The sequence below is a fragment of the Musa acuminata genome, chromosome BXJ2-9, assembly GCF_036884655.1.
Source record: "Musa acuminata AAA Group cultivar baxijiao chromosome BXJ2-9, Cavendish_Baxijiao_AAA, whole genome shotgun sequence".
Taxonomy (NCBI): Eukaryota; Viridiplantae; Streptophyta; class Magnoliopsida; order Zingiberales; family Musaceae; genus Musa; species Musa acuminata.
In genome coordinates this window covers 28,427,227-28,499,315 of record NC_088346.1, presented here as the reverse complement: position 1 = coordinate 28,499,315, position 72,089 = coordinate 28,427,227, and the positions used below count along the sequence as shown (strand labels likewise).

Below are 72,089 nucleotides of genomic sequence, written 5' to 3'. Positions count from 1 at the left end.
ATTTCGGAGCATATCAATAACAAATACCAAACAGAAGCTCAAACGTCGTCTTTGACGTTGCATTCATATCATTCTTATCCAAAGCATGTATAGAAACACATAACCAAAGCGCTGGATATCATATCGAATATACAGAAGGTGAAGTGGGACCATAACATAATATGGTACATCCATTTCTGAATGACCACCAAACATAAGTCTCCCACGTCTGGGAGCTCCATCCACCCACGTCTGAGTGAAGTCATAAGGGCCGACATAGCATCTCAGGCTCTATGCATAACTCCCTTCACCATTTCTGGCGAAGGTTCACAATATCCCACAAATACCAGAGTACAAAAGGATAGTATGAACAATGAATAGCACATCTCGAAAGCACACGCGGAACAACAAAACGTACATGTGCCTTTACGAGTCAATCCGAAGTAAGCAATAATCTTTCATAATTATATTCAGATTTGAAAGGAATTGAAAGCAAGGGCACATATGGAATCCAAGCAATCACATACAACTCAATTCAAATAAGAAGGTTAGATGAATTCGATATCCAAAGGAATGAAACAAGAATAGGCACACATCGAAAGCAAATGCGGAACAATGGGTTATACATGTGCCTATATAAGTCAATGTAATATAGCATAAACGTTACACAATATGTTCAGGAATAGTAATAATTTATAGACAAGAGCAAATGAGAATTCAAACATTAATATAAGCCACAATTGAGTGAAGGGAACTGAACAAAATCTATTTCCAAACAAACGAAAACAGAAGATACGAAATTGTTCAAAGCTCGATTTCTAACAGAATTCAAGAGGCTCATTGGATAAATGCTTCAGATTATCAATAATACTCCAATACCCTCAAGAAGGCTATTGTCGAAAGATATATCAATCTATTTTCAGTTAACACAAGTTTCGTACAAATCATGGTTTCCAACAAGGAGTTACCTTTGATTTGGTAACACAAGGTCAAAAACAAAATCACTGTTTTGCAGAATTCATAGGGTCAGATTCAACAGATAATAGGGTAGGCATTTGAATTCCAAAATTTTTATTCTATATTTGAAAAGAAAGGTCTTCAAGTCTAGTTTCGAACAAAACTAGTTTGGTACAAATCAGAATTTCCAACAGGGACTTATAGGTATTTTAGTATCAAAACGTCAGAAATTTTGATCCCTGTTCTGCAGCATCTATAGGCTCATTTGAAATAGACGTTTGGGAAAGTATTCCATGTCCAAAATCTACAAAATCAGTGTCAAAAGAAACATATAAGAGTCTAATTTCATACGAGCTAGGTCTTGCCTGAATACACATTTGGTGCTAAAAATTATAGATGAAACAGTGTATAGAGGTCAGTTTACCCAAAAAATTTTAGATCATTGGTTTTATGTCCAAAGAGAGGAATATTAGGTTCTAAGCATAAATCTTTCAGAATCAATGTAGGAACATAGACTAATACATCTGTAGGATGGGGTTAGAACACTTGTCTTTGAGAATTTTGACCCTAAATGAGAAGATTTGAGCAAGAAACCTCAAAGCCCCAAATTTTTTTCTTCTTCTTCTTCTCCCTTTTTCTTCTCTTTTTCTTTCTTTCTTTCTCCTGTGTTTCCACGCAGCTGCCTTCTCTAGTTCATTATGAACGAAGGCAGAGAGGCTTAAACGGTGGGATTTGTAATTTTGTGCATTTTGCAGTTTAGTCCTTGTATTATTATATTTACGATTAGGTCCTTAGGGTTTACATATAGGTCCTCAAAACTTTTTTTTTTTTTGAACAAATCTCTCAAATCTTATGAATAAGTTCTCAGATTCATACTTTGGCTCTTTTATCAAATTTAAAATAGATACTTACATTATAACTAGAAACTTATACGAAAATTTCGATAATGAGGGATGTTACAGTTTCAATTTTCCAAATTTACCAGACGGAAACCTCTCCTTTCTTAAATGAATCCAGACCAAATCACCTGCATTAAATTCCACATGTTTTCTGTGTTTGTTAGCAGCTTTCATGTACCTCTCATTTTGTTTCTCAATGTTGCTTTCACACCCTCATGCGGCTTCCTTATCTGCTTAGCTCTTTCATCAGCATCTTCAGTAAATTGCTTTGTTGTATAATGAGAGATTAAGTCCAAAGAACCAGTAGGATTAGTACCATAAACTACCTCAAAAGGACTCTTACCAATACTATGAACGATTATAGGCAAACTCAATTTGTGGAAGAATGACATCCCACTCCTTAATATTCTTGCCAACATAGCTTCTAAGCAAATTTCCCAAGCTTCTGTTTGTTACCTCAGTTTGCCCATCAGTTTGTGGATGATGCGAGCTGCTAAAATTCAAAGAAGTACCCAGCTTCCTCCAAAGAGTTCTCCAAAAATGTCTAACAAATTTTGAATCTCTATCAGACACCATAGTTCTTGGAATACCATGCAATCTAACAATCCCTTTAAAATATAAATCAGCAATATGAGATGCATCATTTGATTTATTGCATGGAACAAAGTGAGACATTTTTTAAAAATCTATCAACAACAATAATGATAGAATCCTTGTTCCTTTAAGTTCTTGGCAGTCCCAAAACAAAATCAAGACTCACATCCTCCCATGGAGCATTTGGCAATGACAATGGAGTGTACAAACCAGAATTTTGACTTCTTATTTTTGCCAAATGACACAATCAGTATTGCTTCACATGTCTATCCACATCTCTGAACATTTTAGACCAGTAAAAATTTGATTGAACAAGAGCTAGAGTATTGTCCCTGCCAAAATGTCCTCCCAAAATACCACCATGAGCTTCAACTAGAATTACTTGTCTCAAAGAACAAGATGGAACACACAAAGCATTAGCTCAAAAAAGAAAATCATCAAAGAAAAAAAATTGTTGAAAGAAACCAGATTTACAATTCTACCATATCGAGCCGAAATCCACATCATTCTCATATAGATCTTTGAATGTTTCAAATCCAACCACTTTGACTTCCATTGCTGATAATAAAGAATGCTTTATGCTCAATGCGTCAGCAACTACATCTTGAACACCAGATTTATGCTTGATTGTAAAGTTGTAAGATTGTAAAAACTCCACCCAAGCTGCATGCCTCTTGTTTAGCTTGTGCTGGTGATTAATGAACTTTAATGCCTCATGATCAGAATATAGAACAAATGGCTTGGCAAGAAGATATTGACTCTAATGAGACAAAGCTCGATAAATCGCATAAAACTCCTTATCATAAGTAGAGTATTTCTTTCTCGTATCATTCAGTTTTTCACTAAAAAATACAATGGGCTTTCCGTCTTGACTCAAAACAGCACTAATTCCCACATTAGATGCATCACATTCAACTTCAAACACATTATCAAAATTTGGTAGAACTAAGATAGGAGCTTCAGTAACCTTTCTTTTCAAAAGCTGAAAAGCATCGTTAGCTTCACTAGTCCATTTGAATTTATCACATTTCAGACATTCGGTGATTGGAGCGACAATAGAGCTGAAACCCTTGATAAATCTTATGTAAAACGAAGTTAAGCCATGGAAACTCCTCACATCATGCAACGAAGTAAGTGTTGGCCAATTGAGAATAGCCTCTACCCTATTTTGATCCATCATGATTTCATCTTTTGAAACAATATACCCCAGAAACACCACACTAGAAGTAAAGAAATCACACTTTTTTAGATTAGCATAAAGCTTTTGATGCCTCAAAATAAGAAAGATATCTTTCAGATGATTCATATGCTCCTCTTCGCTCTTGCTGTACACCAATATATCGTCAAAATAAACTATAACAAATATTCCAATGCATGGCTTAAGTATGTGATTCATAAATCTTATGAAGGTGCTAGGAGCATTAGATAGCCCAAATGGCATAACCAACCATTCATTTAAGCCTTCTCTAGTTTTAAATGCTATTTTCCACTCATCTCCGGGCCTCATTCTTATTTGGTGATAGCCACTCCTCAAAGCAATTTTTGAGAAAATATAAGCACCACACAATTGATCAATTAAATCATCTAACCTTAGAATAGGAAAGCGATAGTCCACTGTGATTTTGTTGATGGTGCGACTGTCCACGAACATTCTCCAAGAACCATCCTTCTTAGGCACTAACAAGGCTGGAATCGCACAAGGACTCATGCTCTCCCGGATTAACCCTTTTTTCACCAATTCATTAACTTGCCTTTGAAGTTCTTCATGCTCCTTGGAACTCATTTTATATGCTGCCTTATTAGGTAGAATAGCCCCCGAAATAAGATCAATGTGATGTTGGAGATCTCTCAAGGGTGGAAGGTAATGTGGAATCTCTTTTGGTATAACATCTTCAAACTCTTCCAAGATTTGTTTCATGATTTCTGGTGTCTCCTTGTGTTATTCATTTTCTTCTACTACTAGTAGAGTCATAACATGACCACCCTTGTCTAATTCATCTTTGCATTCACCATAGGACATAAAAGCGCTAACTTTCTTTTTTGGTGCACTGATTTCGGATGGTTGTAATGAAGCTAAAATAATCTTCTTTTCATTCACCTTAAAAGAATAAGTATGTTTGTAGCCATCATACAACACCCTTCTATCATAATGCCAAGGTCTTCCCAATAGCAAATGACAAGCATCCATAGCAGCAACATCACACTATACTTCATCTTTATAATTCTTGCCAATAGAAAATGAAACTAAACATCTTTTAGTTACATTGATGTCATTTCCTTTTTGTAGCCAACATAACTGGTATGAATGTGGATGAGGGATGGTGTCCAACTTTAGCTTCTGTACCATCTCCAAAGATACCACATTCTCAAAACTACCGCTGTTGATGATCACCAAGCATACTTTGCCAAGAGAAGTGCATTTAGTGTGAAACACATTTTTGCTCACCCAACTTTCATCGTCGGCCACATATGACACTTGTAAACTACGTTGCAATACAATAGACAAACCATGATCAGCATAAGTAATCTCTTCCTCATCATCATCATATTTTGGTTCGTCGTCAGCTTCATCTTCTCCTCTATCACTATGATCTTCAACCAAAGTTACAATCCTCCTATTTAGACAATCCGAAGCAATATGCCCAAAACCATGACATTTGAAGCATTTTTGGCCAGTTGGGGTAGAAGAATTAGGTGTTCTTTGGCTGCCAGTAGATTTTTCACCCTTTTCTCGCACCTTCGATATCACCTTGCTATTGAATCTCGGATTTTGATGATTAAGTCAATTGTCGTTTGTTATCTAGTTTATATGTTGAGATAAGTGTGTAGGATTAACTACGATAAAAGTAAGATATACAGCAGGAGTTGCGCTGGAGTCAAGACAATAATCACATTGGGAGTTCGATGGAAGTTCGGACAGTTGTCGGAGGTTCTGCGGGAACAAATCCGAGAAGTCGATGAGCTTGCCAAAGAAGCTCGTCGGAACTCGCCAAGTGGATGGTCGCAAGTCCAGGAGTTTGTTGGAAGTCCGTAGGAGCATCACCGAGGGTTCATCGGATGATCGACGGAAGTTCACCGGAAGCTCGCTGGAAGAAGCGATTAACGCACCGGAGCAAGTTGCAGTAAATGTCTTAGGAAATATCGTAGTTAGTACAATGATTAAGTTGAAAATGGGAGGTGATCCCATTAACTTAATCTTGGGGCAATTAGGCCCCTGAAAAACCCAAATAGGGCCTAATGGATCAACCTATTCGGACCTTGATTTCTGCCAAACGGTTGAACCACCCAAGCCAGGCGGTGGCAACGCCTGGGCTTAGTCTCCGAGAGAGACTGGGTGGTGCAACCGCCCCAGCCAGGAGGTGGCACCGCCTTGGTTCGGTCTCCAAGCTCTGGTTGAACGGTGCAACAGCCTCAGTTAGGCGGTGGCACCACCTGAGCTCGGTCTTCGAGCTCTGGCAGGAGGTGCAACCGCCCTTGACAGGAGGTGGCACCACCCAGAGGCTCAGTATTCGAACTCTGTCAAGCGGTGCAACCGCCAGATCCCGGAATTTCGGGAATTGACAGTTTTGAGCCCCAAATTTAAACTAGGTTGGGGCCTATAAATACCCCACCCTTTCAGCACTGAAAGGGCACTCAAAAAACACCGAAATCCTGATCTTATTATGTGATTCGTAGAGCTAAAAATTGTTGTAAAGGCCAAAAGTTCTTCTCCCTCTTTTCTTCCAAGTTCTGATCTTTAAAGAGAGGAGAGAAAATTTTGTAAGGGTTGTCTCCTAAGCCTATCAAAAGGAGTGAAACTGTAAAAGGGTGGTTGTGTCACGCCCCTCAAAATATCCATGATATTAAAAATTTTCATCACAAACTAATACAGGATCTAAACTAACATTTGAGGACACTGAAAAACATTCTATCAAATTCATATCTATAAAACTTGCGCAGTTTATAAACATACAACACATTGCTCGATGATTCATAAAATCTGAACCCAACTCACCAAATTAATAACCACAACATAAATTCACAAGTGTGGGAGTCTATACAGTCACAAAACCAACATTTACCGTAAGTTCATATCGTTACACGAATTAAACTTAACATTCCAGAATCCTAAACATGAGAGGTCCTTTAAACTTATACAACATTCACAAGTTTAGATTCATCGTCAACATTTCATTAGATGCAGAGAGTACTTATACAACAAATATATATATACTAATAAAGATCTGCCCAAAATCTTTTTGCTTTCCACTGCCTCAACCCAATCTTAACATTAAAGCAAGCGATAAGCTATCCTAAAAAATGTATACAACAATAGGGTGAGCATATAAAGCTCAGCAAGTGACTAACATATCCATGTCAAAAGAGGACAATTTTCAAAGAGATAAAGTATCAAAATGCAAGGCAGAATATAAGAATTCATAGACGTAATATCATTAGGTGCAGAATCACATTTGTAATTTCAATCAAACATATTTGGTTCATAACAGATGGGGCATAGAGTAATTGGAGCATATCTGCAACGAATGAAACGTTTTGGAGCATATCAATAACAAATGAAACATATCGGAGCTTCTCAATGGCATATGAAATGTTCTGGAGAATATCAACGGCGTATGGAACATTTCGAAGCATATCAACAATGAATGAAACATTTCGGAGCATATAAATAACAAATGAAATGTTTCGGAGCCTATCAGTGGCGTATGAAATGTTTTGGAGCATATCAACGGTTTATGGAACATTTCGGAGCATATCAATAACAAATGAAACATATCGGAGCTTATCAATGGCATATGAAATGTTCCGGAGCATATCAACGGCGTATGGAACATTTCGAAGCATATCAACAATGAATGAAACATTTCGGAGCATATAAATAACAAATGAAATGTTTCGGAGCTTATCAGTGGCATATGAAATGTTTCGAAGCATATCAACGGCGTATGAAACATTTCAGAGCATATCAATAACAAATACCAAACAGAAGCTCAAACGTCGTATTTGACGTTGCATTCATATCATTCTTATCCAAAGCATGTACAGAAACACATAACCAAAGCTCTAGATATCATATCAAATATACAGAAGGTGTAGTGGGTCCACAGACAGAATGTGATTCATCCATTTCTGAATGACCACTAGACAGAAGTCTCCCACGTTTGGGAGCTCCATCCACCCACGTCTAGGTGAAGTCAAAGGGGGCCGGTAGAGCATCGCAGGCTCTATGCATAACTCCCTTTACCATTTTTGGCAAAGGTTCACATTGCCCCACAACACCAGAGTACAAAAGGGCAGTATGAACAATAAATAGCATATATCGGAAGCACACGCGGAACAACAAACGTACATGTGCCTTTACGAGTCAATACGATGCACGCAATAATCTCTCACAAATGTGTTCAAATTTGGAATGAAATGAAAGCAAGAGTATACACAGATTCCAAGCAATCATATATAGCTCAATTCAAATAAGATGGTTAGATGAATTCAATATCCAAATGAATGAAACTAGAATAGGCACATATCGAAAGCAAACGCGGATCAATGGGATATACATGTGCCTATATGTGTCAATGCGATATAGCATAAACATTACACAAAAGGATTCAAGAATGTAAATAATTTATAGACAAGATCAAACCAGAATTCAAGCACCAACATAAGCCTCAATTGAGCGAAGGGGACTGAATGGAATCTATTTCCAAACGAATGAAACATAATACGCGAAATCGACCAAAGCTCGATTTCTAACAAGATTCAAGAGGCACATTGAACAAATACTTCAGATTATCAATTATGCTCCAATACCCTCAAGAAGGCTATTGTTGAAATATATATCAATCTATTTTCTATTGAATCAAGTTTCGTTTGAATCATGGTTTCCAACAAGGAGTTACCTTTGATTTGGTAACACAAGGTCAAAAACAAAATCACTGTTTTGCAGAATTCATAGGGTCGGATTCAACAGATAATAGGGTAGGCATTTGAATTCCAAATTTTTCAATCAATATTTCAAAAGAAAGGTCTACAAGTCTAGTTTCAAACAAAGTCAGTTTAGCGCAAATCAGAATTTGCAACAGAGACTTATAAGTATTTTAGTATTGAAAGGTCAGAAATTTTGATCTCTGTTCTGCAGCATCTATAGGCTCATTTGAAACAGACGTTTGGGTAAGAATTCGGTGTCCAAAATCCACAAAATCAGTCTCAAAAGAAAGATATAAGAGTCTAATTTTAAAAGAGCTAGGTCCTGCCTGAATCAACATTTGGTGCTAAAAATTATAGCTGAAAAAGTGTATAGGGGTCAGTTTACCGAAAAAATTTCAGATCCTTGATTTTATGTCCAAAGAGAGAAATATCAGGTTCTAAGCATAAATCGTTCAGAATCAATATAGGAACAGAGACTAATACTTCTGTAGGATAGGGTTAGAATACTTGCCTTTGAGAATTAGACCCTAAATGAGAAGCTTTGAGCAAGAAACCTCAAAGCCCCAAATTTTTTTCTTCTTCTTCTTCCCCCTTTTTCTTCTCTTCTTCTTTCTTTCTTTCTCCTGTTCTTCCACACAGCTGCCTTCTCTGGTTCCTTATGAACGAAGTCAGAGAGGCTTAAATGGTGGGATTTGTATTTTTGTGCATTTTGCAGTTTAGTCATTGTATTATTATATTTACGATTAGGTCCTCAGAGTTTACATATAAGTCCTCAGTTTTTTTTTTCTTTTTGAACAAATCCCCCAAATCTTATGAATAATTTCTCAGATTCATATTTTGCCTCTTTTATCAAATTTAAAATAGATACTTATATTACAATTAGAAACTTATACGAAAATTCAGAAATGAGGGATGTTACAGGTTGGCCTTCGCCTATTGAAAGAAGGCCTCTAGTGGACGTCGGTGACCTCGTCGGTGGAGGAATCCAAAAGTGGAGTAGGTCAAGATTGACCGAACCACTCTAAATCTCGGTTTGCATTTACTTTGAGCATCTTATCCTTACTGCAAATCTCCTCAAAAGCTTACTGCTTTCTGCGTATATACGATCGGGTTTCAAGCTTTGCACTTTCTGAATCGAAGTTTAGACATAAATCAATTTTATCGTATGATCATCATATTTCAGTTTGCGTTTACGTTTTGATTTCAATCATAAGTGCAAACTGCCTTTATATCCTTGCTTTAACTACATCTCGCTTAATCAAGTGATTTACGAATCAGCATTTAGACGTAAATCAGTTTTTTCGTACGAATATCATATTTCAGTTTGCGCCTACTATCTGATTTGAACCATAACTGCAAACTGCATTTATATCTTTGCTACATCTCACTTAATCAAAAGTTAAAGTGATTTACGAATCAGGCTTTCTTACCGAAATCACTTTTATCGAACGAACGCAGTTTTTTTAATCATAGAAGGTTTTCCGCTACACTAATTCACCCCCCCCCCCTCTTAGTGCTCTTGATCCTAACAATTGATATCAGAGTGGGGTTAACTCTCAAACGGATTAAAACCCAAGAGAGATGGCATACGCCGGAAACCAAGAGGGCCATTCTATTACACGTCCACCCATGTTCAATCGGACGGACTACACCTATTTGAAGACCCGAATGAGTATCTTTCTTATTTCTATGGATTTTGAACTTTGGAATTTTGTCGAAAATGGATTTTCGAAGTCTTCTCTTCCAATGATCGATTGGAATGAATTGGAGAATAAGGCTTTCGCTCTTAATGCAAAGGCTATGAATGCCTTATTTTGTGCGCTTGATAAAAACGAGTTCAACCGTGTTTCGGTTTGTGAAACTGCATTTTATATTTGGCACACACTCGAAGTGACTCACGAAGGCACAAGTAGAGTGAAAGAGTCAAAAATCAATCTTTTGTTACATTCTTTCGAACTTTTCCGGATAAAACCGAGTGAGACTATTGGCGACATGTTTACCCGTTTCATGGATGTCGTCAATGGTCTAAAAGGACTCGGAAAAAGTTTTTCAGATTTTGAGCTCGTAAATAAGATTCTAAGATCCCTTCTTAAGAGTTGGGATCCAAAAGTCACTGCTATTCAAGAGGTGAAAGATCTAAACAACTTCCCTCTTAAAGAACTAATCGGGTCATTAATGACCTACGAGATGACTTGCAAAGATCATGAAGAGCAAGAAGACATCCTTCCAACGAACAGGAAGGATATGGCACTTAGAACTTCAGAACACCACTTGAGAGAAAACTCAAGTGATGAGGACTGTGACGATGATTTGGCACTTCTAACATGAAAATTTAAAAAATTTATTAAAATAAACAAGTGTAAGAATGACACAAACAATAAACTTGAACCCAAGAAGGACCAAGTTATTTGCTATGAGTGCAAAAAGTAGGGACACTACAAGAGTGAGTGTCCCCAAGTCAAAAAGGGAACATCAAAGAAGAAGGCACTCAAAGCAACATGGGATGACTCGAGTGCGTCCGAAGAAGAGGAGTCCAACACTAAGCAAGGTGCTCATTACGCCTTAATGGCCATCGGAGAGGAGGTAACGAATGTAATAGATGCAGATTTATCATTTGATGAATTATTAAATGCCTTCCATGACTTATTTGATGAATGCAAGATTATTAGTAGAAAATACAAATTGCTAAAAAAGGAGCATGATAGTCTTACTTGTAATTTCGATAAGTTAAAAGCTGAATATCATGATAGTTTAGGTTCATGCATAAAATGCCATGATCTAGAAACTTTCCAAAAGGAAAACTTGCTACTTAATGACACCTTGAAGAAATTTGAGGTTGGCAGCAAGTCCTTGAACATGATCCTTGAAAACAAGGGTCACGTTTCCAAAAGAAGTGGAATCGGATTTGTGAGAAGTCCTCACCAAAATCCAACCACCTTCATAAAAGGCCCCATCTTACATGTTCGACACCAAAGCAATTGCAACTTTTGTTGCAAACTTGGACACAAAATGCATTATTGTCCATTCAAGAAAATTAGCCCGAACAAATTAATTTGGGTTCCTAAAGGAACCATGATAAATTCTATGCAAAATGATAAACAATGTAGATCTATTTTTGAGGCACCCAAAAGCAAATGGGTACCTAAAGATCATCCTTTCTTGTAAAGACTTAAAACATCTTAAGTTGGGAGCAAGAAATAATATCCTGCTCTTTGGATTCTCGATATTCATGACTCGAGATCCAAAAAGAACTCGCGATACTCTCTAGCCTAAATAACATAAGAGGATTAGAAAATTAAAATTACAAATGTGATATAGATACAATCGTATTTGATCTCTCAGAATTGGAAACCCATGATTCTCACTTCACATATCCTCTAGATTTTCGAACTCATTGATTTCATTCGTTCGTTACTTTCGAATCCAACTATATCATGAACTTACTAAGTTTGTCATGAACATGCAAGGCTTACCAACCTGAACAATCTATCACAAACATGTGCATGACATTTAGAATATGCACATCACAAGATCTATCTTGATCATGCAAAATTTCTTATCTTACAATGAAAATTCTTACGTAATTACGTAAGTAAAGTTGATTGCTCTGAATGAAAAATCTTCTCAAGTCAAAAACATTCAAATCAGAACACACTGCAGTCAGAACAAGTGCTCACCGCCCCAGCCAACGGTGCAACCGCCCGCAATTCTGCCTCTTTTTAACCCGAGCTAGGGCCGGTGGTGGAACCGACCCCAACTCACTCCCTTCCCCTCTTTACTCTTTCAAAGCTTTGCCACCTCCATTTCACCCCTCATAGCATCCCAAATACTCCTCATTTTGATGCAAAAGATCAACAATCTCTCCTTCTATTGAAGATCTCACTAAGGTATTCTCTAAGAACCCCTTAAATTCTGTTTTTGAATCATTTACTCTTGCTCATTACTATCCTCTTAAATAGCAGTAGTTATGGGGTCTAGAAGATCCTCAAGGTACAAAGGGAAGAGGAGATTAGTAGAAGATTTTGATCTTACCCTTTTCGATTCAAAATATCATGCTGAAAAGTTTTCCTCTTTCGAACTTAGGAGTGTCAATAAGGGAAAACATGTAGATTTAAATGAACTAAGAGACTTAGAGATAATCCAATGGTTTGCAAACATAGATCTACTCCCTATTTTACAAATTAGTGAACCCATCTATCCAAGACTTGTTAGATTGTTTTACAACAATATACAAGTAGATAAAGAAGAAAGAATGTTTACCTATCTCTTAGGACAACACATCTCCATTACGGATAAATTCATTTGCGATATGATAGGCATTCCCATAAAAAATAGAGGACTTTACTTTAGAGGATCATGGGATGATGACATTGTGGGGACAACATATGTTGAAGCCTTAGGAACAATTTTCGCCAATCCCAACTTAGCATTTGTTCCTAAAAGTTGTGAACATCTATTGCCACTAAACACTAAGATACTTCATCATATCCTAACTAGCATCATTATCCCTAAACAACACCATCATGATGAAGTAAGCCAAATAGAATTATGAACTATGTATTGGATCATGAAAGGACATGACATCTGTCTTGGCTATCTTATCCACCAAAACATGTTAGAACTATCTAAGAAAGACATGATGCTTCCATATGGTGGTATAATCACTAGAATACTAAAAGCCTATGATATTCCAATACCACCGGAAGAAGAAGTAATAAAAATAGATAGGTTTAGCATAATAAATAAAAATCTAATTCACCGATTAAGATGTGTTTATAGAAACGGTAACTGGGTTAGAATGCCTAGAAGAACCGATCCCCCTCAATCTGAACTAGAACCGAAAACACTAGTCTTTAGGGGTACTCAATCTCCTCCGATCTGTCCCTTTGAGGAAATACATTCATTTGAGCAAGCTCCTACATCATATGTCGAAGATATTGGGATTCAGATGGATCGATTTGAACAAAGACAAGAACGACTTGAACATCGACAAGATCAAATCCTATTTGAGCTACAGCAAATTCATTGACAATTTGACTCTTTATTTACGCATTTTAATTTTCCACCTCCTGAATGAGCTTATATGTATATTGTACACTCTTTATGTTACTCACTATGATCACAATGCCCTGTGCCTTGATTTTTGATATGGTTACCTGATGTATTTATTTGTGAGTAGAGTTACAAACATTACTCATTGTTTAATCTCGTTACTCACTATCGGATTTTACATTGAAACTAAATGTTTTTATAACCACCTTGAAAACCTTGTGTCTTGGTTTCCATGATAAATATGATTTGAGAAAATGATATACCAATGCAGTTGATGCATCATGTTATTATATTGTCATAATATTAAGCATCAACTAGCTGATATTTTTACAAAACCTCTAAGTGAAGAACAATTTGATTTCATAAGAAGAGAATTAGGAATGTTGATGTGTCCGAATACACAAACAAGTTAAAATTATTTTTCGGACTTTATTGAATGATCAAATCACTTGATTGCCATTACATGCCTAAATAACATGTTGGAAATTATGTGTTGAATACAAAAATTTCCATAACAATAAGCATGTTTTGTCTTCATGATTGTATTTGAAAATCTATAGCATAGTCTTGTCTGAATGCATGAAAGTGTTAATTTCATTTTCGGAGTCGCTTAACAATTGGTATCCTAACAATCGGATTTTCTCATACACTTATTATATGAAAAATATTTTTCTAAAATGGATTTGATGAAATGATTCCTACTTATAAATTCCATCTTGAAATATGGATGATAGTGTTTTTACTTGCAAAGATTTGTTTCACATACATATCTTGATTCTTGTAAAAATGAAGCATGATTTAATCTCTCATCGATTTTAACTTCACTCAAGTGAACACACAAATAGCTGGTATCACAAATGGCCTTCCTTCTTCATGCAAAAAGATTATAACAAATAAAAAGGTAGAAGTATTCAAAGCGATCTACATATCATGCTTTCCTTTATATGCTTGTATAATTGATTTTGTATCACTCAATATTGGAAAATAACATTAACCTAGTAAAGGCATGAACAATTATCACACTTATGCTCAAATTTTGCTTATATTATTCTCCTGGTATCACAATTACCACACTGTTTGTTGATGACAAAGGGGGAGAAATATATGAGTATTAATGCCATGCTTACATCACCAAGAGATATATGAATAGATGCTATGATTGCTATAATTTGCATTATGCCTTGTTAGTATCGTGTCAAGATATCAAACAAAAAACTTGCATCGTAATTTGACGTATTGATATCTTAAAATGTGATGAAATGCAATACTTGCTAAAACATTTGAAATGTGTGCATCATGTAATGATATCAAAAACTTACTTAGTAGTTTTACATGTTGATATCTTACAATATGATGAATTGCTACTATTACCATCATTCAAACTTGTAATGTAAAATTTGAAAATGAATGTCAAGCCTTGACATCATCTTCAGAGAGATACATCGTGATGTGAATCATAATGGGAGTATTGATAAGTTTAAATAATTTTAACTTATCAACATGTCTCTTGAATTCAAAGGTTTTGAATTCAAGAATGACTTATCTCAAGTATGGCATATAGACAGGGGGTGTTAAGGTTAACTCCATTATCAATTGATTGTCATCATAAAAAAGGGGGAGATTGTTGAATCTCGGATTTTGATGATGAAATCAATTGTCATTTGTTATCTAATCTATATGTTGAGATAAGTGTGCAGGATTAACTACGATAAAAGTAAGATATGCAGCAGGAGTTACGCTGGAGTCAAGACAATGATCACGTTGGGAGTTCGAGCGTTCGACGAAAGTTCGGACAGTCGTAGGAGGTTCTACGGGAACAAATCCAAGAAGTCCATGAGCTTGCCAAAGAAGCTCGTCGGAACTCGCCAAGTGGATCGTGGCAAGTCCAAGAGTTTGCCGGAAGTCTACAGGAGCATCACCGAGGGTTCATCGGATGATCGACGGAAGTTCGCCGGAAGTTCGCCGGAAGCTCGCCGGAAGAAGCGATTGACGCACTGGAGCAAGTGGCAGTAAATGTCTTAGAAAATATCGTAGTTAGTACAATGATTAAGTTGGAAATGGGAGGTGATCCCATTAACTTAATCTTGGGGCAATTGGGCCTCTGAAAAACCCAAATTGGGCCGAATGGATCCACCCATTCGGACCCTGATTTATGCTAGGCGGTTGAACCGCCCAAGCTAAGCGGTGGCACCGCCTGGGCTTAGTCTTCAAGCGAGACTGGGCAGTGCAACCGCCCCAGCCAGGAGGTGGCACCGCCTAGGCTCGATCTCCGAGCTCTAGCTGAGCGGTGCAACCACCTCAGTCAGGCGGTAGCACTGCTTGAGCTCAGTCTTTGAGCTCTAGTATGAGGTGCAATTGCCCCTGACAAGAGGTGGCACCGCTTAGAGGCTCAGTCTTCGAGCTCTGGCAGGAGGTGCAATCGCCCCTGACAGGAGGTGGCATCGTCCAGAGGCTCAGTCTTCGAGCTCGGCTTGGCGGTGCAACCGCCTCAGTCAGGCGGTGCAACCGCCAGATCCCTGAATTCCAAGAATTGATAGTTTTGAGCTACAAATTCACACTGGGTTGGACTTCTCCAAGATATTAAATGGTTATTAATAAACTTCTTATGGAATAGCACAAATGATAAGACAATCCATATGGTAAATTGGGACAGCATCTGCAAACCGAAAGATGAAGGGGGGCTGAACCTGAGAAATATTAGAGATTGGAATAAAGCATGTTTAGTAAAGCAATTGTGGGACCTTTTGCAAAACAAATGTTCCTTATGGTCACAATGGGTTTCTTCTAGGTATCTTTCAAAGGAATCGATTTGGGAAATTTCAACAAGAACATACCACTCTGTAGCTTGGAAAGGAATTTTAAAGGCAAGGAATTGGCTAATCAAACACATTTCTTATGCAATCTCTACTAGAACTAATACTAATATGTGGTACTATCCTTGGGTGAATGGGAAAAGTATATTTCAATTATATGGTGATAGAATACAAAAAGACCTTGGGGCTCCCAAAGATTGGAAGGTTTCCGAGTTCATTGCTAATGGTACCTGGTGTCTCCCTACTCCTATTTCTCCTGAAATATTATCACTTTGGCCGACTATCACAGCTATTCCAATCAGGAACAACCCTTCATATGTACTTATTTGGCTTCATGACAATGGTAAATTTAGAGCCACATCCGCATGGAATCAAATTAGGCAAAGAAATAACAAGTGGCTCCCAAGCAGTTGGACATGGGATCGACCGGGATCACAAAGACATTCCTTATGTACATGGCAGGCCCTTCTGAATAAACTACCTACAATAGACAATATGAAAAGAAGAGGTATCCATCATGTTAACCGATGCTCCCTTTGCATGCAACAAGAAGAAACTATTGACCATCTCTATTTTTCTTGTGACTATACTAAATGGATATGGAAGAAAATTCTCCAGCGATTCAAACTCAATAGAATGCCGCAACCAAACTTGCATCAAGAATTAGCTGACCTCGTGCAATGTTTTTCAAGAAAACGGCTTCTTACACAATTGACAAATTTTATATTCATATGCGCTATTTGGTGGATGTGGAAGGAAAGATGTAGCAGAATCTTTCAGTGTCAACTCACAAATAATGCTCAGCTCTTGACAGAGATTATTAGAGACTCAAGATCATGTATGGAAAACGATCTCAAAATGGAGCACCTGACACAGAGAGAAAAATATATTTTTATCAAATTCAATTTTTTTATTAGCTAAAGATCTTGGGCATGATGTCAAAAGCTATACCAACAGGAAATCTTGGCATATCTGGACTTTAAATTTTATTAGTTGGCCACAGTTAAGAGTTATAGTCTACAGCATGTGTAGTCATAACTACCGCATGAGTACTCTATGAGTTACCTAGCTTCATCTATAACTTGTATAGACAAAGCTATTTGTAGAAACTTTACACAAAATTAATTTACTTTTACTTATAAAAAAAAAATTCAAACTGGGTCGGGGCCTATAAATACCCCACCCTTTCAGCATTGAAATGGCACTCAAAACACACCGAAATCCTGATCTTATTCTGTGATTCTTAGAGCTCAAAATTGTTATAAAGGCCAAAAGTTCTTCTCCTTCTTTTCTTCCAAGTTCTGATCTTTAAAGAGAGGAGAGAAAATTCTGTAAGGGTTGTCTCCTAAGCCCGTCAAAAGGAGTGAAACTGTAAAAGGGTGGTTGGCCTTCGCCTATTGAAGGAAGGCCTCTAGTGGACGTCGGTGACCTCGTCGGTGGAGGAAGCCAAAAGTGGAGTAGGTCAAGATTGACTGAACCACTATAATTCTCGGTTTGCATTTACTTTGAGCATCTTATCGTTACTGCAAATCTCCTCAAAAGCTTACTGCTTTCTGCGCATATACGATTGGGTTTCAAGCTTTGCACTTTCCGAATCGACGTTTAGACGTAAATCGGTTTTATCGTAAGATCATCATATTTCAGTTTGCGTTTACGTTTTGATTTCAATCATAACTGCAAACTGCCTTTATATCCTTGCTTTAACTGCATCTCGCTTAATCAAGTGATTTACGAATTAGCAATTAGACGTAAATCAATTTTTTTGTACGAATATCATATTTCAGTTTGCGCCTACTATTTAATTTGAACCATAACTGCAAATTACATTTATATCTTTGCTGCATCTCGCTTAATCAAAAGTTAAAGTGATTTACGAATTAGGCTTTCTCACTGAAATCACTTTTATCGAACGAACGCAGTTTTTTTAATCGTAGAAGGTTTTCTACTGCACTAATTCACCCCCCCCCCTCCTTAGTGCTATTGATCCTAACACTTGCTTTGGACAGTAGGCTCAGAACTTCCTCCTTTTGTGTAGCCTTCTTTTGAGCCATACCGAAAACTCTTTTCAAACTTCTGTTGCTTTTCAACTTTTAATGCTAGCTTGCTCACATCATTTAAAGACCAATATGGTTGTAGCTGAACAACTTTAGCAATCTCATACTTCAGACCTCCTCTGTATTGGGCAAGATTTACCTCCTTGCTTGATGTATTACCAAATGACTTGCCTAGATTATCTCTAGACAGAGAGGATGAATTTGCTTTTGATTTGGTCCTTGGGACAATTCCAATATCTAAGCCTCTTTATATAATATGACACCATTTGAGTAAGTGGAATTGAAAAAAAAAAAAAAAAAAAAGCAACTACAATGACTATTAGATAAGGGTGCTCCGGTGCTAGTGTTTCATCATGGGGTGCTCCGGTGTTAGTTAAGAAGATGGATAGAACTTCTAAAGGATTATGATTGTACCATTCCTTATCACCCGGGTAAAGCTAATGTTGTAGCAGATGCCCTAGTAGAAAATCTACAAGTTTTATGGCGACTTTGGTTATGAAGCAATGAAAGTTATTAGAAGAGAATTATGATTTGAATGTTATGAGAAAAGGGCAAGACTCAATGATATTAATGGCCTCCATCCAAGTGCAATATGATCTCATTCAACAAATTAAAGAAGGACAACTACGAGATCGACGCTTGATCTGCTTAAGGAATAAAGTAGAAAAGGAATTGAAACTGAATTTTCGAGTTTCAGAGGATGGCCTATTAAGATTTGGAGATAGAATATGGGTTCCAAATGACAATGACATCAAAAAAATCAAATCCTGAGGGAATGTCATAATGCAAAGTACACCATGCATCCTAGTAGCACTAATATGTATAGAGAACTCCAAAGTCATTCTTGGTGGGAAGGCATGAAGAAGGAGATTGCAATATATGTTTCAAAGTGTTTGACTTGTTAGCAAATCAAAGCAGAACACCAAAGACCTGTTAGGATCGAGAGCACTAAGAGGGGGGGGGGTGAATTAGTGCAGCGGAAATCTTACAGCGATTAAAAACCAAAAGCTGCGTTCGTTCAAAAACTATTATGATGCAAAAGCAAATTCTCAGTTTGTATCTAAGTGCAGTTTGCGTCTAAGCGCAGATTGCGTCTAAGCGCAGTTTTGCGTCTAAGCGCAGTTTACGTCTAAACTCAGATTTACGTCTAAACGCAGATTTACGTCTAAACGCAGTTTTACGTCTAAACGCAGATTTACGTCTAAACTCAGATTTACGTCTTAAACTCAGATTTACGTCTAAACGCAGATTTACGTCTAAACGCAGTTTTACGTCTAGACGCAGATTTACGTCTAAACTTTGAAACTTGTTTGTATACTCGCAGAAGGCAGTATGCAGTTGAAATCAAGACGTAAACGTGAACTGAGATATGATGATTGAGCGAGGAAAGCCGATTTACGTTTGAATGTAGTTTTACGTCTAAATGTTGAAACTCGTTCGTAAAATTGTAGAGGACAGTTTGCAGTTATCAATAGGATCAAAATGTAAGTGTAAACTACAAAGAAGCTCGTTCTTAAAAGCACGGAAGACAGTTCTGCAGAATCAAACGTAAACGTAAACTGTAATGTATGAAAATACGAATTTACGTCTGAATGCAGATTCGGAAGAACAGCACTTAGAACTTGTTCGTGAAAGCGCAGAGAGCAGTAGTAATGAAGGAGGTTTGCAGTAATGATAAAGTGCTCGAAAATAAACGCAAACCAGAGATTTAGAGTGGTTCGGTCAGCCTTGACCTACTCCACTTTTGGCTTCCTCCACCGACGAGGTTGCCGACGTCAACTAGGGGCCTTCCTTCAATAGGCGAAGGCCAAACTGCCCTTTTACAATTTCTCTCCTTTTGACAGGCTCAGGAGACAACCTTTACAGACCTTTCTCTCCTCACTTTACAACTGAAAACTTGAAGAACAGAAGGAAGAGACTTAAAGGCTTTACAACACTTTTGAGCTCTTAGAATCACAGAAAAGATCAAGATTTCGGTGTAGGTCTGTATCTTTTCAGTGCTGAATGGGTGGGGTATTTATAGGCCCCAACCCAATTCAAAATTCGAGCTCAAAACGATCAAATCGATCAAATCCCAGAATTCTGGGATCAGGCGGTTGCACCTCTTGACTGGAGAGGTGGCACCGCCTGGCAGAGCTCGAAGACTGAGCTCAGGCGATTGCTCCTCTCTGCCAGAGCTCGAAGACTGAGCTCGATGGTTGCATCACCTGGCAGAGCTCGAAGACTGAGCTCGGTGGTTGCATCACCTGGCAGAGCTCGAAACTGAGCTCAGGCTGATGCACCTCTCTGCTAGAGCTCGAAGACTGAGCTTGGTGGTTGCATCACCTGGCAGAGCTCGAGATTGAGCTCAGGCTGATGCACCTCTCTGCCAGAGCTCGAAGACTGAGCTTGGTGGTTGCATCGCCTGGCAGAGCTCGAAACTTGAGCTCTGGCGGTGCAACCTCTTGACAGAGGAGGTTGCACCGCCCAGTCTAGCTCGAAGACTGAGCTCTGGGCGGTTGCACCTCTTGGCTGGGGCGGTTGCACCTCCCAGCCTCGCAGCCCTAGCGGTTGCACCTCCTGGCTGGGGCGGTTGCACCTCCCAACCTCACAGCCCTGGCGGTTGCACCTCCTGGCTGGGGCGGTTGCACCTCCTGGTGCAATCAGGGTCCGAATGGTTCGCTCCATTCGGCCCAATTTGAATCTTTTCAGGGGCCCAATTGCCCCAAGATTAAGCTAATGGGATCACCTCCCATTTTCATGCTTAATCATCATGCTAACTACGATTAACTCTAAGACAACTTCTGCAGCTTTGCTCCGATGCGTCAATCGCTTCTTCCGGTGAGTTTCCGGCCAACTTCCGTCGATCATCCGATAAACCCTCGGTGATCCTTCTGCGGACATCCGGCATACTCCTGGACTTTGCGACGATCCACCTGGCGAGTTCCGACGAGCTTCGCTTGGCAAGCTTCTGGACTTCTCGGATCTGTTCTCGCTGAACCTCCGACGACCGTCCGAACTTCCGTCGAACTCTCGAACTCCCAACGTGATCAAGATCTTGACTCCGGCGCAACACCTGCTGCTTGTCTTACTCTCATCGTAGTTAATCCTGCACACTTATCTCAACACATAGATTAGATAACAAATGACAATTGACTTCATCATCAAAATCCGAGATTCAACAATCTCCCCCATTTTGATGATGACAATCAATTGATAAAGGAGTTGTCCTTAACTCCCCCTATCTATATGCCATAGTTGAGATAAGTCAACCTTGAATTCAAGACCAAAGAATTCAAGTGACGTATTGATAAGTTAGATCAGTTAAACTTATCAATGCTCTCATCATGATGCCCATCATGATGTATCTCTTCAAGAATGATGTCAAGGCATGACATACATCATCAAGTTTGTATGATAGTGTTTGTAACTATTCATCATGTAATAATATAAAGCTACGAAGGACTTTTTACATGATGCACACATTTGAGATTTTCTAGCAAGTTTGCATTTTCTATAGAATATCAAATCAAGATATGATGCAAACTATAGCACATGTTCACATATCTCTTGGTGATGCAAGGATGGCATAACATTGTTTATAGCATCACTCAAGTATTTGCAACTATGACATAGACATGATTATGGCAGTTCAGCTATGACATAGTGTTTATCAATTCATATGTTTCTCCCCCTTTGTCATCAACAAAAAGCATGATAGCATTATCAAGTACATAAAGGAAGTCATGACACATATATCTCTTTATTGTTTTTGCTTAACGGAGGAAAGTCATTTTTCAAAGAGTTTTCATAAGAGTGTACAGGAACATCCCATTTTTAGCATACAAACCGAAAAATGAACTTCTTACATGCATTTGGTTAAAAATATTTGTCACATAATTTGCAACATGTTATTTGATCAAGCGTTGTCAAGGCATGTAATAGTAATAACATCCGAAAAATAATTTTAACTAGTTTAAGTATTTGGACAATTCAACATTCCTAATTCTTTTCTTATGTAATCAAATTGTTCTTCACATAGGGGTTTTGTGAAGATATCAGCCAGTTGATGTTTGGTATCAATAAACTCTATGGTTACATCATGATTAGAGACATGATCTCGTATAAAGTGATGTCTAATATCAATGTGTTTTGTTCTTGAGTGTTGTATAGGATTTTTAGTTAAGCATATTGCACTCGTGTTATCACATTTAATGGGAATATCTTTAAGATTCACTTTGTAATCTTCTAAAGTGTTTTTCATCCATACAACTTGTGCACAGCATGCACTTGCTGCAATGTATTCAGCTTCGGTTGTTGATAGGGCAACCGAGTTTTGTTTCTTAGATGACCAGGATACAAGGGCATGTCCTAAAAATTGATATGATCCTGATGTGCTTTTTCTGTCTAGTCTACAGCCAGCGAAGTCTGCAACAGCATAAGCTGTTAATTCAAAATTTTCTGATTTTGGGTACCATAATCCTAGATTGGTAGTTCCATTAAGATATCTGAGTATTCTTTTGACTGCTTTAAGATGAGATATCTTAGGGTCTGATTGAAATCTAGCACAAAGTCCTACACTGAACATGATGTCTGGTCTGGTGGCAATGAGGTAAAGTAAACTTCCTATCATACCCCTATAGGTTTTTTGATCGAAGCTTTCTCCATTCTCATCAATTTCTAACTTAGTGGAGGTGCTCATAGGAGTGTCAATGGCTTTTGAATTATTCATTTTGAACTTCTTTAGCAAACTCACAGCATATTTGGTTTGACTAATAAAGATGCCATTGCTTAGTTGTTTGATTTGTAGGCCTAAGAAGAATGTTAACTCTCCCATTAGACTCATTTCGAATTCATGACTCATAGTTTTCGCAAAGGATTCACAAAGAGATTCATTTGTAGAACCAAAGATAATATCATCAACATAAATCTGAACAATGAGAAAATTATTTTCAAAATTCTTGATAAACAATGTAGTATCAACCTTGCCTTTTATGAAATTATTTTCAATGAGAAAAGAGCTAAGTCTCTCATACCAAGCCCTTGGGGCTTGTTTTAAACCATAGAGAGCTTTAGTTAATCTAAACACATGATTAGGGTAGCCATTATTTTCAAATCCAGGAGGTTGTTCAACATAAACTTCTTCGGAAATGAAACCATTTAGAAAAGCGCTTTTAACATCCATTTGAAATAACTTAAAATTATTGCAACTAGCGTAGGCAAGGAGCATCCTTATGGCTTCCAATCGAGCCATAGGTGCGAAGGTTTCTTCGTAATCGATACCTTCTTCTTGGTTGAAACCTTTGGCCACTAATCTAGCCTTGTTTCTAACCACGATACCATTTTCATCTTGCTTGTTTCTAAAGACCCATTTAGTACCAATTACTAAATGGTCATTTGGCCTAGGAACAAGCGTCCACACCTCATTTCTCTCAAATTGATTTAATTCATCTTGCATTGCGATAATCCATGAATCATCTTTCATGGCTTCATCAACACATTTGGGTTCAATTTGGGAGAGAAAAGCGGCGTTGGCACAAAAGTTTTTAAAAGAAGATCGTGTTTGAACCCCCTTTGATGTGTCTCCTAGGATGAGCATCTATATACTTCCAATCCTTGGGTAAGGATGTTTTGGAAGTGGATGCATCCAAGTTGCTAGTTGGAGACGGGGTTTCGTTTAAATTCAAGGAATCAAAATTAACATCATCATCAAGATCATTTTTCTGAATTTCTGAAATCTCATTGAAAACAACATGGATGGATTCTTCAATAATTAAGGTTCTTTTATTGAAGATGCGAAAAGCTTTAGAAACCGAAGAATAACCAAGAAAGATTCCTTCATCAGATTTAGCATCGAATTTTCCTAAGTTATCATTTTCATTCAAGATAAAACACTTACACTCAAAGACTTTAAAATATGAGACATTGGGTTTTTTGTTATTCCATAACTCATAAGGAGTTTTGGTGAGTAAGGGGGTCTTACTAGGACTCTATTTAAAATATAGCATGCAGTGTTTACAGCTTCGGCCCAAAAATATTTAGGTAGGCTATGTTCATTCAACATGGTTCTTGCCATTTCTTGTAAATTTCGATTTTTTCTTTCTACTACCCCATTTTGTTGAGGATTTCTTGGAGTAGAAAAGTTATGGTTGTATCCGTTGAGTTCACAGAATTCTTGGAAGTCATGGTTTTGAAATTCTCCACCATGATCACTTCTAATTGACGAAATCATAGATTCCTTCTCATTTTGAACAAGTTTACAAAACTTGGTAAAATATCTAAAGCATTCATTTTTTTGTTTTAAGAAGTAGGTCCATGTATATCTGCTGTAGTCATCAATAATGACAAAGGCGTATTTGCTACCTCCTAGACTCGATGTAGAGATTGGTCCGAACAAGTCCATATGGATCAATTGTAAGGGCCTAGAGGTGCTTATTTGATTCTTAGCTTTGAAGCTACCCCTAATTTGCTTACCTAATTGGCAAGCATCACATACATTATCTTTGATGAACTTGATATGAGGAATTCCTCTTACAAGTTCTCTAGATGATACTTGAGTGATTAGTTTCATGCTGGCATGACCTAATCTTCTATGCCATAGCCAAGCATCCTCATTCATAACGGCAAAGCACATTTCATCACATAAGTCATTGATGTCAATAGTGTATACGTTGTTTTGTTTTAATGCAATCATAGATATATTTTTGTGTGGTTTTTCAATGATGCAGGCATTAGATTCAAATCTTATAATATATCCTTTATCACATAATTGACTAATGCTCAAGAGGTTATGTTTTAAACCATCAACTAGTAAAACATCTTCAATAAAGAGGTTGGATTTGTTACCTATGGTTCCTTTGCCAATGATTTTACCCTTGTTGTTGTCTCCGAAGGTGACATATCCTTCGTCTATGCTAGTGAGCTTAGAGAATTGAGATGGATCTCCGGTCATATGCCTTGAGCATCCACTATCAAGGTACCATTTCTTGCTCCTAGCTTGCGATTGTTTAGTTTTCTACAAGAAAGGATGATGTTTAGGTACCCATTTGCTTTTGGGTGCCTCATAAATAGATCTACATTTTCTATCATGTTGCATAGAGTTTATCATGGTTCCTTTAGGAACCCAAATTAATTTGTTTGGACTTGTTTTCTTGAATGGACAACAATGTGTCTTGTGTCCAGATTTGCAACAAAAGTTGCACTTGGTTTGGTGTTGAACATGTAAGATGGAGCCTTTTATGAAGGTGGTTGGATTTTGGTGAGGACTCCTCACAAATCCAATCCCACTTCTTTTGGGAGCATGACCCTTGTTTGTAAGGATCATGTTTAATGACTTGCTACCAACCTCGAATTTCTTCAAGGTGTCCTTAAGTAGCAAGTTTTCTTTTTGTATAGTTTCTAAATCATGACATTTGATACATGAATTTAAACTATCATGATGTTCGACTTTTAACTTATCAAACTCACAAGTAAGATTATCATGTACCTTTTTTAGCAACTTGTATTTTCTATTTATAACTTTGCATTCATCAAATAAATCATGGAAGGCATTTAATAATTCATCGAAAGATAAATCAGCATCTAATAAATCCGTTACCTCCTCTTCGATGGCCATAAAGGCGTAATGAGCAACTTGCTCGGTGTTGGACTCTTCTTCTTCAGATGCGCTTGCGTCATCCCATGTTGCTTGAAGAGCCTTCTTCTTTGATGTTCTTCTTTTGACTTGGGGACCATCATTCTTGTAGTGTCCCGGCTTTTTACATTCGTAGCAGATCACTTGGTCCTTCTTGGGTTCAAGTTTATTTTTCACATCGTTTTTAAACTTGTTTCTTTTGAAGAATTTCTTAAACTTTCTTGTCAAAAGTGCCAAGTCATCATCACAGTCCTCATCACTTGAGTTTTCTCTCAAGTGGCATTCAGAAGTTTTAAGTGCCATATCCTTCCTGTTCTTTGGAAGGATGTCTTCTTGCTCTTCATGAGCTTTGCAAGTCATTTCGTAGGTCATTAATGACCCGATTATTTCTTCAAGAGGGAAGTTGCGCAGATCCTTTGCCTCTTGAATGGAAGTGACTTTAGGATCCCAACTTTTAGGAAGGGATCTTAATATTTTATTTACGAGTTCAAAATCCGAAAAACTTTTTCCGAGTCCTTTTAGACCGTTGACGACATCCGTGAAAAGGGTAAACATGTCGCCAATGGTTTCACTCGGTTTCATTCGGAAAAGTTCAAAAGAATGCAGCAACAGATTGATTTTTGACTCTTTCACTCTACTTGTGCCCTCGTGGGTCAATTCAAGTGTGTGCCAAATATCAAAAGCAGTTTCGCAAGTTGAAACACGATTAAACTCGTTTTTATCAAGTGCGCAAAATAAGGCATTCATAGCCTTTGCATTAAGAGCGAAAGCCTTATTTTCCAACTCATTCCAATCGATCATTGGAAGAGAAGACTTTGAAAATCCGTTTTCAACAAGGTTCCACAGTTCAAAATCCATAGAAATAAGAAAGATCCTCATTCGGGTCTTCCAGTAAGTGTAGTCCGTTCCACTGAACATGGGTGGACGTGTAATCGAATGCCCCTCTTGGTTTCCGGCGTATGCCATCTCTCTTGGGTTTTAATCCTTTAGAGAGTTAACCTTGCTCTGATACCAATTGTTAGGATCGAGAGCACTAAGAGGGGGGGGGGGTGAATTAGTGCAGCGGAAATCTTACAGCGATTAAAAACCAAAAGCTGCGTTCGTTCAAAAACTATTATGATGCAAAAGCAAATTCTCAGTTTGTATCTAAGTGCAGTTTGCGTCTAAGCGCAGATTGCGTCTAAGCGCAGTTTTGCGTCTAAGCGCAGTTTACGTCTAAACTCAGATTTACGTCTAAACGTAGATTTACGTCTAAACGCAGATTTACGTCTAAACGCATATTTACGTCTAAACGCAGTTTTACGTCTAAACGTAGATTTACGTCTAAACTCAGATTTACGTCTTAAACTCAGATTTACGTCTAAACACAGATTTACGTCTAAACGCAGTTTTACGTCTAGACGCAGATTTACGTCTAAACTTTGAAACTTGTTTGTATACTCGCAGAAGGCAGTATGCAGTTGAAATCAAGACGTAAACGTGAACTGAGATCTGATGATTGAGCGAGGAAAGCCGATTTACGTCTGAATGTAGTTTTACGTCTAAATGTTGAAACTCGTTCGTAAAATTGTAGAGGACAGTTTGCAGTTATCAATAGGATCAAAATGTAAGTGTAAACTGCAAAGAAGCTCGTTCGTAAAAGCACGGAAGACAGTTCTGCAGAATCAAACGTAAACGTAAACTGTAATGTATGAAAATACGAATTTACTTCTGAATGCAAATTCGGAAGAACAGCACTTAGAACTTGTTCGTGAAAGCGCAGAGAGCAGTAGTAATGAAGGAGGTTTGCAGTAATGATAAAGTGCTCGAAAATAAACGCAAACCAGAGATTTAGAGTGGTTCGGTCAGCCTTGACCTACTCCACTTTTGGCTTCCTCCACCGACGAGGTTGCCGACGTCAACTAGGGGCCTTCCTTCAATAGGCGAAGGCCAAACTGCCCTTTTACAATTTCTCTCCTTTTGACAGGCTCAGGAGACAACCTTTACAGACCTTTCTCTCCTCACTTTACAACTGAAAACTTGAAGAACAGAAGGAGGAGACTTAAAGGCTTTACAACACTTTTGAGCTCTTAGAATCACAGAAAAGATCAAGATTTCGGTGTAGGTCTGTATCTTTTTAGTGCTGAATGGGTGGGGTATTTATAGGCCCCAACCCAATTCAAAATTCGAGCTCAAAACGATCAAATCGATCAAATCCCAGAATTCTGGGATCAGGCGGTTGCACCTCTTGACTGGAGAGGTGGCACCGCCTAGCAGAGCTCGAAGACTGAGCTCAGGCGATTGCTCCTCTCTGCCAGAGCTCGAAGATTGAGCTCGATGGTTGCATCACCTGGCAGAGCTCGAAGACTGAGCTCGGTGGTTGCATCACGTGGCAGAGCTCGAAACTGAGCTCAGGCTGATGCATCTCTCTGCCAGAGCTCGAAGACTGAGCTTGGTGGTTGCATCACCTGGCAAAGCTCGAGACTGAGCTCAGGCTGATGCACCTCTCTGCCAGAGCTCGAAGACTGAGCTTGGTGGTTGCATCGCCTGGCAGAGCTCGAAACATGAGCTCTGGCGGTGCAACCTCTTGACAGAGGAGGTTGCACCGCCCAGTCTAGCTCGAAGACTGAGCTCTGGGCGGTTGCACCTCTTGGCTGGGGCGGTTGCACCTCCCAGCCTCGCAGCCCTGGCGGTTGCACCTCCTGGCTGGGGCGGTTGCACCTCCTGGTGCAATCAGGGTCCGAATGGTTCGCTCCATTCGGCCCAATTTGAATCTTTTCAGGGGCCCAATTGCCCCAAGATTAAGCTAATGGGATCACCTCCCATTTTCATGCTTAATCATCATGCTAACTACGATTAACTCTAAGACAACTTCTGCAGCTTTGCTCCGATGCGTCAATCGCTTCTTCCGGCGAGTTTCCGGCCAACTTCCGTCGATCATCCGATAAACCCTCGGTGATCCTTCTGCGGACATCCGGCATACTCCTGGACTTTGCGACGATCCACCTGGCGAGTTCCGACGAGCTTCGCTTGGCAAGCTTCTGGACTTCTCGGATCTGTTCTCGCTGAACCTCCGACGACCGTCCGAACTTCCGTCGAACTCTCGAACTCCCAACGTGATCATGATCTTGACTCCGGCGCAACACCTGCTGCTTGTCTTACTCTCATCGTAGTTAATCCTGCACACTTATCTCAACACATAGATTAGATAACAAATGACAATTGACTTCATCATCAAAATCCGAGATTCAACAAGACCTAGAGATTTGTTGCAACCTTTAGATATTCCTGAATGAAATGAGAATGTATTACCATGGACTTTATTTCAGGACTACCCCGAACTTCTAGAAAGCATGATGCTATTTGGGTTATCATTGATAGGTTAACGAAATCTGCACATTTTCTACCGATCAATATGACTTATTCTCTTGATAGGCTTGCAGATTTATATATCAATAAAATAGTAAGACTTCATGGTGTTCCAAAGGAGATCATCTTTGATAGAGACTCCAGATTTCTATTTAGATTTTTGGAGAAGGTTACAGGAATCTATGGGCGCTAAAGTCAAGTTTAGCACTGCTTATCACTCTCAAACTAATGGTTAATTAGAAAGAACTATTCAAACACTTGAGGATTTGCTTCGAGCCTATGTTATGGATTGGAAAGGTAAATGGGATAAAGATATTTCTCTTATTGAGTTCACTTACAATAATAGTTATCATTCAAGTATTCAGATGGCTCCTTATGAAGCTATATATGGGCGAAAGTGCAGGACACCTATATGTTGGGAAGAAATTGATGATAGAAAGTTATTAGCACTAGAAAAAGTACAAGAGACTACTGAGAAAATTCAACTTATAAGAAAAATGTTAAAGACTGCTCAGAGTCGTCAAAGGAATTATACTGATAATAGAAGATGAAATATTGAGTTTTAAATCGGGAATTTTGTATTCCTGAAGGTCTCCCCTTTTAAAGGCATTGTAAGATTTGGGAAGAAAAGAAAGTTAAGCCCAAGATTTATTGGCCCTTTTGATATTCTTGGGAGGGTTGGTTCTGTCGCTTAAAGGATTACCTTGCCACCATCATTATGCCATATGCATGATATATTTTATGTTTCAATGATTAGAAAGTATATACCTGATCCCTCTCATATCATTAAGTATGAGCCGATGATGATTGATAAAGACTTGTCTTATGTAGAAGAGCCCACTCAGATTATTGATAAAAAAAAAAAAAAATGATCTTGAGGAATCGGGTCATCGCTCTAGTTAAAGTGATCTGGAGATATCATTCTGAAGAGGAAACAACTTGGGATCTTAGGAAGAAATGATGAAAGCTTATCCTCATATTTTCGTTGAATGAGGTATGATAAATTTAGAGGACTAAATTTTTTTTTAAGGAGGGGAGAGTGTAACATCCCCCATTTTTGAAAATTTAGTAAAAAGTTTGTTTGTAAAAATAAGGATTGTTTAATAATTATTTTATATTAAATGATATTATATTAAAAGTTTATGACTAGGGACCTAAGAGTAAATATTAGAAGTTTAATATAATTTATGAAAGATTCAGATTTAAGTTAAAATATATATATATATATATATATATATATATATATATATATATATATATATATATATATATATATATATATATAGTGGACATGTGTCACTAGTTAACCTAAGAGTGCCACTTATCTTTGCTCTAAAGATGACACCTAGCCCCTTTCATGCATGCATGAGACCTTGCAAACTTTTGCATTAGCGAAAACCCAAATAATTAGATGAAAGGTTAAAGAAAACAAACCTGAAGAGTTGCAGCCAACGTGAGTTTGAGAAGAGATGGGAAGAAGAAGAAGAAGAAGAAGAAGAAGAAGAGCTTGAGGTTTTTCACCAATTTTCTCACCTTTGGGATTCAAATAATTTTAAGGCAAGTGTTCTAACCCCATCCCACAGAAACCTTAATCTTTGTTTCCATTTTTATTCTGTAAAATTTGAAAGATTTCAACTGAGAACCATACCTTCTTTCGTTTTGATATAAAGCTATGAATCTGTAATTTTTCGGTAATCTGACCTTTATGTAATGTTTCGGTCATAACATTTTGTAATAAACTCTAATTTAGACAAGACCTATTCCATTTGAAAGTAGACAAAAAAATCTTTATTTTGATACTAAGATCGAATGATTTGGAGTTTAAATGCCTACTAAGACCTCTGTTTAAATTAACCCTACAGATTCTGCAAAACAGGGACTGAAATTTCTGACCTCTTGTTGCTTAACTACTTATAACTTTCTGCTGTGAACTCAGATTCATACAAAGTATGCTTTATTCGAAGGTAGACTCAAAATTCTTTCTGTATATACCTGATTTGAAATTTTTGGAGTACAATTGCTAACTGAAACATCTGCTTTCATCGACCCTATGGATTCAGTAAAATAGAGCTAATATTTTCAGACCTTTGGCTACAAAATTATCTGTAACTCCCTGTTGTAAATTCCAATTCTTGTTAAACTTGATTTTCCTAAAACTAGATTGACAAAGATTTCTAATGACACCTATTTTGTATAAATTGGAGCATAATTGGTTATCCAAATAGTTCATACAATGTTCATATCAAATTCTGCCAGAATCGAGCTTTGGTCGATTTCGGCTTTCCTTGTTTCTTCTCTTTGGAAATCGATTTCGGCAAAAAACTCTTACTTCATTTAAGCTTTAAATTATTATCTTAAATTCCTGTATACTTTTGTCATTTATTTATTTGTACATCTGCAGCTATCATCTAAAGATCCTGTTTGCATCATAATGATTCGGCACATGCATCCCATTGTTCCGCATTTGTTTTCGATATATGCCTCTTCCAGTTTCATTTCATTGGACATTGAATTCACCTTAACTTCTTATTTCAATCGAGCTATATGTGATTTCTTGAAATCCTTGTATGCTCTTGCTTTTGTTTTCTTTCAAATCTGAATACATTTATGAAATATTATGTTTGTATCGTATTGACTCGAAAGGCATATGTATATTTTGTTGTTCCACATGTGCTTCTGATATGTGCCAATGTTATTGTTCATACTAGCCTTTTTGTACTCTGGTGTCTTGTGGGATATTGTGAACCTTTGCCAGAAATGGTAAAGGGAGTTATGCTTAGAGCCCGCGATTGCTCTGCCGGCCCCATTGACTTCACTCAGACGTGGGTGGATGGAGCTCCCAGATGTGGGAGACTTATGCTTGGTGGTCTTCCAGAAATGGATGAATCACATTATGTTTGTGGTCCCACAGCGCCATCTATGTTTATTGATATGATATCCAAAGCTTTGTTTATGAGTTCATATTATGCTTTAGATAAAAATGGAATGCATGCTACATCAAAAATGAAATACAAGCTTGTGTTTATTATTCGGTTCACTTGTTATACCTTGAAGTGTTTCGTATGTCATTGTTATGCTCCCAAACACTCTTATGCCTTTGATATGTACCTAAATGCTTCTTTTGCCAATGAAATGCTCCAATTTCCTTTCTCCTATTGTTATGTCTAATGCTTGTTTTTGAATGAGGTAAACCTTTGTGATTTCATATCAAATGAGATGATTTTAAATGAACACTTGTATTTCAACTTTTGTATCTTGATACTATGCCTGCTTGAACTTCTCCTACCGTCATGGATATGTTAGACGCTTGCTGAGCTCTTTATGCTCACCCCGTTGCTATATAAATTTTTCAGGGTAGCTTGTCACGCACTGAAAAGCTAGAATTGGGTTAAAGCAGTGAAAGGCTAGAAGATTTTTGAGCTAATCTTTGTTGGATGATAAGTTTTTGTTGTATAGTATACTTTACTTCTGATGTAATGTTAAGGAATCTGTTGATACTTATGTGTTGTAAAAGTTTAAAGAACTGCTCATTTGTATGGAATGATAAGTTTAATTTGTATAAGGATAAGAACTCATGGTAAATAATTATCCTTTTTGTGATTGTATATATTTCTATGATTATGGATTTGTGTTGTGGTTGATGTTTAGTTGAGTTGCCTTTAGATTTTGTGAATCTTTGAGTGAAGTTGATTATGATTCATGTAACATACAGGTTTATGAATTGTGAATATTAATTTTGAATGATTCTTAGTATACTCAAATTGTTAGATTGGATCCTGGATTGAATTGATGATGAATTATAATATTATTGATTTTAGACGGGGTCACACCTCCTGAATGTGATAATTCGGGGGGCATGACAGAGTTGGTATCAGAGCGTGATTTGAGGATTTCTAAGAATTTTGATATTCTAGATGTGTAATAAATTTTGAGGTTCAGTGATTTCTATTTATAGACCGATCAAAAGTTTTCTTTTGTTATTTTTAGGAAGCAAGGATGACAAGGTCATATGGTTCTCCTATTGCATCTACTTCTGATCAATTGAGTTGAATTATGAAAACTCTAGAGGCGATGAGACAAGTAATGCAACAACAAGTCCGACAAGGAAGAAATTATGAAGTTGGAAATTCAAACCAGACTGGGTTGGGAATTGAACAGTTTAAGAAGCTTAGTCCTCCCAGTTTTAGTGGTGAGCCTGATCCAATGGTAGCAGAACACTAGATGATGTAGATGGAGAAAATATTTGATGTTTTAAATTACCTAGATGATAAGAAGGTTTCTCTTGCTACCTTCATGCTAGAAGGAGTGGCGAGCACTGGTGGCGAACCATGAAGAGGATTTCTAAAGCTCGACAGGAGCCAATCACTTGGAAGGTATTTACAGAAAAGTTCAATGATAAATAATTTCCGAATTGTATCAGAGAGCAGAAAGAATTGGAGTTCCTGAATGTCATCTAGGGAAATTTGACAGTAGCCAAATATGAGTCTAAATTCACCGAGCTCTCTAGATTTGCCACACATATGATTGATGATGAATATAGGAAAGCAAGAAGATTTGAAAGAGGATTAAGGCCGGAATAAGAAGCCGGATATCAGTTTTAAAACTCCAAGTATACACTGATGTAGTAGAAAGAGCTTTCATACTTGAAAGACTTGGAGGAGATCTAAGAAATAAGGGACAAGAATAGAAAGGATAAGTTTATTGGTAAAAGTAAGAGAGCAAATGAAGCAGAAAGAAGTAACGAGAAGGTAAAGGTACCTAGATTTGAGAAAGGAACTTCATCGCAAAGAACTCTATCGTCTACAAAATGTGGACGTAATCATGAAACTAGTGAGTGTTTCGGGTGACTGGAGCCTGTTTTTCCTGTGGAAAGTTAGATCATAAAGTTAGAGACTGCCCACTAAACAAGACGAAAGAGCCACTACTCCCTAAGCCGACTGCCCATGCTAGAGTATATGCTATCACAAAACAAGATTCCAGGGCCTCTAAATCAGTGGTTGAAGGTATTCTACATGTTTCTAATAGAAATGCAAAAGTTTTGTTTAATCCTGGCTCCAACTTGTCTTTTGTTTCACAATATTTTGCTTGTCACTTGTCATTCAACCTAAACCACTGGATTATTTGCTACACGTAACTACTACTGTTGGGGATTCCTTGACTACAAATCTGGTTTATCCTCATCTTTTTGCCAAAAGAGGTATGACAAATTTAGAGGACTAAATTTTATTTTAAGGAGGGGAGAGTGTAACATCCCCCATTTAAAAAAAAAAAAATAGTAAATTCTTGTTTGTAAATATGAGATTATTTAATAATATTTTTTCATTAAATAATATTATATTAAAGTTTATGGCTAAGGACCTAAGAGTAAATATTAAATGTCTCAGATGAATTATAGAATATTCCGAATTGAGTAAATAAAAATAAAATAAAATAAAATAAAATGGAGGACATGTGTCATTAACAAGGATGAGCCACTTAGCATTTATTCTAAAGTTGACACCTAAACCCCCATGCATGCTTGCCACCTCACTATTTTAGCATAAGCCAAATCTAAGTAATTTAAGGCACCATTAAAAAGAAAGTTTTCAGCCAACGTTAGTTTGAGGAGAAGAAGAAGAAGAGAAGAAGAAGAAGAAGGAGAAGAAGAAGAGGAAACTTTGTTTGAGGTTTTGCATCAACTCCCTATATTTGGGAATCAAACTCATCTAAGGCAAGTGTTCTAACCTCTTCCTACAGAATTCCTAATCTCTGTTTTCCTTTTAGTTCTTTATAATTCAAAAGATTTTAGCTTAGTACCAAACCGTTTTTCCTTTTGATACAAAGCCATGAATCTGAAATTTTTTTGGTAATTTGACTTCTATACATTGTTTTGGATCTAACTTTTAGCACTAAACTCAGATTTAGGCAAAACCTAATTCATTTGAACGTAGACTCAAATATATTTATTTTGACACTGAGATTGAATGATTTGGAGTTTAAATTCCTACTAACACTTCTGTTTTAATTAACCCTACAAATTCTACAAAATAGGGACTGAAATTTCTGACCTCTTGTTGCTTAACTACTTATAACTTTCTGCTGTGAACTCAGATACATGTAAAGTATGATTTATTCGAAGCTAGACTCAAAATAATTTCTGCATACACCTAATTTGAAATTTTTGGAGTACAATTGCTAACTGAAACATCTGCTTTCATCGACCCTATGGATTCAGTAAAATAGAGCTAATATTTTCAGACCTTTAGCTACAAAATTATCAGTAACTCCTTGTTATAAATTCCAATTCTTGTTAAACTTGATTTGCCTAAAATTAGATTGACAAAGATTTCTAATGACACCTATTTTGTATAAATTGGAGCATAATTGGTTATCCAAATCGTTCATATAATGTTCCTATCAAATTCTGCCAGAATCGAGCTTTGGTCGATTTCAGCTTTCTTTGTTCCTTCTTTTTGGAAATTGATTTCGGCAAAAACTCTTACTTTAGTTAAGCTTTACATTATTACCTTTAATTCCTGTATACTTTTGTCCTTTATTTATTTGTACATCTGCAGCTATCATCTAAAGATCATGTTTGCATCATAATGATTCGGCACATGCATCCCATTGTTCCGCATTTGCTTTCGATATGTGCCTCTTCCAGTTTCATTTCATTGGACATTGAATTCACCTAACCTTCTTATTTCAATTGACTTATATGTGATTTATGGAAATCCTTGTATGCTCTTACTTTTGTTTTCTTTCAAATCTGAATACATTTATGAAAGATTATGTTTGTATCGTATTGACTCGAAAGGCATATGTATATTTTGTTGTTCCGCATGTGCTTCTGATATGTGCCAATGTTATTGTTCATACTACCCTTTTTGTACTCTGGTGTCTTGTGGGATATTATGAACCTTTGCTAGAAATGGTAAAGGGAGTTATGCTTAGAGCCCGTGATTGCTCTATCGGCCCCATTAACTTCACTCAAACGTGGGTGGATGGAGCTCCCAGACGTGGGAGACTTATGCTTGGTGGTCATCCAGAAATGAATGAATCACATTATGTATGTGGTCCCACAGCGCCATCTATGTATATTGATATGATATCCAAAGCTTTGTTTATGAGTTCATATTATGCTTTGGATAAAAATGGAATGCATGATACATAAAAAATGACATACAAGCTTGTGTTTATTATTCGGTTCACTTGTTATACCTTGAAGTGTTTCGTATGTCATTGTTATGCTCCCAAACACTCTTATGCCTTTGATATGTACCTAAATGCTTCTTTTGCCAATAAAATGCTCCAATTTCCTTTCTCCTATTGTTATGTCTAATGCTTGTTTTTGAATGAGGTAAACCTTTGTGATTTCATATCAAATGAGATGATTTTAAATGAACACTTGTATTTCTTCTTTTGTATCTTGATACTAAGCCTGCTTGAACTTCTCCTACCGCCATGGATATGTTAGACGCTTGCTGAGCTCTTTATGCTCACCCCGTTGCTATATAAATTTTTCAGGGTAACTTGTCACGCACTGAAATGCTAGAATTGGGTTAAAGCAGTGAAAGGCTAGAAGATTTTTGAGCTAATCTTTGTTGGATGATAAGTTTTTGTTGTATAGTATACTTTACTTCTGATGTAATATTAAGGAATCTGTTGATACTTATGTGTTGTAAAAGTTTAAAGGACCGCTCATGTGTATGGAATGATAAGTTTTTTTTGTATAAGAATAAGAACTCATGGTAAATAATTATCCTTTTTGTGATTGTATATATTTCTATGATTATGGATTTGTGTTGTGGTTGATGTTTAGTTGAGTTGCCTTTAGATTTTGTGAATCTTGGAGTGAAGTTGATTATGATTCATGTAACATACAGGTTTATGAATTATGAATATTAATTTTGAATGATTCTTAGTATCCTCAAATTGTTAGATTGGATCCTGGATTGAATTGATGATGAATCATAATATTATTGATTTTAGACGGGGTCACACCTCATGAATGTGATAATTCGGGGGGCGTGACACGTTGTCAAAGGTTTCAACAAGGCCATATTTGTCTCGAAATGTATAGACAAAGATGATAATCTTATTGAGAATTTAGATGAGGCTAAATCACACACTAAGCAATTTCTTTATTCCTTACTCAATCAAGCTGAGCAACCTAGTAACATTCAGGTGGACCCAACTGGAAAACTTGATTCAGATGCCATTTCAATTCTCAATGCCCCAATTACATATGACGAAATTGTAAGAGTTGTCTTTAAGTCACCGAAGCGCAAAAGCTCTGGTCCAAAAGGATTTCCAGTTGAATTTTAACAAACTGCATGGTCTATTAATGGAAAGATGTGATTAAGGCTTGCCAACATTTTTTCTCTTCAGGTCATATTCTTAAAGAGATGAATTACACTTTTATCTCTCTAATTCCTTAGAATGCAGGGGTTGTGTAACACCCCTCATTTCCGAATGTTCGTATAAATTTTTGGGGATAATGTAAGCATCTATTTTAATTGACAAAAGAAATAGAGTATGGATTAGAGGTAACTTATTTTTAAGATTTGGGAGATCTGTTCAAAAAAAAAAAAGAATCTGAGGACCTATATGTAAACCCTAAGGACCTAATCGTGAATATGATAAAAACAAGGACTAATCTGCAAAATGCACCAAATGACAAATCCCACCGCTTAAGCTTCTCTGCCTTCGTTCTTAAGGAAGCAGAGAAGGCAGCTCGTGGGTGACCAGGGAAAGAAAGAAAGAAAGAAAGAAGAAGAAGAAGAGAAACAAAAATTGGGGCTTTTGGGGTTCTTGCTTTAATCTTTTCATTGGGGATCAAAATTCTCAAAGGCAAGTGTTCTAACCCCATCCTACAGAAGTATTAGACTCTGTTTTTATGTTGATTCAAAATAAATTGGAAGATTTCTATTTAGAAACTGATATGTCTCTCTTTGGACTTAAAACCATGGATTCTGAAATATTTTCGGTATACTGACCCCTATACACTGTTTCGGCTATAAGATTTAACACAACATGTGAATTCAGGCAGGAACTATTTTGTTTGTAATTAGACTCTTATGTCTTTCTTTTGACACCGATTTTTTAGAATTTGGACACCGAATACTTACCCAAACATTTTTTTCAAATGAGACTATAGACGCTGTAAAACAGAGTTCAAGATTTTTGACGTATCGATACTAAAATACCTATAACTCCCTGTTGAAAATTCTGATTTGTACCAAACTGATTTTATTTGAAACTCGATTTGAAAATCTTTCTTTTGACATACAGTTTGGAAATTTTGGAGTTCAATTGACTACCCTATTATCTGTTGAGTCCGACCCTATAAATTATGCAAAACAGTAATTGTGATTTTGACCTTGTGTTACCAAATCTGAGGTAACTCTGTGTTGGGAGCCCTGGTTCATATGAAATCTGTTCCATCCGAATATAGATTGATATATGGTTCGACCATAGTCTTCTTATGGGTATTGGAGTATAATTGTTATTCTGAAATATTTGTTTGATGTGCCACTGGAATTCTGTCCGAAATCGAGCTTTGGTCTATTTCGCGTATTCTGTTCCATTCCTTTGGATACTTGAATTCGTCTAACCTTCTTATTTGAATTGAGCTAACTATAATTGGATTCCCTGTACACTCTTGCTTCTATTTTCCTTTCTAAAATGAATACATTTGTGAGAGAGTTGTGTCCTTGCGTCATTTGTTTTTTAAAAAGGCACATGTAAGCTTCGTTGTTCCGCGTGTGCTTCCGATATATGCTACTTATTGTTGAAATAGCCCTTTTGTACTCTGGTGTGTGGGATTGTCTGGACCTTTGCCAGAAATGGTAAAGGGTATGCGCTATTTGCCCACTTTGTGGGGTCCCGTTATGTGGGATATTCTGGACCTTTGCCAGAAATGGTAAAGGGTATGCGCTTGTTGCCCGCTTTGTGGGTATGTGATTAGAGCCTGCGATGCTCTGCCGGCCCCCTTTGACTTCACCTAGACGTGGGTGGATGGAGCTCCCAGACGTGGGAGACTTTTGTTAGGTGGTCATTCAGAAATGGATGAATCACATTCTGACTGAGATCACACTACACCCTCTATATGTTTGATATGACATCCAGAGTTTTGGTGAGTTATTTCTGTTCGTACTCTGGATAAGATTGATATGATTGCAACGTCAAAGACGACGTTTGAGCTCTTGTACGATATGTGTACCTATATGCTCTGAAAGGCTTCATTCACTGATGATTTTGCTTCGAAATGTTCCATATGCTGTTGATATGCTTCGAGACATTTTATATGCCATTGATAAGCTCCGATATGTTTCCTTTGTTTCTGATATGCTCCAATTACTCTATGCCCCATCTGTTAGGAACCAAATATGCATGATTCAAAGGACAAACTGTGATTCTGCTCCTAATGATATTATGTCTACGAAATTGTATATTCTGCTTTGTGTTTTGAAACTGTATCTCTTTGGAAATTGTACCCTTTTGATATGGATATGTTAGTCACTTGCTGAGCTCTTTATGCTCACCCCGTTTGTTGATAAATTTTTCAGGATAGCGTATCGCTTGCTTAAATGTTAAAAATGGGCTGAGGCAGTGGAAAGTTTATAAGACGTTAGGCAGAACTTTTGTTAGCATACATGTAGTTGTGTATAAGCTACCTTGCATCTAATGAAATCTGACTATGAATCTAAACTTGTGGATTTTGTGTAAGTTAATGGATCCCTCGTGTATAGGGTTTTGGAATGTTAAATTAAATTCGTGTAATGATATGAACTTATGGTAAATCGTTGTTTGTGGTGACTGCATAGAATTCCCCACTTGTGGATTTACACTGTGGTTTTTATTTTGATGAGTTGAGTTCAGATTGTATGAATTATCGAGTGATGTGTGCTATGTTTATGAATTGCACAGGGTTATGAAGTGGTAGATTATAGAAGTGAAAATTTTGATCTGAATGTTTTCTTAGTGACCTCAAATGTGTGTTTGGATCCTGGGTTAGTTGTGATGAAGATTTTAAATATTATCGATATATTTTGTGGGGGCGTGACATAGGTGGTATCAGAGCATGATTTAAGAATCACTAAGAATAGTATCTTTATTTGAGGTTTATTGACTCTCATTAGAGATTGATCAAAGAAAATGTTCTTTTGATGTTTTAGGAAGCGAGGATGACGAGATCATCTAGTTCTCCTGTTGCATCTACTGCTGATCAATTGAGTGGTATTATGCGGACTTTGGAGACTATGGCACAAGTGATGCAACAACAACAACAACCTGTCCAACAAGGAAATAATGATGGGACAGAGACATCAAACCAGACGGGGTTGGGAATTGGACAGTTTAAGAAGCTTAGTCCTCCAAGTTTCAGTGGTGAGTCTGATCCAATGGTGGCGGAACGATGGATGATGCAGATAGAGAAAATATTTGATGCCTTAAGTTACTTTGATGAACGAAAGGTTTTTCTTGCCACCTTTATGCTGGAAGGAGAAGTTGAACACTGGTGGAGAATGATTAAGAGGATGTCTGAAATTAAACATGAGCCAATGACTTGGAAGTTATTCCAAGAAAAGTTTAACGACAAATATTTTTCAGATTGCATGAGAGAGCAAAAAGAATTGGAGTTCTTGAATCTTATCCAGGGAAGTATGACGGTTACAAAGTATGAATCTAAATTCACTGAGCTCTCTAGGTTTGCCACACATATGACTGATGATGAATCTAGAAAGGCAAGAAGGTTTGAAAGGGGATTGCAGTCGGCAATAAGAAGCCGAATGTCAGCTTTAAAATTACAAACATATGCTGATACGGTAGAAAGAGCCTTGAAAATTGAAAGAGACATGGAGGAAATTCAAGAAATCATTGGCAAGAACAAAAGGGGCAAATTTACTAGCAAAAGCAGGAGAGAAAATGAATATGAAGATAGTAACAAGAGGTTTAAGACATCTGGATTTGAGAAAAGGAAACCATTGGGGAGGACTCAGTTATGTGCAAAATGCGGATTAAATCATGAAACAAGTCGGTGTTTTCGGGTGACTGGAGCATGTTTTGGTTGTGGAAAGCTAGGTCATCAAATAAGAGATTGCCCACTGAACAGGAAGAAAGAGCCATTGTCTCCTAGACCCTCAGTCCATGCTAGAGTGTACGCTATCACTGAACAAGATTCTAAAGCTTCTAAATCAGTAGTGGAAGGTATTCTTCATGTTTCTAAAAGAAATGCAAAAGTTTTGTTTGATCCCGGCTCCAACTTATCTTTTGTTTCACAATACTTTGCTTGTCACTTGGATATTCTACCGAAACCCCTGGATTATATGTTATATGTAACAACTGCTGTTGGTGATTCATTGGCAACAAACTTGGTCTACCCATCTTGTTTGATCTTTATTGGAGACCACGAACTCCTTGCTGATTTGATTCTCCTAGAGATCCAGGGTTTTGATATTATACTTGGCATGGATTGGTTATCTTCTCATCACGCTAGTATTGATTGTTACAAAAAAATAATTACTTTCTGCATACCAGATCAGCCTATATTTTTCTTTGAGGGCATTAAGCATGATTTGCCTCCTTGCTTGATATCAGCACTTCAAGTTTATCGTCTTATGCAGAAAGGTTGTTTTTGTTATATGGTGTGTGTAAAGGAACATTCAAATCAGGAAACCCACCTAGATGAAATTTCAGTGGTCAAAGAATTCCCTGATGTATTTCCAGATGACTTGCCTGGTTTACCTCTAGATAGGGAGGGTGAATTTGCTATTGATCTAGTTCCCAGTACAACCCTAATATCTAAGCCTCCCTATAGAATGGCACCACTCGAGCTAGAAGAGTTAAAGAAGCAAATACAAGAATTATTAGATAAGGGTTTCATACGACCCAGTGTATCTCCATGGGGTGCTCCGGTACTATTAATAAAGAAGAAGGATGGAACATTGAGGCTTTGTATTGATTATAGACAGTTGAATCAGGTGACCATCAAAAACAAATATCCCATACCTAGAATTGATGATTTGTTTGATCAATTGCAGGGTGCACAAGTATTCTCTAAGATTGACCTGAGGTCAAGTTACTATCAGTTGAAGATCAAGGAGGAGGATATTTCAAAAACAGCTTTCAGAACTCGATATGGTCATTATGAATTCTTAGTGATGCCTTTTGGTCTGACAAATGCCCCTACAGCTTTTATGGAACAAATGAATAGGATATTTCAACCACTCTTGGATATCTGTGTAATTGTATTTATTGATGACATATTGGTGTATTCAAAGAGTAATCAGGAGCATGAGGAACACTTGAGAGATGTGTTGTCCATACTAAGAGAAAAGAAGTTGTATGCGAAGTTCAGCAAATGGGAATTTTGGTTGAATGAAGTTGCTTTCTTAGGCCATGTGATTTCAGGGAAGGGTATATCTGTTGATCCAAGGAAAATAGAAGCTGTAGTTGAATGGGAAGTACCAACAAATGTAACAGAAGTTCGAAGCTTTTTGGGCATGGCAGGTTATTACAGGAGATTTGTGGAGGGATTTTCTCGAATCGCTCAACCTCTCACCAAACTCACTAAGAAGAATATGAAATTTGTATGGGGTGATGATTGTGAGCAAAGTTTTCAAGAGTTAAAAAGAAGATTGACTAGTGCCCCTATTCTCACTATTCCAAGTCGTAGTGAGGGATTTGTAGTTTATATTGATGCTTCGAGAAAAGGCCTAGGATGTGTATTGATGCAGGAAGGGAGAGTAATTGCTTATGCTTCTAGGCAACTTAAAGGTTATGAATTGAACTATCCAACTCATGATTTGGAATTGGCAGCAATTATTTTTGCTCTAAAGATTTGGAGACATTATTTGTATGGTCGACAGTTTGAAATCTTTACTGATCACAAGAGTTTAAAATATATTTTCACTCAGAAAGAGTTAAACATGAGGCAGCGAAGATGGATAGAACTTCTGAAGGATTATGATTGTGCCATCCGTTATCACCCGGGCAAAGCCAATGTTGTAGCTGATGCACTTAGTAGGAAATCTACAAGTTTTATGGCTAGTTTGGTCGTGAAGCAATGGAAGTCATTAGAAGAAAGTTTTGATTTGAAAGCTTTGAGCAAAGAGCAAGACTCGATGATATTGATGGCCTCCATTCAAATGCAATCTGATCTTATTCAACAAATTAAGGAAGGACAATTACGAGATCCACATTTAATTTACTTGAGGAGTGAAGTAGAAAAGGAATTGAAGCCACAATTTCAAGTTTCAAAGGATGGCCTATTGAGATTTGGGGAGAGAGTATGTGTACCAAATGAACCAGATATCAAGAATCAAATCCTAAATGAAAGTCATACTTCAAAGTACACCCTACACCCTGGAAGCACTAAGATGTATAGAGATCTTGAAGGTCATTACTGGTGGGAAGGCACGAAGAAAGAAATTGCAATGTATGTTTCAAAATGTTTGACTTGCCAGCAAATCAAAGTAGAACACCAAAGACCTAGAGGGTTGTTACAACCTTTAGATATTCCTGAATGGAAATGGGAATGCATTACTATGGATTTTGTTTCGGGACTACCCAGAACCTCGAGGAAGCATGATGCTATTTGGGTTATCATTGATAGGTTAACAAAATCTGCGCATTTCCTACCGATTAATATGACTTATTCGCTTGATAGACTTACAGATTTATATGTTAATGAAATAGTAAGACTTCATGGTATTCCAAAGGAGATTATCTCTGATAGAGACTCCAGATTTCTTTCTAGATTCTGGAGAAGATTGCAGGAGTCGATGGGCACTAAAGTTAAGTTTAGTACTGCATATCATCCTCAGACTGATGGTCAGTCAGAAAGAACAATTCAAACACTTGAGGATTTGCTTAGAGCCTATGTTATGGATTGGAAAGGTGAATGGGATAAGGATATTTCACTTGTTGAGTTCACGTATAATAATAGTTATCATTCAAGTATTCAGATGGCTCCTTATGAAGCTTTATATGGGCGAAAGTGCATAACACCTATATGTTGGGAGGAAGTTGGTGACAGAAAGCTGTTAGCACCGGACAAGGTACAAGAAACTACCGAGAAAATTCAAGTTATAAGAAAAAGGCTAAAAACTGCTCAGAGTCGTCAAAAGAGTTATGCCGACAATAGAAGGCGAGATATTGAGTTTGAAATCGAAGATTTTGTATTCTTAAAAGTCTCCCCTTCCAAAGGCATTATAAGGTTTGGGAAGAAAGGAAAATCAAGCCCAAGATTTATTGGACCTTTTGAGGTTCTTGAGAGGGTTGGTTCTGTCGCTTACAGGATTGCCTTACCACCAGCATTGAGCCATGTCCATGATATATTTCATGTCTCGATGATTAGGAAGTATATGTATGACCCTTCTCACATCATTAAGTATGAGCTGGTGGAGATCGATAAAGATTTATCCTATGTGGAAGAGCCTATGCAGATTATTCATAAGAAAGAAAAAGTCCTAAGGAATCGGGTCATTCCACTAGTTCAAGTAATTTGGAGACATCATTCTGGAGCGGAGACAACTTGGGAGCTAGAAGAGGAAATGAAAAAGGTGTATCCTCGTCTTTTCATCGAATAGAGGTACGATAAATTTAGAGGACAAAATTTTTCTTTTAAGGGGGGAGAGTGTAACACCCCTCATTTCCGAATGTTCGTATAAATTTTTGGGGATAATGTAAGCATCTATTTTAATTGACAAAAGAAATAGAGTATGGATTAGAGGTAACTTATTTTTAAGATTTGGGAGATCTGTTAAAAAAAAAAAAAGAATCTGAGGACCTATATGTAAACCCTAAGGTCCTAATCGTGAATATGATAAAAACAAGGACTAATCTGCAAAATGCACCAAATGACAAATCCCACCGCTTAAGCTTCTCTGCCTTCGTTCTTAAGGAAGCAGAGAAGGCAGCTCGTGGGTGATTAGGGAAAGAAAGAAAGAAAGAAGAAGAAGAAGAGAAACAAAAATTGGGGCTTTTGGGGTTCTTGCTTTAATCTTTTCATTGGGGGTCAAAATTCTCAAAGGCAAGTGTTCTAACCCCATCCTACAGAAGTATTAGACTCTGTTTTTATGTCGATTCAAAATAAATTGGAATATTTCTATTTAGAAACTGATATGTCTCTCTTTGGACTTAAAACCATGGATTCTGAAATATTTTCGGTATACTGACCCCTATACACTTTTTCGGCTATAAGATTTAGCACAACATGTGAATTCAGACAGGAACTATTTTGTTTGTAATTAGACTCTTATGTCTTTCTTTTGAAACTGATTTTTTAGAATTTGAACACCGAATACTTACCCAAACATTTTTTTCAAATGAGACTATAGACGTTGTAAAACAGAGTTCAAGATTTTTGACCTATCGATACTAAAATACCTATAACTCCCTGTTGAAAATTCTGATTTGTACCAAACTGATTTTATTTTAAACTAGATTTGAAAATCTTTCTTTTGACATATAGTTTGGAAATTTTGGAATTCAATTGCCTACCCTATTATCTGTTGAGTCCGACCCTATAAATTATGCAAAACAAAGATTGTGATTTTGACCTTGTGTTACCAAATATGAGGTAACTCTGTGTTGGGAGCCCTGTTTCATATGAAATCTGTTCCATCCGAATATAGATTGATATACGGTTCGACCATATTCTTCTTATGGGTATTGGAGCATAATTGTTATTCTGAAATATTTGTTTGATGTGCCACTGGAATTCTGTCCGAAATCGAGCTTTGGTCGATTTCGCGTATTCTGTTCCATTCCTTTGGATACTTGAATTCGTCTAACCTTCTTATTTGAATTGAGCTAACTATAATTGGATTCCCTGTACACTCTTGCTTCCATTTTCCTTTCTAAAATGAATACATTTGTGAGAGATTTGTGTCCTTGCGTCATTTGTTTTTTAAAAAGGCACATGTAAGCTTCGTTGTTCCGCGTGTGCTTCCGATATATGCTACTTATTATTGAAATAGCCCTTTTGTACTCTGGTGTGTGGGATTGTCTGGACCTTTGCCAGAAATGGTAAAGGGTATGCGCTATTTGCCCGCTTTGTGGGGTCCCGTTATGTGGGATATTCTGGACCTTTGCCAGAAATGGTAAAGGGTATGCGCTTGTTGCCCGCTTTGTGGGTATGTGATTAGAGCCTGCGATGCTCTGCCGGCCCCCTTTGACTTCACCTAGACGTGGGTGGATGGAGCTCCCAGACGTGGGAGACTTTTGTCAGGTGGTTATTCAGAAATGGATGAATCACATTCTGACTGAGATCCCACTACACCCTCTATATGTTTGATATGACATCCAGAGTTTTGGTGAGTTATTTCTGTTCGTACTCTGGATAAGATTCATATGATTGCAACGTCAAGGACGACGTTTGAGCTCTTGTACGATATGTGTACCTATATGCTCTGAAAGGCTTCATTCACTGATGATTTTGCTTCGAAATGTTCCATATGCTGTTGATATGCTTCGAGACATTTTATATGCCATTGATAAGCTCCGATATGTTTCCTTTGTTTCTGATATGCTCCAATTACTCTATGCCCCATCTGTTAGGAACCAAATATGCATGATTCAAAGGACAAACTGTGATTCTGCTCCTAATGATATTATGTCTACGAAATTGTATATTCTGCTTTGTGTTTTGAAACTGTATCTCTTTGGAAATTGTACCCTTTTGATATGGATATGTTAGTCACTTGCTGAGCTCTTTATGCTCACCCCGTTTGTTGATAAATTTTTCAGGATAGCGTATCGCTTGCTTAAATGTTAAGAATGGGCTGAGGCAGTGGAAAGTTTATAAGACGTTGGGCAGAACTTTTGTTAGCATATATGTAGTTGTGTATAAGCTACCTTGCATCTAATGAAATGTGACTATGAATCTAAACTTGTGGATTTTGTGTAAGTTAATGGATCCCTCATGTATAGGGTTTTGGAATGTTAAATTAAATTCGTGTAATGATATGAACTTATGGTAAATCGTTGTTTGTGGTGACTGCATAGAATTCCCCACTTATGGTTTTACACTGTGGTTTTTATTTTGATGAGTTGAGTTCAGATTGTATGAATTATCGAGTGATGTGTGCTATGTTTATGAATTGCACAGGGTTATGAAATGGTAGATTATAGAAGTGAAAATTTTGATCTGAATGTTTTCTTAGTGACCTCAAATGTGTGTTTGGATCCTGGGTTAGTTGTGATGAAGATTTTAAATATTATCGATATATTTTGTGGGGGCGTGACAGGTTGATTCACTGGAGAACTATCGACCCATATCATTATGCAACTTTATTTACAAGTTGATCTCTAAAGTGTTAGCAGATAGAATGCAAAAGGTAATACAGAAGATCATTAGTCCAAATTAAGCTGCTTTCATCTAAGGAAGAAGTATACATCATAACATTATGATTGCTAATGACTTGGTCAAAGATCTGCACTCAAATCTGTTTTAAAGCTGATTTACGAAAAGCTTTTGATTCAGTTAATAGAAAATTTATCTATAAGATGCTTCTCGATATGAACTTCCCACAGCAATGGGTCAATTGGATTCAAAGTTGATGGTAAACCCCAAAGTTTTCGATACTCTTTAATGGCTCACCTATTGGATTTTTTGGAAGCACGAATGACATCCGATAAGGTGATCCACTCTCTCCGTATCTATTTACTATTGCGATGGAAGGACTTAGCTGTATGTTGGAACACACAATCTCGAATGGTAGCATTAAGGTACCCAATACTGGTTCTTTTCATATATCACACATAACTTTCTCCAAAATGATCCAACTTCAGTAAGGAACCTGACATCTATTCTGAATGACTTTGGTATGGTTTCTGGCCTTTGGTTAAATCATGCAAAAATTAAAGTATATATAGGTCCTTGCATTAAGGAAAATGACCTTATTGCACACACTCTAGGGGTTAATAAGGGAAGCCTGTCAGTTCGTTATCTGGGTCTCCCATTCATATCGATTGGCATTCACAAAACCCACTATTAGCCTATCCTGCAAAAAATAAAGAATAGAATTTCTTCCTGGAAAAATAGGCTTCTATCAAAAGTAAGACGACTTGAACTCATCCGTTTAGTGTTGTACACTTATTCCTTATATTGGTATAATGCATTTCTTCTGCCTGTTGGACTTCTCCAAGATAATGAATAGTTATTAATGAATTTCTTCTAGAATGGTACAAATGATAAGGTAATGCATATGATAAATTGGGACAGCATCTGCAAACCGAAAGATGAAGGGGGACTAAACTTGAGAGATATTAAAGATTGGAATAAAGCATGTCTAGTACAACAATTGTGGGATCTTTTGCAAAACAAATGTTCCTTATGGTCACTTTGGGTTTCTGCTAGGTATCTTTCAAAAGAATCAATATGGAAAATATCAATAAGAACATACCACTCTATAGCTTGAAAAGGGATTTTAAAGGCAAGGAATTAGCTAATCAAACACATTTCTTATGCAATCTCTTCTAGAACTAATACTAATATGTGGTATGATCCTTGGGTAAATGGGAAGAGTATATTTTAATTATATGGTGACAAAATATGAAAAGACCTTGGGGATCCTAAAGATTGAAAGGTTTTCGAGTTCATTGCTAATGGTACCTGGTGTCTCCCGAATCCTATTTCTCCCGAAATGTTATCACTTTGACCGACTATCATAGCTATTCCAATTAGGAAAAACTCTTCAAATATACTTATTTGGCCTCATGATAATGATAACTTTAGTGCCACATCTGCATGGAATCAAATCAGGCAAAAAAATAAAAAGTGGATCCCAAGCAATTAGACATGGGATCGATCGGGATCATAGAGACATTCCCTATATACATGGCAGGCCCTTCTCAATAAACTACCTACAGTAGACAATATGAAGAGAAGAGGTATATACCATGTTTACCGATGCTCCCTTTGTATGCAATAAGAAGAAACTATTGACCACCTTTATTTTTCTTGTGACTATACTAAATATATATGGAAGGAGATTCTCCAGCGATTTGAACTCAATAGACTACCGCAACCAAACTAACATCAAGAACTAGGAGACCTCATGCAATGTTTCTCAAGAAAAGGGCCTCTCATACAACTGGCAAAGGTTACTTTCAGATGCGCGATTTGGTGGATATGGAAGGAGAGATGTAGTAGAATATTTGAATGTCAACACACAAACATTGCTCAGCTCTTGACAGAGATTATTAGAGACTCAAGATCCAGTATAGAGCACGATCTCAAATTGAAGCACATTACTCGAAGAGAAAAATATATTTTTATCAAATTTAATTTTGTTATTAACTAAAGATCTTGGGAATGATGTTAAATAATATACCCACAAATAGTCTTGACATATTTGAACATGGATTTTATTTGTTGCTATAGTTAGGAGTTATAGTCTACAACATGTGTAGTCATAACTACCGCATGTTGTCACACCCCTCAAAAATATCCATGAATATTAAAATTTTCATCACAAACCAATCCAGGATCCAAACTAACATTTGAGGACATTGAAAAACATTCTATCAAATTCACATCTATAAAACCTATGCAGTTTATAATCATATATCACATCACTCGATAATTCACATTTATGACAACCCAAGCCAAACTTGACAAACATGAACAACATTAATAAATCCACAAGCTAAATAAATTATACAATCAAAACTCCAATTATTCACCACATGTTCATATCATCATAAAATAGACATAATATTCCGAAATTCCAAAAAAGATAGATCTTCTAACACTTTTACACAGTATATCCATTTCGATTCATCGATAACATTTCATTACATACAAAATATGCTTATACAATAATAACATAATAACCAACAAGACTTGCCCATAATTCTGAATAGCTCTCAACTGCCTCAGCCCAATTCAAAACATCTCAAAGAGTGACAACTTGACCTAAAAGATTTATATAATAACGGAGTGAGATAAAAACATCTCAGCAAGTGACAAAGCATATTCAGAACAAAAGGAACGACTTCAAACAAATAAGATATCATAATGCAAGGCAGAATACAAGATTTCTCAAGGATACCATCTCATTAGATACAAAATCATATGTGTCATGTCATTCAAAACCTATTTGGTTCATAACAGATTGAGCATAGAGTAATTGGAGCATATCAAAAGTGTACGAGATGTTCCGGAGCATATCAATGGCAAATAGGACATTTCAGAACATATCAGTTCATAGCAAATGAAGCACAAAGTAATTGGAGTATACCAATAGCGTATGAAATGTTTCGGAGCATATCAATAATAAATGTAACATTTCGGAATATATCAATGGCGTATGGACTATTTCGGAGCCTTTCAAAGAACGAATACGAAACAGAAGCTCAAACGTCGAATTGACATTGCATTCATTTCATTCTTATCCAAAGCATGTATAGAAACACATAACTAAAGCTTTGGATAACAAATCAAACATATAGAAGGTGAAGTGGGACCAAAACATAATATGGTACATCCATTTCAAAATGACCACCAAACATAAGTCTCCCACGTTTGGGAGATCCATCCACCCACGTTTGAGTGAAGTCATAAGGGCCGGTAGAGCATCACAGGCTCTATGCATAACTCCCTTCACCATTTCGGACAAAGGTTCACAATATCCCACAAACACCAGAGTACAAAAGGATAGTATGAACAATAAATAGCACATATCGGAAGCACACGTGGAACAACAAAACGTACATGTGCCTTTACGAGTTAATACGAAGTAAGCAATAATCTTTCACAATTGTATTCAGATTTGAAAGGAAATGAAAGCAAGAGCATTCAAGGATTCCAAGCAATCACATATAACTCAATTCAAATAAGAAGGTAAGATGAATTCAATGTACAAAGGAATGAAACTGGAATAGGCACATATCGAAAGCATATGTGGAACAATGGGATATACATATGCATATATTAGTCAATACGATATAGTATAAACGTTACACAATAGTTTTCAATAATGCAAATAATTTTAAGGACAAGAGCATACAAGAATTCAAAGCAGTAGTATAAAGCTCATTTGAATAAGAAAGCTAAAGGATATCAATTTCCAAAAGAATGAAACCAGAATATGTGAAATCGACCAAAGCTCGATTTCTGGTAGAATTCAAGAGGCACATTGAACAAATGATTCAAACTATCAATCGCACTCTAATTTTTTCAGAAATATATCATTGGAAAGATATTTCAATCGATTTTGAGATAAAACAAGTCTCATAGGAATCGAAGTTTCCAACAAAGAGTTATAATTGATTTCTAACCAAAGGTCAGAAAACAAAATCATTGTTTTGCATAATCCAAAGGGTCAGATTCAATAGATAACTGAGCAAACATTTGGACTCTAAATCTTTTAATCCACGTATCAAAAGAAAGATCTACGAGTCTAATTTCTAATGTAATAAGATTTGAATAAATCAAAGTTTTCAACAAGACTTATAGGCAGTTCAGTATCAAAAGGTCAGAATCTCATACGTTGCACAGATTCGAATCGTTACATCTAAATAGGAGATATATCAAATGCAAGGCTAGAACAATTTAAACTTCCTCATATTCAAAGCAAATGTAGAGATCAAATTATAGTTGTTGAATCTCGGATTTTGATGATGAAATCAATTGTCAATTGTTTGTCTAAATTGTGTGTTAAGATAAGTGTGTAGGATTAACTACGATGAGAGTAAGACATGCAGCAGGAGTTGCGCCAGAGTCATGACAATGATCACGTTGGGAGTTCAAGAGCTCGACGGAAGTTCGGACAGTCGTCGAAGGTTCTACGGGAACAAATCCGAGAAGTCCAGAAGCTTGCCAAAGGAGCTCGTCGGAACTTGCCAAGTGGATCGTCGCAAGTCCAGGAGTTTGCCGGAAGTCCACAGGAGGATCATCGAGGGTTCGTCGGATGATCGACGGAAGTTCGCCGGAAACTCGTCGGAAGAAGCGATTGATGCACCGGAGCAAGCTACAGAATATGTCTTAGGAAATAATTGTTGTTAGCACATTGATTGAGTTAGAATGGGAGGTGATCCCATTAGCTTAATCTTGGGGCAATTGGGCCCCTGAAAGAATCAAATTGGGCCGAATGGATTAACCCATTCGGACCTTGATTGCCGTGGGAGGTGCAACCGCCCAAGCCAGGAGGTAGCTCCACCCAGACTATGTCTCCCAGCGAAATTGGGCGGTGCAACCGCCCCAGCCAAGAGGTGGCACCGCCCCGGGCTCAGTCTCCGAGCGAGACTGGGCGGTGCAACCTCTTCTATCAAGAGGTAGCACCGCCAAAGCTCAAGTTTTGAGCTCTGCCAGGCGGTGCAACCTCCCCAGTCAGGCGGTGCAACCGCCTGAGCTCAGTCTTCGAGCTCTGGCAGAGAGGTGCAACCGCCCAGAGGCTCAGTCTTCGAGCTCTGCCAGGCGGTGCAACCGCCTGATCCCGGAATTTCGGGAATTGACAGATTTGAGGTCCAAATTTAAACTGGGTTGGGGCCTATAAATACCCCACCCATTCAGCATTGAAAGCACAGAACACACACTCGAAATCTTGCTGTCTTTCTATGGTTCTTAGAGCTCAAAACTGCTAGTTCTCCTCTTTCTGTTCTTCAAAGTTTGAGTTGTAAAGAGAGGAGAGAAAACTTCTGTAAGGGTTGTCTCCTAAGCCCGTCAAAAGGAGTGAATTTGTAAGAAGGTGGTTGGCCTTCGCCTATTGAAGGAAGGCCTATAGTTGACGTCGGTGGCCTCGTCGGTGGAGGAAGCCAAAAGTGAAGTAGGTCAAGATTGACCGAACCACTATAAATCTCGGTTTGCATTTCCTTTGAGCATTTTACCTTCACTGTAAACTTCTCAATAGCTACTGCCCTCTGCGATTTTACAAACAAGTTTCAACGTTTAGACGTAAATCTACGTTTAGACATAAATCTGTGTTTAGACGTAAATCTGCTTTTTCATATGATCATCATATTGCAGATTGCATTTTCATTTTGAGCTTTACCAATACTGCACACTGCCTTTATACTCCTGCTTAAACTGCGTCTTATCTAATCAAGTGATTTACGAATCAGCATTTAGACGTAAATCAGTTTCTTCGTACGAACGTCGGATTTCATTTTGCGCCGATATTCTGGTTTTCATCATAGCTACAAACTACCTGCTTAGTTTGACTTTAACCTTGATTAGTATCAACTTTCATACATAAGTTGTTTTTATCGTTCGAACGCAGCTTTCGATTTTAATCGTAGAAAGTTTTCCGCTGCACTAATTCACCCCCCCCCGCCCCTCTTAGTGCTCTCGATCCTAACAATTGGTATCAGAGCCCGGTTAACTCTCAAATGGATTAAAACCCAAGAGAGATGGCTTACGCCGGAAACCAAGAGGGCCATTCTATTACACGTCCACCCATGTTTAATGGGACGGACTACACCTATTGGAAGACCCGAATGAGGATCTTTCTTATCTCTATGGATGTTGAACTTTGGAATCTTGTCGAAAATGGTTTTTCGAAGTCTTCTCTTCCAATGATCGATTTGAATGATTTGGAGAAGAAGGCTTTATTTTGCGCACTTGATAAAAACGAGTTTAATCGTGTTTCGATTTGTGAAACTGCATTCGATATTTGGCACACACTCGAAGTGACTCATGAAGGCACAAGTAGAGTGAAAGAGTCAAAAATCAATCTTTTATTACACTCTTTCGAACTTTTCCGAATGAAACCGAGTGAAACTATTGGCGACATGTTTACCCGTTTCACGGATGTCGTCAACGGTCTAAAAGGACTCGAAAAAAGTTTTTTGGATTTTGAGCTCGTAAATAAGATTCTAAGATCCCTTCCTAAGAGTTGGGATCCTAAAGTCACTGTTATTCAAGAGGCAAAAGATCTAAACAATTTCCCTCTTGAAGAACTAATTGGGTAATTAATGACCTATGAGATGACTTGCAAAGCTCATGAAGAGCAAGAAGACATCCTTCCAAAGAACAGGAAGGATATGGCACTTAGAACTTTGGAAGACCACTTGAAAGAAAACTCAAGTGATGAGGACTGTGACGATGACTTGGCACTTCTAACAAGAAAATTTAAAACATTCATTAAAAGAAACAAGTTTAAGAATGACATAAAAAATAAACTTGAACCCAAGAAGGACCAAGTTATTTGCTATGAGTGCAAAAAGCCGGGACTCTACAAGAGTGATTGTCCCCAAGCCAAAAAGAGAACAACAAAGAAGAAGGCGCTCAAAGCAACATGGGATGATTCGAGCACATCCGAAGAAGAGGAGTCCAACACCGAGCAAGTTGCTCATTACGCCTTAATGGCCATCGGAGATGAGGTAACGAATTTATTAGATGCTGATTTATCTTTCGATGAATCATTAAATGCCTTCCATGACTTATTTGATAAATGCAAGATTATCAATAGAAAATACAAATTGCTAAAAAAGGAGCATGATAGTCTTACTTGTGATTTTGATAAGTTAAAAACTAAATATCATGATAGATTAAATTCATGTATCAAATGCCATGATCTAGAAACTCTCCAAAAAGAAAACCTGCTACTTAAGGACACCTTGAAGAAATTCGAGGTTGGTAGCAAGTCATTGAACATGATCCTTGCAAACAAGGGTCACGTTCCAAAAAGGAGTGGAATTGGATTTGTGAGAAGTCCTCTCCTAAATCCAACTACCTTCATAAAAGGCCCCATCTTACATGTTCAACACCAAACCAAATGCAACTTTTGTTGCAAATTTGGATACAAGACGCATTATTGTCCATTCAAGAAAATAAGTCCAAACAAACTGACTTGGGTTCCTAAACTCTATGCAACATGATAAACAATGTAGATCTATCTTTGAGGCACCCAAAAGCAAATGGGTACCTAAAAATCATCCTTTCTTGTAGAAACCCACACCATCGCAAGCTAGGAGCAAGAGATGGTACCTTGATAGTGGATGCTCAAGGCATATGACCGGAGATCCATCTTAATTCTCTAAGCTCACTAGCATAGACGAAGGCTATGTCACCTTCGGAGACAACAACAAGGGTAAAATCATTGGCAAAGGAACCATAGGTAACAAATCCAACTTCTTTATTGAAGATGTTTTGTTAGTTGATGGTTTAAAACATAACCTCATGAGCATTAGTCGATTATGTGATAAAGGATACACTGTCAAATTCGAATCTAATGCTTGCATCATTGAAAAACCATATAAAAACATGTCCATGATTGCATTAAAACAAAATAACGTATACACTATTGACATAAATGATTTGTGCAATGAAATGTGTTTTTCGGTTTTGAATGAGGATGCTTGGTTATGACATAGAAGATTAGGTCATGCCAGCATGAGACTAATCACTCAAATATCATCTAAAGAACTTGTAAGAGGAATTCCTCATATCAAGTTCATCAAAGATAATGTATGTGATGCTTGCCAATTAGGTAAACAAATTAAGGGTAGTTTCAAGACTAAGAATCAAATAAGCACCTCTAGGCCCTTACAATTGATCCATATGGACTTATTCGGACCAATCTCTACATCGAGTCTACGAGGTAGCAAATACGCCTTTGTCATTGTTGATGACTATAGCAGATATACATGGACCTACTTCTTAAAACAGAAAAATGAATGCTTTAGATATTTTACCAAGTTTTGTAAACTTGTTCCAAATGAGAAGGGTTCTATGATTTCGTCAATTATAAGTGATCATGTTGGAGAATTTCAAAACCATGATTTTCAAGAATTCTGTGAACTCAATGGATACAACCATAATTTCTCTACTCTAAGAAATCCTCAACAAAATGGGGTAGTAGAAAGAAAAAATCAAAATTTACAAGAAATAGCAAGAACCATGTTGAATGAACATAGCCTACCCAAATATTTTTGGGCCAAAGCCGTAAACACTGCATGCTATATTTTGAATAGAGTTCTAGTAAGACCCCTACTCACCAAAACTCCTTATGAGTTATGGAATAACAAAAAACCCAATGTTTCATATTTTAAAGTTTTTGGGTGTAAGTGTTTTATCTTAAATGAAAAGGATAACTTAGGAAAATTTGATGCTAAATCCGATGAAGGAATCTTTCTTGGTTATTCTTCGGTTTCTAAAGCTTTTCGTATCTTCAATAAAAGAACTTTAATTATTGAAGAATCCATTCATGTTGTTTTTAATGAGATTTCCGAAATTAGGAAAAATGATCTTCATGATGATGTTAATTTTGATTCTTTGAATTTAAATGAAACCCCATCTCCAACTGGCAACTTGGATGCATCCACTTCCCAGATTTCCTTACCCAAGGATTGGAAGTATGTAGATGCTCATCCTAAGGAGCAAATCTTAGGGGACACATCAAAGGGGGTTCAAACACGATATTCTTTTAAAAAATTTTGTGCCAATGCCGCTTTTCTCTCCCAAATTGAACCCAAATGTGTTGATGACGCCATGAATGATGATTCATGGATTATCGCAATGCAAGATGAATTGAATCAATTTGAGAGAAATGAGGTATAGACGCTTGTTCCTAGGCCAAATGACCATTTAGTTATTGGTACTAAATGGGTCTTTAGAAACAAGCAAGATGAAAATGGTATCGTGGTTAGAAACAAGGCTAGATTAGTGGCCAAAGGTTTCAACCAAGAAGAAGGTATCGATTATGAAGAAACCTTCGCTCCTGTGGCTCGATTAGAAGCCATAAGGATGCTCCTTGCCTATGCTAGTAGTAATAATTTTAAGTTGTTTCAAATGGATGTTAAAAGCGCTTTTCTTAATAGCTTTATTTCCGAAGAAGTCTATGTTGAACAACCTCCTGGATTTGAAAATAATAGTCTCCCTAATCATGTGTTTAGATTAACTAAAGCTCTCTATGGTTTAAAACAAGCTCCAAGGGCTTGGTATGAGAGACTTAGTTCTTTTCTCATTGAAAATAATTTCATAAAAGGCAAGGTTGATACTACATTATTCATCAAGAATTTTGAAAATAATTTTCTCATTGTTCAAATTTATGTTGATGATATTATCTTTGGTTCTACGAATGAATCTCTCTGTGAATCTTTTGCTAAAACTCTGAGTCTTGAATTCGAAATGAGTTTAATGGGAGAGTTAACATTCTTCTTAGGTTTACAAATCAAACAACTAAGCAATGACATCTTTATTAGTCAAACTAAATATGCTATGAATTTACTAAAGAAGTTTAATATGAAGAACTCAAAAGCCATTAACACTCCTATGAGCACCTCCACTAAGTTAGAAATTGATGAAAGTGGAGAAAGCTTCGATCAAAAAACTTATAGGGGTATGATAGGAAGTTTAATTTACCTCACTGCAACAAGACCAGACATCATGTTCAGTGTGGGACTTTGTGCTAGATTTCAATCAAACCCTAAGATATCGCATCTCAAAGTAGTTAAAAGAATACTCATATATCATAATGGTACCACAAATCTAGGATTATGGTACCCAATATCAGATAATCTTGAGTTAATTGCTTATGTTGATGCGGACTTTGCTGGCTATAGATTAGATAGAAAAAGCACATCATGAACATGTCAATTCTTAGGACATGCCCTTGTTTCCTGGTCATCTAAGAAACAAAACTCGGTTGCACTATCAACAACCGAAGCTGAATATATTGCAGCGAGTGCATGCTGTGCACAAGTTGTATGGATGAAAAACATCTTAGAAGATTATAAAGTTCATCTTAAAAATATTCCAATTAAATGTGATAACACAAGTGCAATATGCTTAACAAAGAACCCTATACAACACTCAAGAACAAAACATATTGATATTAGACATCACTTTATACGAGATCATGTTACGAATCATGATGTAATCATAGAGTTCATTGATACTAAACATCAACTAGCTGATATTTTTACAAAACCTCTAATTGAAGAACAATTTGATTTTATGCGAAGAGAATTAGGAATGTTGATGTGTCCGAATACTTAAACTAGCTAAAATTATTTTTCGGACTTTATTGAATGATCAAATCACTTAATTAGTATTACATGCTTTGGTATCACTTGATCAAATAACATGTTGGAAATTATGTTTTGGAAAAGTTCATTTCATTTTCGGATTTGCTTAACAATTTGAATGCTAAAAATTGGATTTTCCTGTACACTCTTATGTAAATTTTTTTGGAAAAATGAGTTTCCTCTTTCATGCACAAAGAATTATAACATACAAGGAGAAGAGTTATTCAAAGCATTATACATGTCATGCCTTCCTTTATGTGCTTGATAACCTGCTTATATTGTTCTCCTGGAATCACATCTACCATGCTTTTTTGTTGATGACAAAGGGGGAGAAATATATGAATTGATATGTTTGCTATCACTGATGTTGATATGGTTGCTATCACTGATGCTATGATTAGGCCATACTTGCATCACCAAGAAATATATGATTGCTATCATTACTATGATTAGGCTATACTTGCATCACCAAAAAATATATGATTGCTATCATTACTATGATTAGGCTATACTTGCATCACCAAGAAATATATGATTGCTATCATTGCTATGATTAGGCTATACTTGCATCACCAAGAAATATATGATTGCTATCATTGCTATATGCCCAGTATCAAGATATCAAACAAAAATTTACATCGTACGAACTGATATCTTACCATGTGATGCAATGCTACACTTGCTAAATATTCGAAATGTGTATATCATGTAATGATATCAAAATTTTGCTTCACAGCTTTACATGTTGATATCTTACAATATGATGAATTGCTACAATTACCATCATTCAAACTTGTTATATTTGAAAATGAATGTCAAGCCTTGACATCATCTTCAAAGAGATACATCATGATAGGAATCATGATGGGAATATCTCTCTTGAATTTATAAAGTTTTTAAATTCAAGAAGTATGGCATATAGACAAGTGGAGTTAAGGTTAACTCCATTATCAATTGATTGTCATCATCAAAAAGGGGGAGATTGTTGAATCTCGGATTTTGATGATGAAATCAATTGTCAATTGTTTGTCTAATCTATGTGTTGAGATAAGTGTGCAGGATTAACTACGATGAAAGTAAGACATGCAGCAGGAGTTGCGCCGGAGTCATGACAATGATCACGTTGGGAGTTCAAGAGCTCGACGGAAGTTCGGAGAGTCGGAGGAGGTTCTACGGGAACAAATCCGAGAAGTCCATAAGCTTGCCAAAGGAGGTCGTTAGAACTTGCCAAGTGGATCGTCGCAAGTCCAGGAGTTTGCCGGAAGTCCGTAGGAGGATCACCGAGGGTTCGTCGGATGATCGATGGAAACTCGCCGGAAGAAGCGATTGACGCACCGGAGCAAGCTGCAGAATATGTCTTAGGAAATAATCGTAGTTAGCACATTGATTAAGTTAGAAATGGGAGGTGATCCCATTAGCTTAATCTTGGGGCAATTGGGCCCCTGAAAGAATTAAATTGGGCCGAATGGATTAACTCATTCGGACCCTGATTGCTGTGGGAGGTGCAACAACCGAAGCCAGGAGGTAGCACCGCCCAGACTATGTCTCCCAGCGAGACTGGGCGGTGCAACCTCTTCTGTCAAGAGGTAGCACCGCTAGAGCTCAAGTTTCGAGCTCTGCCAGGTGGTGCAACCTCCCTAGTCAGGCGGTGCAACCGCCTGAGCTCGGTCTTCGAGCTCTGGCAGATAGGTGCAACCGCCCCTGACAGAGGTGGCACCGCCTAGAGGCTCAGTCTTTGAGCTCTGCCAGGTGGTGCAACCGCCCTAGTCAGGAGGTGCAACCGCCTGATCCCGGAATTTCGGGAATTGACAAATTTGAGCTCCAAATTTAAACTGGGTTGGGGCCTATAAATACCCCACCTATTCAGCACTGAAAGCACAGAACACACACTCGAAATCTTGCTGTCTTTCTATGGTTCTTAGAGCTCAAAACTGCTAGTTCTCCTCTTTCTGTTCTTCAAAGTTTGAGTTGTAAAGAGAGGAGAGAAAACTTTTGTATGGGTTGTCTTCTAAGCCCGTCAAACGGAGTGAATCTGTAAGAAGGTGGTTGGCCTTCGCCTATTGAAGGAAGGCCTCTAGTTGACGTCGGTGACCTCGTCGATGGAGGAAGCCAAAAGTGGAGTGGGTCAAGATTGACCGAACCACTCTAAATCTCGGTTTGCATTTCCTTTGAGCATTTTACCTTCACTGCAAACTTCTCAATAGCTACTGCCCTCTGCGATTTTACGAACAAGTTTCAACGTTTAGACGTAAATCTGCGTTTATATGTAAATCTGCGTTTAGACGTAAATCAGTGTTTAGACATAAATCTGCTTTTTCGTATGATCATCATATTGTAGGTTACATTTACGTTTTGAGCTTTACCAATACTGCACACTGCCTTTACACTCCTGCTTAAATTGCGTCGTATCTAATCAAGTGATTTACGAATCAGCATTTAGACGTAAATCAGTTTCTTCGTACGAACGTCAGATTTTAGTTTGCGCCGATATTCTGGTTTTCATCATAGCTGCAAACTACCTGCTTAGTTTGACTTTAACCTTGATTAGTATCAACTTTCATACAGAAGTTGTTTTTATCGTTCGAACGCAGCTTTCGATTTTAATCGCAGAAAGTTTTCAACTGCACTAATTCACCCCCCCCCCCCTCTTAGTGCTCTCGATCCTAACAATAGTAAGGAAAGATCAGGACACTTGCAATTGGAAATATCAGAAAGCTTGCAATAGGAAGGATCGGAACACTTGCCTTTGAAAGATTTTGATCCGAAGATCCAAAGAAGGTGTCAGCCCAAATCCTTCTACTTTTCCTCCGTCTCCTCTCCCTGTTCCGTCTTCTACATATGTCTTCTCTTGTTCCTCCACAATTGCAGCTCATGCAGAACATAGAGTCATAGTCACCTACTCTCTCTTACTCTCATTCCTTCGTTTTCTTTTTCAAACACAAATGTCGCAGCCATCGTCACTGCCACTTCCACAGTCGTAGCCATGACCGCAGCTGCTGTCACAACCATAGCCCCTTCTATTGCACTACTTCCTTCCTCCCTTCTCTCGTTCCTACTTTTTCTTTCCCAAACACAGCTAACGTTGATGCAGTCGCTACCACCGCAGCCGCAATCAAGGCCATGACCCCTTTTTTTTCCCCTTTCCTTTCTTTCTATTTCCCACAAGCAGCTGTTGCAGCCACCACTATTGAATCTCGTATTTTGATGATGAAACCAATTGATAATTATGTTTATGTTTAACTGCATTTTGAGTGATGCAGGTCTACTCGATCAGGATTAGACAATTAAGGCAGGAGGAATTGACGATGCGCCGGAGGAGATCACATTAGGATATTGGATGGCAGAAGGCTTCGGACATTGGGCATCGGGCCAAGAGCAAAATTGCACCAAGGATATCAACGTTGCGGAGGTCAACCATCGATTGGGCAACAAGCCGCAAGAGAGGACTATGCGCCAAAGAATCGGACGAAGCGCCAACCAATGACGTGCCGAGCAACAGAATGTCAATTCGCTTTATAATAATTGTCTAGATCGGAGTAGAGTTTTTGGTTTGTGTGTGCAGGATTAACTACGATAACGATGAAGACATAAAGCGAAACAAAGTGCTGGAGTCAAGCGCGAAGGATTCGTTGGGAGTTCGAGAGTTGGACGGAAGTCCAAAGGTTCGTCGGGAATGTTGCCGGAACTAGCCGAGAATGAGTAGGGAGCTTGCCGAAGGGTTTTTCGGAAGCTCGCCAGAAGGTTCATTGGAAGATCGCGGAGCTCACCGAGAAAGATCGGAGCTTGCCGAAGAAGCTCGTTGGAACTCGCCAAGATCAAATCGTGAAGTCTAGGAGCTTGCCGGGAGTCCGCATAATGGTTTACGAGAGTTTATTGGAAGACCGTCAGAAGTTCGTCGGAAGCTCGCCGGAAGAAGTCTTGACTTACGGACTTTGTAATAGCTTAGAAAATGTCTTTAAATTCGTAGTTAGCATGTTAATTAGGGTTAGGATTAGGTGTTAATCCTATAAACCAAGTAGGGGTCAATTGGGCCCGAGTTCGGACTAGTTTGGGCCATGTTTGGAGCCCAACCAGTGAGCTGATTTGGCCTAGGCGGTGGCACCACCCAACACTCGAGAGCTAGGCGGTTACACCTCCTGGGCTGGGCGGTTGCACCGTCCAGCACCCGAGCGTTGGGCGGTGGCACCACCAGCATCGGGAACATAAGAGAATTCAAATTTTTGGAGCCCAAATTTGAATCCTCTTGAGGGCTATAAATACCCCTCAAGTCTCAACTGAGAATACAACTTTTTGAGCAGCAAGTGAATGAGAGAAAAGTCTTAGAAGAGTCTTTGCCTTTCTTGTTTTCAATTTGCTAGTGTTCACCTCCTTCTTTCTTGCTGAAAATCTGTAAGTGAGTGAACCACTTGTAAAAGTTTTAAGAGGGGTATTTACCCTTCCCTTTCAAGAGATTTGCTAGTGGAAGGTGGGAGCCTCATCGAAGAGGGGCCTCGCAAGTGGATGTAGGTCATTTGACCGAACCATTGTAAAATCGGCGTGATCTCTGGTTTGCATTTACTTATTGTCATTTACATTACTACAAACTATTTGCACTTTAATGCTCTACTTCTTTGTCTCAGTCTTACTTATCTCTTCAAGTTAAAATGCAATCAAAACGGTTTCAAACGAAACGTTGCTTTTATCGTACGAAGTTTCCGTAAGTGTTTAAATCATCAAAAGTTTATCGTACTTTACCGCTGCACTAATTCACCCCCCCCTCTTAGTGCTGCTCCGATCCTAACAATTGGTATCAGAGCCTGGTATTTCTCATTTCGGATTTACACCTGAGAGAAATGGCTCTTCATGGCTTTCAAGAGGGCTTATCGGTTGTTCGTCCACCGTTGTTTAACGGATTGGATTACACTTATTGGAAAACTCGAATGAGAGTTTTCTTGATTTCTATGAATTTGGATTTATGGAATATCGTTGATAATGGTTTTCAACTTCCCTCTAAACCGATGAACGAATGGTTAGATTTGGAGAAGAAATATTTTTCTTTAAACGCAAAGGCTATGAATGCCTTATTTTGCGCTTTGGACAAAAATGAGTTCAATCGGATTTCTACATATGAAACGACTTTCGATATTTGGCGAACACTTGAAATCACGCACGAGGGAACTAGTAGAGTCAAAGACTCGAAAGTTAACATTTTATTGCATGATTTTGAGCTTTTTCAAATGCAACCAAACGAGACTATAGGCGACATATACACCCGTTTCACGGCTGTCGTCAATAATCTAAGAGTTCTTGGTAAATCTTTTTCGAATTTTAATCTCGTAAGAAAGATCTTAAGATCCCTTCCAAAAAGGTGGGACTCTAAAATAACCGCAATACAAGAAACAAAAGATTTAAATATTTTTCCACTTGAAGAACTAATTGGTTTGTTGATGACATATGAAATGGTACGCAATGCACATGATGAACACAATAAACACTTGAACCACCATCCAAAGAACAGGAAGGATTTGGAACCCCAGACAAATGAATACCACTTGAGCAATGACTCAAGTGATGAGGACAATGATGAACTTGAACTTCGAACACTAAATCTTAATAAGTTTATTAAGCAAAAATCTAAAATAAACAATGAACTTGAACGGAGGGAGAGGCCAAAGAAGAGGAAGGCAACCAAGGATGAATCAAGAACTTCCAAAGGTGAAACGAAGAATTGAGCTTTGACGGGCTTCGACTACAAGGTAAGTAACTCAACTCTCTTGAATTATTTTGAAATTACTTGATGTTTTCCTTGATGCATTTTCTCTTTTCTTTTGAATAATTATTTTTCTTAAAAATTGTATGTTTTATGTTAATAGAATAAAATGTTAGATTTAAATAATCATATATATGTGCTTGAGAAGCAAGAATGTGTATTTTGATGATTTCCATATTAACCTTCAATGATGATGCATGGTTTTTATATGGAAGGCTTGATGTTTTTTTTTTAAACCTTGTCTTTGGTTTTCAAACATGAGGTATGTTTTTGACATAAGAACAAAACTTGAGCATGCTAATATAAAGTCAATCACATAAATTAAAACTAAAGAAGTTTTAGTTATCTATAAGAATCATTCAAAATTATGTTCAATGAAACCATTGCATAATGATGTAATAAAAATATTAAACATTTTGAAACCATGTTTTAGTGTCATGCATAATGATCATGCTTAATAAATTTTGAAATTATGCATATGAATCTTGTGATTTATGGATTATTGATTTTTACCATAATGAAAGTGCCTTATTAATCTTTGTTGTAATAAATCTTACACTTTCGGTTTTAAATATTATACATGTTTTTATTTGGTATAAGTGAAATAAAATCATATGAATTGAAACAACTAAAAAGAGGAAAATATTTTTTCCTTGAAAATTTATTTTTCTCTATCCTATTGATCTTGATGTTTATTATGATAAATCTATGTATAGCATTTTGAATCTCTTGAAAGTAATGTTGATATTTTGATGATTTTGATGATTTAAATTTGAAATGAGTTTTATCAAAATCATGATATTGATTTCTTGGAATAACATGAGATTACCTTTGATGATCATTTTGATTCATGGAATTTTGGATTCATGACTTGGTCTTACATTTGTTTATGAGATGGTTGAAATCTTTGTACGTTTGAATTCTTCCCTTCTCCTTTCAATTTATGCATGTTATATGTTAAAGATTTAAAACCATGTTTTGGTATCATGCATATCTAAGAAATATTGATGTGACAAATTGAATAAGTTGAAAATGAATGATGATTTTTCTCTTGAATATAACTTGTGATATTTTTTATATAAATCATCATTTTGATTTCTCGACATTCGATACATGAGATTTTATTATAAATCAAAATTTCTCATTAATCGATCTTCTACGATTTTACTTGATATTCTCTTGAGAGGAGATTTTCTAAATGAATCATGATTTTTCCTGGTGAGTTCTTGGAGTTATTACTTGATTTTAATTTTAAAACAAGATCTCTTCTTTGTACTCTTATGATTTTCTTGATATTTTATTTAAAGAAGATATTTACTATATGAATCATGTCTTTTGGTATTCAAATGATTTTATCCTTCATGACATGATTTCATTGTATTTATGGCTTGCATGGCTTAAAATGTTTTGGTATAATGCATGCAATGATGAAATATTCATAAAATTAAAATGAAGTATGCAATACTTATGATAATGATGTACATGATGTATTTATTGCATATGATGTGTATCATGAATGCTTTAAATGATGAATGTTTGGTATCATTATCAACCTGTTGATAAATGCTTAAAAATTTTAATGTTTGAGTATCATGTATGATATGCTTATTAATGATGATTGATTTATTTTTCGGTATCGTGCATGAAAAATAAGGTTATTGAAATTGTGTATGTTTTAATTTGAATATATAATGATGCACAAATAAGAACGATACTTACCTTTGTCATAATATGAAAATTGATATAAGGGTCTTCCCTTCTTTTTGACAATGACAAAGGGGGAGCAAGAATTTCTAGCATGGACATCATAAAAAGAGGCAAACTAACTAGCTTGCACAATTCAAGATGAAAGCAAAAAATTGCACTTCTCAAAAGAGAAGATGCAAATGTAACATTTGCCAAATTGTTTGCTTGCCTCATGTAAAATATTATCTCTTGCTAGTTTGGCATTTTTGCTAGCTTGTATGTTGCAAAACTTGATCACTTTTTCAAACATTTTGCTAGCTTACACTTTGCAAAGAAAGCAAAAATGACACGTCTAGAAGAAAGAGCTTGTTATTTTGAACATCACAAGCTTGCCCATCTTAAGAAACAAAAATTGCAAAAGTGCTATTTTGCCTATCTCAAGAAGCAAAACTTGCAACTTGCACATTGCAATAGGAAGCAAGAATTATGAGCTTACACAAGAAAGCTATCTTACATTTGCTTTCGAAATTTTTGCTAGCTTGTATATTGTGAAATTTACATATCGTAAAAATTGCTAGCTTGTAGTCTAAAGAGAAGCAAAAAGCTGCTATCTCAAAAGAAGCAAATGTGCTATCTTGCCTATCTTAAGAGGCAAAAATGCTAACTTGCACATCTAGCAAAACTTGACAAATTTGCATATTTCAAGAAGCAAGAGTTGCTTTCTTGAACATCTCAATATTGCTAGCTTGCATGATGTAGAACTTGCTATCTTGAACATTACCAAAAGTGCTATCTTGTATGCTGTAAAACTTGCATATCTTAAACTTGATAGCTTGAATGTCCTAAGACTGATGTATTACTTGCTAAATTTTATAGCTTCAAAATAGCATGATGATAAAACTTAATATTATGTTTTTCATGCAATGAGTTGAACTTATATTACAAACACAAAGAATAATTGTACTACTTTTTGTTGATGACAAAGGGGGAGAAGTATGTTGATGACATGATATGCATAAGTCTATGCATGAGTTCATAATGACGTGTTGCAAGTATTCATGATGAATATTGCAATGACTTGAATTTAGTTTGAATTCAAAGTTCTATCAATATGGCATATTGACAGGGGGAGTTTGTTTAAACTCCAGGAGTCAAGTTTAACTCCGTCATCAATTGATTATCATCATCAAAAAGGGGGAGATTGTTGAATCTTATATTTTGATGATGAAACAAATTGATAATTATGTTTATGTTTAACTGCATTTTGAGTGATGCAGGTCTACTCGGTCAGGATTAGACAATTAAGGCAGGAGGAATTGACGTTGCACCGGAGGAGATCACGTTAGGATATTGGATGGCAAAAGGCTTCAGACGTTGGGCATCGGGCCAAGAGCAAAATTGCGCCAAGGATATCGGTGTTGCGGAGGTCAACCATCGATTGGGCAACAAACCGCAAGAGAGGACGATGCGCCAAAGAATCGGACGAAGCGCCAACCAATGACGTGCCGAGCAACAGAATGTCAATTCGCTTTATAATAATTGTCTAGATCGGAGTAGAGTTTTTGGTTTGTGTGTTCAGGATTAACTACGATAATGATGAAGACATAAAGTGAAACAAAGTACTGGAGTCAAGCGCGAAGGATTCGTTGGGAGTTCGAGAGTTAGACGGAAGTCCGAAGGTTCGTCGGGAATGCTACCGGAACTAGCCGAGAATGAGTAGGGAGCTTGCCGAAGGGTTTTTCGGACACTCGCCAGAAGGTTCGTTGGAAGTTCGCGGAGCTTGCCGAGAAAGATCGGAGCTTGCCGAAGAAGCTCGTTGGAACTCGCCAAGATCAAATCGTGAAGTCTTAGGAGCTTGCCGGGAGTCTGCAGAATGGTTTCCGAGAGTTTCTCGGAAGACCGTCGGAAGTTCGTCGGAAGCTCGCCGGAAGAAGTCTTGACTTACGGACTTTGTAATAGCTTAGAAAATGTCTTTAAATTCGTAGTTAGCATATTAATAAGGGTTAGGATTAAGTGTTAATCCTATAAACCAAGTAGAGGCCAATTGGGCTCGAGTTCGGACTGGTTTGGGCCATGTTTGGAGCCCAACCAGTGAGCTGAATTGGCCAAGGCAGTGGCACCGCCTAGGCTAGGCGGTGGCACCGCCCAGCACCCGAGAGCTGGGCGATGACACCTCTTGGGCTGGGCGGTTGCACCGCCCAGCACCCGAGCGCTGGGCGGTGGCACCACCAGCATCGGGAACATAAGAGAATTCAAATTTTTGGAGCACAAATTTGAATCCTCTTGAGGCCTATAAATACCCCTTAAGTCTCAGTTGAGAATACAATGTTTTGAGCAGCAAGTGATTGAGAGAAAAGTCTTAGAAGAGTGTTTGCCTTTCTTGTTTTCAATTGGCTAGTGTTCACCTCCTTCTTTCTTGTTGAAAATTTATAAGAGAGTGAACCGCTGGTAAAAGTTGTAAGAGGGGTATTTACCCTTCCCTTTCAAGAGATTTGCTAGTGGAAGGTGGGAGCCTCATCGAAGAGGGGCCTCGCAAGTGGATGTAGGTCATTTGACCGAACCACTATAAAATTGGCGTGATCTCTGGTTTGCATTTACTTATTGTCATTTACATTACTGCAAACCATTTGCACTTTAATGCTCTACTTCTTTGTTTCCGTCTTATTTATCTCTTCAAGTTAAAACGTAATCAAAATGGTTTCAAACGAAATGCTGCTTTTATCATACGAAGTTTCCAAAAGTGTTTAAATCGTCAATAGTTTATCGTACTTTATCGCTGCACTAATTCACCCCCCCCTCTTAGTGCCGCTCCGATCCTAACAACCACTACTACCACAGCTACCGCAGCCAACGTCACAGCCGCAACCACAGTCGTAGCCACAGCCGTAGCCACCACAACCGCAGCCTCTTCTTCCTCCCCTGCTCATCTTCCTCTCCTTCTTCTCTTCCAACTGCAGCTGCCATCGCCGTAGCCGCAGCCCCTTCTTCCCCTTCTCTTCTTCCTCTCCTTCCATTCTTCCTTCCTCTTCCTCTTTCCTTGCCACAATTGCAGCTACCACATCCGCAGCTGTAGCCATAGCTACTTCTTTCCCTTCTCCTCTTCCTTCTCCTTCCTTTCTTCTTCTTCTCTTCTTCTCCTTCCTCCCCTTCTTCTCCTTCCTCCCCTTCTTCTCCCCGACGAACAGCACCTCATCTCCTTTGTTTCCTCCAGTAGGAAACAGAGGTGCCGCCTCTTCACCCGCTTCTACTTCTTCTCTTCCTCTTCTTCTTCTTCTCCTTCTTCTCCTTCTTCTTCTCCTCTTCTTCCCTTCGCCTACCCGACACCCTACACCTTCTCACTGCATCCCATACCACAGCCATCCTTCTTTTTTTTTTCTTTTTCTCTTCTTCTTCTTCTCCTCTCGAACGCCCCAGACCTCGTCTCCTCTATTTCCCCTTGCAGGAAACAGAGGTGCTACAGCCCTAGCTGCTGCCACCTCTCGCTCCTCTCCCACTTCAATCTCTTTTTTTTTCTTCTTCTATTCTTCTCTTCTCCCTCTTCTTCCTTCTCTTCTTTTCCCCCTTCTTCTTCTTTTCTTCTTCTCCTCTTCTTCCTCTCTCCTCCCCAATGCCCCACAGCTCCTCGCTGCAACCCTTGCCGTAGCAACCTCCTCTTTTCATCTTCTGCTTCTCTTCTTCTCCTCTTCTTCCCTTCTCCTCCCCGACGCCCCACACATGAACTCTTCTGTTTCCTCCTACACGAAACAGAGGTGCTGCAACCCTACCTGCTGCAGCTATCTCTCTTTCCTCTCCCTCTTCCCTCTCCTCTTCTTCTTTTCTTTTGTTCTTCCTCTTCTTCCCCTCTTCTTCTCACCACGCCCCACCGCTCCTCTCTCTCTGTTTCTTGAGAAATAGAGAGCGTGGGAGGCGGTGGGATAAAACCAAAATTTTTTATTTTCTTTATTTTTTCTTTTTGCAACTTAACAGTTTAGTCATTGAAATTTCTATATTTACATATAGTTCCTCCGATTTATAAATAAATTTTTATTAATAAATTTCAAAAGTGAGGGATATTACACTCTGCCCCCCTTAAAAGAAAATTTAGCCCTCTAAATTGGTTATAGCTCAATCAATGAAAAGATGAGGATTATGATATATTTATTTCCTCCTCCTGCTCTCAATTACTTTTATTAATATAATACAATTACACAATTATCCAAGAGTGACCGAAATATTCTCCTCCTTTATCCTCAATAGATGGTAATCTGACCTTCAATCAATTGTTGAAAATACATGTGCACCATGTAGTTAATCAAACAAGTCGTCACTTTAGAGAATACTCATTTTTTTCTGGTCACCTGATTCGACTGTCTATAATCAATGTAAAATCTCAATGTTCCATCCATCTTTTTAACTAATACCAGAGCACCCCATGATGAAATATTAAGCTAAATAAAATCCTCATTTAATAGTCCTAATAGTTTCTTTTCCAATTCCACTTACTCAAATGATGTCATTATGTAGAGAGGCTTAGATATTGATATTGTCTCAAAGACCAAATCAAAAGCAAAGTCACGTTTTGGTTGTAATTTGGGCAAATCATCTTGGGATACATTAGGCAAGGAGATAAATCATGTCCAATACTCTCAAAATAAAAGATCGGCTGATCAAATATGCAAAAAGTGATCATTTGTTATATACCAATCCATAGTGGTATGATAGGAAGATAACCAATCCATACCAAGTATAATATCAAAACTCCAAATCTCTAGAAGAACTAAATCAGCAAAAAGTTCAAGTTCTCCAATAAAATCAGATAAGTGGACAAGATTCAAGTCCATTATCAAAGAATCTCTAATGATTGTATTTACATATATCACATAATGCAGTGGTCTAGGTTAAATGCCCAAGTGATAAGCAAAATATTACGAATCAAATCGTAGATAGGACCCATGGTCAAATAAATATTTGCATTCTTTCATAAACATGCATAATGCCTTCGACTACTAATTCAGAAGTTTCAGAACCATATTCAGTGATAGCATACACTCTGACATGGGCTGATGATTTAGGAGGCAGTGACTCTTTCTTCTTATTCAAAGGGCAGTATTTTATTTTATGATCCAACTTTACACAAGCAAAATAGACTATAGTCACCCACAAACACAAACTTATTTCATAATTTAACTTATAATTCATACATGATTGAGTCTTTTGTGGTGACTTCCCTTTTCAATTCCAAATGTCTTGACCCTTTTGTTATCACTTTCTAATTCATTTCCAATCATATTTTTTATTGGTAAACTTGTCCTTGTCATTCTTTCCATTGATCTTTAAAAATTATTTTCATTATTGCCATTAATAATCAGCCTCTACTTCCAATATATGGGGGCAAAAGAAATCGTTTGATCATCGGAACAATTTTGAACATCAAATATCTTCTCTATTCGCATCATCCATTTTTCTACCACCAATGAAATTAGGTCTACCATGCTTTCATTGCGCTACTCTGATTCAATATCCCTGATTACCCCATTCATCCCACTTAATTAATCAAAACCGGATGAAGTAGGCGAACCAAATGTCCTCGTCGTCCTAGATTCCTAAAATGCATCAAATAAAATTTTCACCGATCACTATAGTTCACTAGACCTCAATATATTTTGCACGTCAACATATCAAATATTTTAGTGATCCTCAAATCATGCTCTGATACCACCTCTGTCACGCCCTCCAAAAATACGATGATTTTAAAATTTTCATTACAAACCAATCCAGGATCCAAACTAACATTTGAGGACACTGAAAAATATTCTATCAAATTCACATATATAAAACCTATGCAGTTTATAATCATATATCACATCACTCAATAATTCACATTTATGGCAACCCAAGCCAAACTTGACAAACATGAACAACATTTATAAATCAACAAGCTAAATAAATTATACAATCAGAACTCCAATTATTCACCACAAGTTCATATCATCATAAACTAGACTTAACATTCCGAAATTCTAAATAAGAGAGATCTTCTAACACTTTTGCACAGTATATCCATTTCGATTCATCGACAACATTTCATTACATACAAAATACGCGTATACAACAATAACATAATAACCAACAAGACTTGCCCATAATTCTAAATAGCTCTCTACTGCCTCAACCCAATTCAAAACATCTCAAAGAGTTATAACTTGACCTAAAAGATTTATATAACAAAGGAGTGAGCTAAAAATAGCTCAGCAAGTGATAAAGAATATTCATAACAAAAGGAACGGTTTCAAACAAGTAAGATATCATAATGCAAGGTAGAATAAAAGATTTCTCAAGGATACCATCTAATTAGATACAAAATCATATGTGTCATGTCATTCAAAACCTATTTGGTTCATAACAGATGGAGCATAGAGTAATTGGAGCATATCAATAGCATATGAGATGATCCGTAGCATATCAATGGCAAATAAGTCATTT

At 37.4% G+C, this 72,089-nt stretch overlaps 1 protein-coding gene across 1 annotated transcript; it reads left to right on the top strand.

Moving 5' to 3' along the window:
• The first annotated feature begins 40,097 nt into the window (after positions 1-40,097).
• Positions 40,098-47,225, top strand: LOC135622221 (uncharacterized). The gene is made up of 2 exons (XM_065123866.1): positions 40,098-41,422; positions 46,967-47,225. The coding sequence occupies exons 1-2, from the start codon at positions 40,402-40,404 to the stop codon at positions 46,969-46,971; spliced, it is 1,026 nt and encodes a 341-aa protein (XP_064979938.1). The 5' UTR covers positions 40,098-40,401; the 3' UTR covers positions 46,972-47,225.
• Positions 47,226-72,089: the final 24,864 nt, after the last annotated feature.

Bases quoted from the DNA above. Each gene is read 5' to 3' on its own strand.
- LOC135622221 (XM_065123866.1), top strand. From the start codon at position 40,402: ATGACGAGATCATCTAGTTCTCCTGTTGCATCTACTGCTGATCAATTG.